Source organism: Pleurodeles waltl, chromosome 4_1 (genome assembly GCF_031143425.1).
Source record: "Pleurodeles waltl isolate 20211129_DDA chromosome 4_1, aPleWal1.hap1.20221129, whole genome shotgun sequence".
NCBI lineage: Eukaryota > Metazoa > Chordata > Amphibia > Caudata > Salamandridae > Pleurodeles > Pleurodeles waltl.
The window spans coordinates 495,663,278-495,735,366 of NC_090442.1; positions in this window are offsets into that span (position 1 = coordinate 495,663,278).

Below are 72,089 nucleotides of genomic sequence, written 5' to 3' on the forward strand. Positions count from 1 at the left end.
CAAGGACCTAGGCCAAGACAGTTTCCCAACACTAGATATATCCATTAATTGATATGGTTGTTGCTCATAAAACATCCCATTCTCTACACAATTTGAACAACCAAAATCTATTAACTTTTAATTTATTGAAGATTTTGGCAAAGCGCATACAATGGTATAAATCTGCCTAAGAGCAATTGCGAGGGAAAGAAGAGGTTCTTCAAATTACTCTGACTCCAATTAAGGATTTATTGGGTACACTCCCACACCTCATACAGGCAGAGAAGCATCCAGGAGCTGACAGACAGCTCCTTCATTAAAATTTTAGCAGACACTGATAACCCTTCGGTTTACCTTACAGACCCTATCAACAGTAAGGCTCAAGAAATCCTTTGGTTCACCAAACAATAACCCTCCTTTGGTCACCCTCCCTATGGTTTAGGTAAAAACTCCTTATTTAACATTGTTCTTTCAAAGCTTCCAAATACACTTTAGCTCCATACACATTCCAGTATTGCCCCACTCCAATATGCCCCACTCCAATATGCCCCACTCCAATCCACCCCATCTCAGTCCAATACACCCCATCCAATCAATCCCAATCAAATCAATTTAAAACCAATTTCAATCCACGACACTCCAATCCAATCCACTCCAATCCAACCCACTCAACTCCAAATCCAATCCACCCCACTACTTCAACCCACTCCACCGAATTCCACCACACTCCACATCACTCTAGAACACTGCACTCTGAGACACAGCACTCTACAACACACTGCAACTGAACTCTACTCCCTTCTACTCAACTCTACTCCCCCTACTCCACTCTACAACACTCTACTCTAACAAATGCAGTCTATGACAATCTACTCCTCCCACTCCTCTATAGAACACTGGTAACTTCCACATAGCAACAATCCACATAAATACACTCCCCATCATGCCACATAGTTCCAATCAGCATAATTTCACTCGACACCACAGTTCCATGAAACAATTCCACTCCACACATTTCCATTCCATACCACATAATTCCCCAACAAACCATATAATTCAACTCAACACATTTACACAACACACCATATGCATCCAATCCAGAACACAAAATACCACATCATGCCACACAAATCAACAGCACGCCACATATTTAAACTTCACAACATACCACTACACTAAGCAAAATTAAATTCCACATAAATATACTCCATGACACACAATCCCACTCCACATAAGTCCAGTGCACTCAAAATCACATAATGCCCACATAATTCCACTGCTCACCATGCCATATAATTCCACTGCACACATCCATGCCACACAATCCTAAACCACAAAATTCCTTGACTAACAATTCCAATCCAACCCACATAATTCCCCTCCACACCACACACATCCATTCCACTCCATAATACACGGGTAAAATTCATTGTCATTTACAACACCAATAGCTCTAACTCTTGCAATGCGAGACCTATTGGCATGGCCAATCTTTGTTTTCTTTCTTTTTGTCAATCCATCTCCCATCGGCTAGTAAGAAAAATCTTGCAAAAGCATTTAGATTGTTTTTGGAAAGCTGGAGGGTGGAGCAACACAGTGGGAGATGGGAATAACGCAGGGTATGGGGGCTGAAGCAACACAGGAGCAGATGAGCAATATGGGCGGCACAGGTAGGTGCAGCAAAACGGAGGACGGGGGGAATGAGCGAGAGGGAGAAAAGCGAGAGGGAGAAAAGCAAATAGGCGAGGGAGCATTTGGAGCTGAGAGGGGCCAGAAAGCAACGCGAGCGAGGAAGAACACAAGGGCGAGCGCATCCCACATAAGGCCTGAACTTGTCTAAAAAATTCGTTTCAAATGATTCAAAAGCATCTCTAAGGCCTTATTGACATGTCTTCAAAGATTAAAACCTGATGGTGAGCAGCTCGAACAGACCAGGCTACTTCTTAGGTCAAATGCTAGTTCCGAAGCTGAACATACTACATTTTTAATCCTAAATAGGTGGTTAGGTTTCGAAAATGTACAGAGTTGCTAGCACTTTCAGAGTAGATTTAGTCCCAAAAACATGTTTATTTTGCCATATTCATTCAAATAAGGTGCTTTGTAGTCTGAAAATAGATTTAGGTGGTACTTTTATCCTATTGTTTTATGCGTTAAATACAATTGTCACATGTGCACTGGTGTAGCTGTCTTACAACAACGGAACAAAGGAAAAAGTTTTAATTTTAAGAAATAGATCACGGATTGTTTGCTTTAGTAGACACAATTTCCCACTGTTTTTGAATGGCTTGCCCATCGACGTAGCACCTGAGCAGGTTAATTGTTCATTATCATATTTCTGCTGCTCTCGACTGACTCATTTCTTTAAATTGAAGGTCTAAAATACCATTCTATCTATACCAGGTTGCTTTTTGTCTGTGACAGGCTTGCAGTATATGGGCCTGCTCTTTGGCCATGAGCCCTATTTGACAAAATGAATTTTAAATTGCCGTGATATTTATTTAACTTTGAATGTAAGCATTTACAATTTAAGCTAAGACACTCCTTAGTAAAACAATATCAATCTTTACACGTTTCAATCTTATTCTCCTTTTTTCAACCGGAAACTGAAATTAATTCACAGCGTTTAACCCAAAGTGTCTGTTCCCATACGTCGTCTCTCTGTACTCCCTTCTTTAGCTCCATTATCTCCCTATTGTTGTTTTCTCTACTCAATTCTAAAGAAAACATCAACCTAAAATAAACAGGAATTATGCCAGCAAAGGCTTAAAGTTGACTCACCAATTTAGATAAAAAGATGGTCATGGCTCGGACTTGCCTGAGCCCATAGAACAATCAAAGAGAAGAGTCAGTAAAATGTAGACTTAATTGCGATTTGCCTATTCAAACTGATCAGAGCCATCATTTTAATGATTCTAACCTTAACTTCTATCCTAACCCATCTTCAGGAAGAACCTCCAAACACATCTCTGAAGATCAAGGCAGAACGTAATAGCCTTAGCCTGTTCCTCTTCATATGTCTCTTATCCTGGATGAGGCTTATGTAAGAACCTAATGACGTGGCTCTTTGGATGAGGTCCGGTCCCTTCCCTCCCTCCCAGTGCTTGATACCCTCACCGGTGAGTAGCCGCGCTTTACAAAAACTGATTGATTGATTGAACTCAATGGGAGATCTTGAGCTCTTTCAGTGCCGTCTTTATGTATATGCTCAAAGCTCCCTTATTTCCTGTACATGTTACTATCAATTTTAATATTTTTCATTTTCATCTGATTTCAGGCAGGGCCCATTGGCAGCAAAAGCTGCCATTTCAGGCCTCTTGTGCACCGGCCTGGCCTGTGTGCACTAACTGCACATGGGGCAGGCTGGTGCACAAGAGGCCTGAAAACAGCAGCTGTCACTGCTGCCTGCCCAAGCCTGAATGCACCCGATCTCGCAAGTGCTTATCAGTGCCGAGCTTGCTCAACGCTTAGAAGATCAGCTCCTTGGAATTTGGCGAAGTAGAGCTCTGCCCACCCCTAATTATTATGCCATTCATCACATTCAAAGGTTTGCATGGCCTGTGCTGTCAGACACATTTGATATATAATCATGGAGCTAGCCACCCCGCTTATCACATACTACTAATGATCATGTTATGATGGCTAAAGTTTGGGTAAAGCACACTGTTGGATAGTTGGGGCTGCAGCACCATACTCCGCTATTTGACAGAGGTATTAGTGATATGACCCTCATAAATGATTGCTTTTGGCCCATTACCTGTACAAACATTTTCAATGTTTGCTACACAGTCTCTTAGAGGGGCTTAGAAGGGGTGTTACAAATGGCAAAACATAATAAAGGAAATAAGACACCTGTTCTATGGGTATTAGTCTTGTTTCCTGGGCTACCATACAAAGTTTCTACAACTGAGCTCCACACATGATGAGGAATGAACATGGTCTCTAAGTGTGTATAGACCCCACTTGGATGGAAACAAGAAATAGGGAGATTGAACCGTGTTTCTGAAAGATAATTCACAGTCCATGGCAATAGTCACAATCAGAAGACTTACTATGTGGTTTTCCTTTAGCAGAGGACTTGATCTGTTAAAGAAAAAACATTATGGGGATGGCTGCATACTGGGTTACTGGTACTGCTGCAAGAACATGCATCAGAGTTTCCCCTTTTTCCAACCAAAAGACTTGAAGTGTTTTCATCTGTTACCTCCACTGCTGAACCATGGCATTAGATCTGACAGAAATATAAGCCTCATCCAGGATAAGAGACATATGAAGAAGAACAGACTAAGGCTATTACATTCTGCCTTGATCTTCAGAGATGTGTTTGGAGGCTCTTACAGACAATGAGGGTAATGGGATGCGGCAGGGAACTGGCCATAATGTCTGAGTATGATTTTGTGCAGCAGTAGATTTGTGTGTGAATACTGGCCAAGAATTTTCAAACTAACCTGTCCTACTGAATTGCATGAATTATATCCATCACCATAGGACAAACTAAAACTTCAAAACATCTTGCTTTGACTAGAGTGGGGATTTCCTTAGGACAATCAATCAATCAATCAATCAATCAGGATTCCTATACAGCACAGCTTATCACCTGGTTGGGTCTCAAGGTGCTGGGTGGGGAGTAGGGGGGATATGGGAGGGGGCACTGAACCTCAATCTAAGTGCTGGAAGGCTGGTTCAGTTGAAGAGCCAGGTGATTCTTCCTCGACTGAAGCATAGAGGGAGATTGCCTGAGATGAGGAGGAAGGGAGTTCCAGGTCTTAGCAGTGAGATAGGAGAAGGATCTTCCTCCAGCTGTGGTCTTGCGAATCTGTGGGATGGTGGCCAGGGCCAGGTGAGCGGAGCGGAATTGTCTGGTGGGCATGTGGAAGATGAGGCATTGGTTGAGGTATGCAGGTCCAATATTGTGGAGGGCCTTGTAGGCATGCACGAGGAGCTTGAAGGTGATTCTTTTGTTGATCAGTGAGCCAGTGGAGGTCTCTCAGGTGCCCTGAGATATGGCTGCAGCGAGGGATGTCCAGGATAATTATAGAAGTGGTGTTCTGTATTCTTTGCAGCTTGGGAGGTGCCGGCATTGAGTGCTTTGCCATAGTCGAGCTTGCTGCTGACAAGCTCCTGGGTGGCTGTTCTCCTGGATTCAATGGGGATCCACTTGAAGATCTTTCAGAGCAGACAGAGCATGTGGAAGCAGAAGGACGAGACGGTGTTGACATGGTGGTTAACAGAGAGCTGGGAGTCGAGGATGATACAGAGGTTGCATGTGTGGTCAGTCGGTGTGGAGGAAGGGCTCTGAGCACTGTGGGCCATCAGGAGTCATCCCAGGTGGAGGAAGTGGTGCCCAAAATGAGGACTTCTGTCTTGTCAGAGTTGAGATTGAGGCAGTTGTCTCTCATCCAGGAGGCGACTGCCTTCATCCCATTGAGGAATTTGTTCTTTGGGACTGTAGAATCGTCTGTGAGAGAGGGGATCAGCTGAGTGTTGTCAGGGTAGGAGACGATGTTGAGTCCGTGGTTTCTGATGATTTCTGCTAGTGGGTCCATGTAGATATTAAAGAGGGTGGGGCTCAGGGAGGAGCCCTGGGGGACACCACAGCTGATCCCTGTAGGTTCAGATGTGAACCTGACTCTCTGGGTTTGAGCTGTGAGGAAGGAGAGGATCCATTCCAGGAACAGGTGGAGTGAAGTATAATAGACATGCTGAGGAGATTCTGTGAATTAACATTAATCACCCAGGCAGTGCATCAACTCTTATAAACTGGAACTAGGACAGGCTTGCTGGTTCTAAGCCCAACAGGTGCTTCACTCCACCTGCCTTTTCTGCATCCTCACATCGTGTTCCTTTACTGTAAGATGAGAACTAAACTAAGGACGGAAGAGCTCTTGCTCACTCAGAAGGCTTCTGCCATATTGCAATTCAGAGGACATAGGGGGTTATTCTAACTTTGGAGGAGGTGTTAATCCGTCCCAAAAGTGACGGAAAAGTGACGGATTTACCACCAGCCGTATTACGAGTCCATTATATCCTATGGAACTCGTAATACGGCTGGTGGTATATCCGTCACTTTACCGTCACTTTTGGGACGGATTAACACTCCTCCAAAGTTAGAATAACCCCCATAGTCTGTGACATTTGAGTGCATAAAAGACATCTACTGCAGAGCTTTTGTGAAATATTATTATGCAGTGGTTTCACAGGGGTAAAACTGGGGACCTTGTAATTTGGGAGACCTTACGTTCACACATTTTTCCAAGATAAATAAAGTTTTGCCCTATAACAGAGCCTGCCTAGAAGTCAATTGCCTTTACAACTTTTCTGAGTCTTGAAGAAACTAGAGGAAACCATCATGTTCTCCTTCCTGTCTGTGTCCCTATTTTAATGAACATATTTATCATGTCTGGAAATCAAACTCCCAACATACCGTGAGACCAGTGAGGTACTCCGCCTACTGTTTTGCCTGTCTGCTTTCAAAGAAACTTTTAGTAAGTAAGTAAGAGAGACTATTTGCTCACCTATGTGTTCCTGGCTGTATGAACCAGAAACAAAAGAAGCTGAAGATTCGAGTAGAACTTTAGAGAGTCAAAATTGCAATACTACTGCATTTGTACTTTTCCAAAGGATGTGTGCTTATGAAAATAGAGAATCATTCTGACTTTCAGAATACTGAAGCAATATTCTAATGTTAATCTCAGAAAATAAAAAATGTTTTAACCACCCACAACACCTTTCCTCTAGACCTAGATTTGATCACAAAAGTCTTCTGCACAAGCTTTCACAAGTTGCAGTTGAAGATAGATTTGTAGTTAAAATTGTAGAACTGACACAGAAAACCTATCATAGACCTTCTCAGTTCAAGACTCAGAGTGGGATGCACTTTCTACCATTCATAGCATTCCATGTTTTTTTTTTCTCTGCTCTTTGATCCCCCAGCAAGCATACCCTTCTCTAATTATGCTTTCAAACCCATTCTGCTGTTAAATATTTTGTTTCAGAAAAGAGGCTATGTCAGATGCAAGGGACAGGGATGAAGTGCTTCAGCAAGCAGGGGGCGGCTGTTAAAGCATGGGGTGAGATCCACTAAACACCACATGTGACACCTTTCCGTGGGAGACTGATGTAAATACCACATCTAGCCAAATTTGTCAAAATACACATTTACCTTGCTTTGCAGAGCAATGCAAGGATGCTCAAAGACCTGTGAAACAACACAACAATCAGATTAAGTAGCAATGTGTGGCATTAACCAGAGAAATAAGACAAGGGAGATGTGTGCCAAACAGCACATCACCTCAATAATACATAGATGGTAAATGTGTGTCAAGCGACCTTGTCAAAAGTCAAGCACAAATGTATGTGTACATACACAATCACATTGAATATGGTGAAATGGAGATGTAGGGTATGAAATTACCCCTACATGTTAAGAGTACTGTACCCCTGCCTTGAAGGGAGAACTGCATAGTTGTGCGGCTCACCAACTCTGGTATATACCCAAAGGGGATCATGAAATATGCATGTGTGCCATGACGTTGGCCTGTTTTAAACATTGCAGTCTGCTTGGAACCAGGATGGCCACAAAAATGCATGCCCTCATAATAGATGTAAGCTGTTGCCTTTGCCAGGATTGAGACAGAGCTAAAGTGGAGATGGTAGAATGTTGTGTAGTGAACCTTAGTAATGTAAATTAGCATTAAACCCTGGTTCACTGCAGTGAGGGAGGCCTCCTGCCTCACACAGCTCTTCAAAAGGTCTGTTGCTGTGTATTACACTCATCCCTGCCCAACAGCAGGTTGGCCAGGAAATGCGAGCATAACAAAAACTTGCAGAATAAATGTGCCTGTACAAGACATACACAGCACGTAGTTTGAAATGTAAAACTGTGTGCACATGGGTAATGTGTGTGTCTGCAGGTAGTTTATGTTCTACATGGCACACTCTGAAACAGTTCAAAGGCAGTGTAGAGCTAAGCAGTGGTGTAAATCAATAAGTATTGTCACACAGTGCAGCAAGTCACATTGCTGTGCTGCACTGCACGACAGTCCTGCTTTTTCCCCAGTGCTTGTGACATTATGGCTGAATAGTGCCAACTCAGTGCTAAGGTAACTATAACGCGCCCTCGCCATGAACTGCTAAATACCCCACAAATTACGGCACTCATGCCAGGTCTGATAACATCATTGATAATATCAATTTAATATTTGCAGTAACATTTTTGATGAACAAACTGTGCATGGCCGGGGCGAAAGTTATAGTTACCTTAGGGCACAAATTGTAGTTACTTGAGTTAACTAACTATAGCTGGTGAATTTATATGCTCTTGTACATTTAAAATGTGAGCCTAACTATAACGTCCATGTAAACTTTGTTTTTTTTAAGTGAATTTCTATGGTTTCTTCCAATTCTATGTCCTAACTAAAACGTTCTGTAACCTTTGTTTTTTCAGTGAACAGTAACCACTTATAGTTAGGACTATGGTCTATAGAAAAAAGCATTTCTTGACTTGCCTATATCTTTGATGCCAATTGACAAATCTTCAAAAATGTATCCCAAAAAAAGTGTTGCAGTGATTCTGGTTGTGCACAGAAAGTTTTGCGGTGATCCGTAAAGTGGGGGACAAGAACAAGGGGGTGTCAAAAAAGTAGCATAGTTGCATTTTCCATGTTGGTTCCCAATGCCAGAAAAAATGGTCATACCAAATTAATCACTTAATCACTTAACTGATGGTTGCAGTAGTCCTAACAAGAACAAAACACTGACCTACCACAAACATGTATGGTTAACTCAGTGACAAAGAATATGTGTCATTTCAACCTGCTTATGTTAAAAAAGCTAAAATAACCTTTAACGCAAAGCTCACTTGAAGATGTACTTACAGGACACTGCCAGAATGACCAGATAATAGTATATCCAGTTCCATTCTAGTAATAGATCGAATTCTAAAATAAGACTCACTATTGGGCAAGGCTAACCATCCATAACTAATCACATACACTGGAGTATTAGGTCTCTGCTGGATCAATTGAAAGGTCTCAAAATTCTAAAGAGTTACATAGTAACTTTTTACTATGTTTACATTTTTGTCCTTAGATTTACCTAGATTTCTGTAGGAGCTTATGTTGACAGTTGCTTCAAATGGTAACTTGGTTGGTAGCATTTATATCATTTTTTTCCACTAGACCTTTATATGTTTCTCGCTCCTTTTCAGGATCATGCATACTCTGTCTATACTTCCCAGGTTAAAGACATTACACCCCAAGGCTATTCACCTTGCTCATTTGAGGTTGGAGTGGTCTCCATAGTCTTTGATCTGCTGTGGAGCAAGGCAAGGCCATATGGAAGTATTCATTGGCAAGCACCCAGTTATAAAGCATTTTTGCAAACAGCTGCATGTTTTTGTTTTTTAGTACCTTAAACCATACTGGAAGTTTAATTGACAAAAAAATACATGTGATGAATTCTGTACCTATGATAACACACACAGGCTTTTAATTCCAATGAACTGTTTGGTATTGCCTCTGCTCACTCTTTCCATGGGATCTTCTTTCACCTCATGTCTTTCTTCTACATTTCTATAGCCTTTCCAATGATTAGATGGTTGTTCTATCTTTGTTTACTCTTTTTTCCTTCTCGCTCTCTTGAAGTGAGATGAGAGAGGACTATGTCTTCATCTGTAGTAGGCTATGGCCAAGGGTTCTCCAACGGTTCTCTAAGACATGACCCAGCTAATATTTTGTCATTCATCTTGGTACGTAGTTAGCATACTTCATATCCCATCCTATCTGATCAAAACTTTGACTTTGATGTGGAGCATTTCTAACAAAATGTATGTCCCCTCTAGCTCTATCCAGCCTGGACAGAGCTAGAAGAGTATGAGTTTGTGCCTTTACTTCCACAAGTGATGGAGTTATGATTTTAGCTCCTTTGGGAGTATCATAATGCTCTGTGGGTTTGAGCCCTGCTGCTAGCTGCAGATTTCTCCTCATATCTACTCAGTTATAATAAACATGGCAGCATACAATGCAAAACAGCCACAAATTGCAAACATTATTTTTGGTGAGACCAGAAATTCCCTTTCACTAATTAGTACTTCATCATCAACTTTATCTGCGCTATTCATCCATCATTTATGCAGAATATTTCACTTTTATCATTACAATTACAATTCTGCCTTGGCTCTTGTAGCATGGTTACACTTCAATTACTCTTCACATTTGATGTATTTTCCTCTTGAAGAGTTTTTCCTTAATTAACGTATACTGGCCATCATCTCCCCCTTTGTCATGATTGTTGCAATACGCTTTTGCATTGATTATTTCTATCAGTCAGTGGCGGCTTTATACGTTTTCTCATGACTATTTGATGTTACTTTTTAACAAGTTTTTTCCCTTATAAACACTACCCCAGCATCTGTCACACTATGTAACCTGTAAATGCTCAATGAATGTAACATCAGCTAATGCCAATTAAATATCCAATCAGAACCGACCAAAATGTAATACTGTTGCCATCATCATCCATATCCTGCTTGTCCCCCCAAAGAGTATCCCAATTAGCACTGGCTGTCAGTTCATTGCAAGTCTTTATACTATTGGTGTTATGAAAAAGTGGGGAAAAGATAAAAGAATAATTCTGGCAGTATCTGAGTAGTTTAAAAGGACAGTTTGTTAGCCAATGTAGCAGAACATGATGCTTGCCTTGTACAGTCCTCTCAGACTTGAATATTGCAAACCAACACACAGTAAATGCTTATGGTGAATGACAAGCCCATGTGCACAAAGAGGCTCCAGAAAATGATTGAGTCATGTGATGTTTTGGTTCCCGTCTACCCTCTATGATTGTTTGCTTTTTCTTAACATAAGGTCAGGAAAAACAAACTGAGCGGAGAAGGAGACTTACAATTCAGCCAGGGCACCATGACATTTGCAATCAAGATGTACATTTTTGAACTGCCGTGGTAATAATGGTAACTATGAGGTTAATAACATAAATCTGGTTGACTACACCTACCGGGCACCACACGACCAGAACCTGCATCAGTGATTAAGGGATAAGTTTAGTCTCCTCTTCCAGTGCTATCATGACGAGAACGTGAACCAATCCTCCATGACTTTAATTATTTTACACCATAAGAATCATAAAAATGCAAATAGCCAGAAACAAGATATTTTAGAAAGCAATTACAGGAACAGAAATTAGACTCTGAAAGCAGTAAACCTTGAAATAACCTGAAACAGGTGGATTGAGAGCTGTAAGAGTAAACGCATTCCCATTTTAGAAGTGAATGAGCCGATTTCTTCATTGTTAAATATTTAATTAACTATGAGAAAACTATGAAGGAAACATATCAGATTAGATTAAAAATTGACATTTACTTCTGGATTTAATCATTGATAGGTGCAGGTCTCATTTTATGAAGAGTATTTTAAAGATTTATTTTTTTAATTCTTAATAATGAGGTTTTATTTGTTTTTAATTAATGGATATCTTTATATACTGTTTTTATTGCTAAATTGGTCAATGTATTGCTTGTTTACCTGTTTTAATGGTTGAATTTTTTCATTCCGAATAAAGTCTTATGGAAGAGCTTGTTGAACGATGACCAGTAGTCTGACCACCTCAAACTAAAAACAGAAAAGAATAAATCATATGAACAAAATACAATTTGCAGCATTTAATGCATGAAGGTGCTTAAATGTTTATCGAGTCCGAATATTTGAACGAAACTGAGCCCTTTTCAAAACATTGTTTTGAGGGTATAGTCTATTCAAGAGCGTGAATTGTGGTCCATTTTTGTGGTTATGTTGAAGAGTTCTTTCTAATCCAATTGCCATATCTTAGCTCCCATTTCTTCACTGCAATAGCTTGCTGTCACAGAGAAAAACACTTGTATATTGTTTTTTTCAATTAGATCTCCTTTTCTATGTGAGTTTTAAACAGCCATTTCTCTTTCAGAATGCAGTGATGTATACACAAAAATGCATTTTGTAATGAGGCTGAATCGTTTTAGGGAACTTTATTTGGAGCCACAGGCTTGGGAGTTTAGAAAAGGCTCAACTACTGTTGTGTGACATAATCTAGCTAAGTTATACTAATAGCCTGTTCATTATGATAAATTTCATTTCATGTCCTATATGACTCTAAAAAGATGGCTTGTACTCTCGAAATCTTGGATTATGCCTGTAACACCCAATGCATACTTTGTATTTTTCATCCATTCCCAATTCTTCCGGTATGTTGGACTAAAGTGGAAAAGTTTATTTAATTGATGGACATGCTTTTTACACCAATTTTAGGATGGAATGAATTACAAACATGTGTGAAAATAATGCCCATATGCTGTGGTTAACTAAAGTACCTTGTTGTTCCACAAACAAGAAAGGTTACAGATAATCTAACAAATGTAAAGCCCCCTTCTGATATTTTTAGATGTGACCAAATAGTAGATTTCCACTTAGGTCAGTTTGAACACACTGTTCTTTCTTATGTAGTCACAAAGAAACACATACTACCCATTTCAATAAAGTACAGATTTTCTTCAGTGGAGAAGGTGGGCATAAGCAAACTGGAACCTTATAGATAATAAGCTTTATATGTATTCTGAGAATTTACTAACCTTTTTTTGACTACAGAGAGTGACCAAGCTACCTTCCTAGATTCAGGCATCCACTCCAAATTATCCCTTGAAAAAGGTGTTCTTCTCTCATTAGTCCAGAAGGACTACAGGCCTGATTATGTCCTTGATGGGTGAGATCCTCCATCACAAACATGACAGGTATCCTGTCCGCCGTATTACATGTTCCATTTTATTCTATGGAACTTATAAAATGATGGGCAGGATACCAATCATGGTTGTGTTGGAGTATTCCATCTGCCAAGGTCGTTATCAGGCCCTATCTCCTGTAATAGCACTCAGGGTGATCCTATATGCCCACGCTGCTGTAAGGCCTGGCATCCTTGGCATAGTCTCCCCTGTCCTTTTGTCTCTGCTTCCAATGATTTAACTGCGTGCTGGACTGTGTTTTTGCTGGTTTTGGTACTCTGGGCACTTTACCACTGCTGATAACTGCTAAATTGAAAGTGCTCCATGTGTAAAAGTGTCACTTTTAGAAAGTGGGCATTTTCTTGCTTAAACCATTCTGTGACTCTGCCTGCTTGTGTATTCCCTGTCTGGGTCAGACTGATAGTTGGGTTGTTTGTGAATCTCCACTAGAGAGTGACACAAGTGGAGCTGAGCTGTAGCCTGCATATCCTGGTGGGCCATCTGGGCTAGAGTGGAGGGAGGAGTGGTCACTTACACCTGAAAGGGCTGTGCCTGCCCTCACACAATGCTGTCTCCAACACCCTGGTGTGAGCCTGGGCAAGGTAGGATCTTGTGAACAACAGACTTTCCTTTGAAGTTTGCCTACTACAACGGCAGAAAGGGGTATATGTAGTGGACCTAAAACCCCTGATTTTCAGATTACTTCTGGAACCATCAGGAACCTCTGCCCAGAAGAGGAGGAGTACTGCCCCTTTGCCTGTGACTGTGCTTTGCTAGGTTGGCATGCAGTTGCTGCGTCTGCCTGAAAGAGGACAAATACTGGACTTTGTGGTATATTCCTGTTTGTGAAGTGTCTCTTCACAAGTAGTGAACTGCTTTCCCCCTGTTTTGAAGTGTCAGGGCCATCAAAGGCTTCCTCTGCAAAGACTTCCTATGCCAGCACCTGGACTCTATGCTGAGACTCTTACCCTGCCAAGAGGTGCCTTATCCAGTCCCTAGGCCCTTGAAAGGTGATGCTGGGAGAACCAAGGGGGCAATCCACGCACAGGAGCTGTGCGGGGAAAATTTCGACACACCACCTACAACGCAGCTGTAAAAAAAGACGCGTCATCCAACTCACGGCTGAAATTGACACACCACCTGCATCGCGGCTGGGAAATCGACACATCACCTGCACCACAGCTGGAGAAATTACAACACCCGCTGCAGCTTCTGAAAACAATGCAAACCCCATGCAGCGCGGGTTTCCATCACCGTGCAGCCAGATTTTGCATTCATCATCGCTGGGCTTCAAAATCAACATGAACCTGCGTGGATCCTCGGTGCCCCATCCGGAAATCGACGCATCGCTGTCTTGCAGGAGAAACAAATGATGCATCACCTACTGACCGGAGAAGAAACGATGCACGGCCTCACTTGCGAGTAAGAATTGACGCATCGCTGACTTTTTAAACACACACTCATCTGTGTGGCAAACCAGGTACTTTGTGTAACAACAACATTTCCATTGTTTTCTATGAAGAAAGACTCAATTATTTTTAAAATTCATAACTTTACTTGTGTATGTTGGATTTTTGTCGTTTTGGTCTTGTTTGATTTAGATAAATATTGGCTATTTTCCTAAACTGACGTGGTGTCCATTTTGTCACTGTCTAGTGCGAGGTGAAAAACAACCCAACTGTCAAACTGACCCAGACAGGGAATCCACAAACAAGGCAGAGTCACAGAATGGTTTAAGCAAGAAAATGCTCACTTTCTAAAAGTGGCATTTTCAAACGCACAATCTCAAAATCAACTTTACTAAAAGATGTATTTTTTAATTGTGAGTTCAGGGACCCCAAACTCCACATATCCATCTACTCTCTAGGGGAATCTACACTTTAATCATATTTAAAGGAAGCCCCCATATTATCCTATGAGAGAGACAGGTCTTGCAACAGTGAAAAACGAACTTGGCAGTATTTCACTGTCAGGACATATAAACCACATTACTATATGTCCTACCTTATCCATACACTGCACCCTGCCCTTGGGGCTACCTAGGGCCTACCTTAGGGGTGCCTTACATGTAAGAAAAGGGAAGGTGTAGGCCTGGCAGGTGGGTACACTTGCCAAGTCGAATTTACAGTGTAAAAATACACACACAGACGCTGCAGTGGCAGGTCTGAGACATGATTACAGAGCTACTTATGTGGGTGGCAAAACCAGTGCTGCAGGCCCACTAGTAGCATTTGATTTACAGGCCCTGGCACCTCTAGTGCACCTTACTAGGGACTTACTAGTAAATCAAATAGGCCAATCATGGATAAACCAATTACATACAATTTACACGGAGAGCATATGCACTTTAGCACTGGTTAGCAGTGGGAAAGTGCTCAGAGTTTAAAAGCCAACAGCGACAGGTCAGAAAAAAATAGGAGGCAGGAGGCAAAAAGATTTGGGATGACCCTGCATAAGCAAAAGTCCAACATATTTTCACTGTGTTACTGTGTGTTTTGGTACAAATACATACCACATTGCCTTTGAGATAAGCCTGACTGCTTATGCCAAGCTACCAAGGGGTGAGCAGGGGTTATTCTAGTTGTGTATCTCCCTTCCCCTGACAAGAGTGAGGGTCCCTGCTTGGACAGAGTGCATATTGACTGCCAACCAAGTACCCCATTTCTAACAGCTGTCAACTGCCATGGTGTAGTAAGTGTAGAAACAACAGAAACAACAAGGGTGCTTGTTGATACAATTAGAAAAAGTACTTCCGGTAAATCCTTTATAAGTACAAGAACATTTACTCACAGTCTCATATTAGAGTCTCAGATCATATTAGAGTCTCAGACAGGAATCAATAAATAGATGTTTGTAGGGTATTCCTCCACCTCTTTAGCCACAGAGATGGGTTCAGGTGCCAGGAAACCTTTTCACCAATTGTAATCATGCTCGTACAAGCAAGTTGATAGTTCAACCCTTTTTTCTTCCATAAATCATAGCACCTTGCATGAGACATAGCTTTCTCCTCCCGGCTCTCTCTTCCAACTCCCATTTCCATCATGACATTCCATTACATCGTAGTATGTACATTCCACTCTCTATCATAACATGGCACTTCACAGTGACCATAACTATTAATAATCTCATTATTAAATGTTCATCACAACAAAAAAGGTCAACTTTTAGAGGTTTCATAAATAAAACCATCTTCATTGCATCAGATGTTACGAAATAAGGAGAGAGACAATCATAAGGTGGTTGCGATCTACCAGGGAAGACAATGCATCCTTAGAAAAGTAATGAAATAATCTAATAAGGTTGCTATGCAGGAATAGTTCATGTTTTCAGGGTAATAGTCACACACAACTTGCTTTATGATCCTCCTTAATCAGCCTCAGAGATGTTGTGCTTGTTGTACTGAAAATCTTTTGTGTGTGTTTTACATAATCTATCTAGTACTGTGGCATTCAACTTTAACCTGCAATTCTGCAAACTGGTCACTTGTTAAAATTCAAAATACCCTAAATGTGCAGTTGGAGAAAATAACAAACATAGATATTCGATGTTAAAAGAATCTGCAGCACTTTGTCAATCAAAGGTGTCTGCCACATGTTGTACATTATTGGAAAGTAAATATTCCAGGACTAAAAGGCTTCATTATTATTAATTCTGCATCTAAACTTTATCAGAGATATCTAGTGAGGCTGGTATCTAGTTAGACCACACAACACTACTTCCAATGCCACTAATCAGTTAGGGGATTCCCAAACACACTAACAACTCACAGAGAACATCATGGAAGTGTTCTATCCTAATAATATTTAGTTTCTGAAAATAGCTGTCATCTTGTTAAAATGATCAGATCCCATACTGATGCCCTGCAGTATGCCCTGAGGTCAACCTTGGCACGCATGCTCATCTGAATCCATTATTATACAAACAACACATGGTTTTCCCCTAGGATGTCAATTAGAGATGATGAACACTTGATACAAAGTTCCAAGGCCATTTAAGTATGAATGGACACTTTTACAAAGCCCAAAGTTTTTCACTTTCTCAAAATGTCATCTCTGGTGGCAGTTCAGGCAAAACATATCTAGATTTCCCTTCTCCCTACGTAGCAGTTTTTTAGTTTTTCTTAAAAAATGAAGGAGTCATTACTCTTTTACAGTGACAAAGTTATCATTGAAATAAAAGAGGAGACTCAGGTTCATTACCTTTAATGAAGCCTCCAAAGAAATAAAGCAGTGTGTCTCCAAAAATTGTCAGATGCTAAAATGTGATCCTATACCAGAGCACAGCGTATTAAGCTCTAATTCTCCCCTTCAGGTTCCCATGGAAAGACATCATCCCCATACCTGAGCAAAGGCCTGAAGTCTGAAGAAGCAGCTGTAGCGAAGCATTCAGCAATCAGCAATCAGCATACAGTCGCGGTTCTCTGGGTGGAATCTCCCTCTAACGTGTAAGGGACAGGAGAGTGTTTTTATAACAAAACAGCTGATGTTCTGAGAAAATGTCCCTATGTAAGGATGTGTGTTTTCTATGAATGTCAGAGACAAAATTTAAACCACGTTCATAGGCAACCTATCTTTACTGCAGCCTTGGAAGAAACACAGAGTGAGTAAGGATGAAAACAGTGCTGGCCTAGGCAAAAACAGCTAGACATAGAGAAATAAAACATGTCCGTAAAAGTGGCTACAGTAACAATAATAAAGCGAAGCCGAATAAAATATAGCTAGGTTAAAGTGCACAGCAGCAGACCTGGTATGTTAAATCAGTTTTTGAATTTAAATTCAGATTTTGTTATTTATGTCCTGGAGTGACCTTGTGGGAGACGTTATATTGGAAGCACTAGTCATTCTGTACAAAAACATATTCTGGAGCACATGAGGGCAACTGAAGGTAAAGACAAGCACTGCCCAGTTGCCCTACATTTTGCCGAATGCCCTTATAGCACTAGAAATTTGCTTAAATACTTTGGATTAAACATGAACCCAGAGGAGGTAACAGGGTATTATAGTTACATAAGAGGGACTCTGGGTATATAGTACAGTTAGAAACTAAAAGCCAAGCAGGTTTGAACACAGAAGAAGAACTTAGAGTACATATTGGAGAATAGCAAGTTTTAGGTTCTCACAGTAATGCTTGCAATGTTTGGTTCATAACATAGGTGGTTTTAATCTTCACGTCACCTTTTTCACTCGCAGGAAGGAGTGGAAGGGGATTGGAGTCATTTGGATTGAGTATCCAGTACCTTCTACCCTTTTCTTCTTTCGAAAGGGCTGAAGCTGCATTGATATTAGATATCATAGTTTGTTTGATTTGTCATGTTCTGATCTGTTGTATTAGTTTTTCAGTTTACATAAACACTTGTCTATCTCTTCTTTTTACATTGTTATGTAAAGGCATGACTGTTTTATGTTCAGTCTGTATCTATGACTGATATTCGAGATTGTGACATAAAACATGTTGACTTCTTTGCTCAGTAAGGGCTTTATTATACAGGATTGGTCCTTTCTTTACAGAAAGTAGCATCCACATCTTTATAAGATGGACTGTTTTATTGGGATTCATTGATTTGACTGTTGCCCACTAAGGGCATTACTGATTTCTGCATTATGGTACATACTCAGGAATAAGCCGAAACTTAGATTGCTTAGAAACCTATATGAACTTAGAGAACAAGTGATACATATGACGTTGACTAGTTTGCAGTGGTTTGTTTTAGGTCCACTATGGATTGAAGCTTCTTCATACAGACTGTATTGTTTACATGTTGTTTAATTGGGAGCCTGTATATTCTTCATATATTTTTTCTTTATATCTTGTGACATTTAAAGATGGTGCTTATGCATGTTTTGTCAGGTAAAGTCTTTTCTTACACTCTGAGCACGGAAGTGGTGATATGCTTGTTATTGTAAGCCAGACCGAAAGGTCAAAAGTTGTCATACAGGGCACTAAATCTACACAGCCTATGCTTGTCTGAGTGCACTTCTTTTCTCGTTTGTGTAAGAGGTTCTGATAAATATATACATATATATGATACATGACAGCTAACCTTAATACGGTCCTATATTCCATGGTGGGTTTCTATTACCATCATAAACTACATGGCTAAGGGCTTGATTTTGGAATAAAATGGGAATAAACAAACTGTTCTGAGATTATAGGGCAATTTTGTATACATTTCAACCGTAAAATGGAGAACTACATAACAATGGTATCCAATAAGAATGGTATTCCACACATGTGGGTTAACTTTGCTTACAACATTGAAAAAGACCAAAACTACATCTATTTTGATGACCAATTTTGCACATTTGTTAAGCTAAATCTTACAAATGGTATGTGTGCTGGTTTTAGCCCAGGCCATTCAGCAACTACTGTAACGAAATAGCATAAATCTTTGAAATGTATATATTTGTCTGCAATTGAGCAATGGATGATTTATGACACAGGAGTAGGTACAAGATTGAATATTGCAGGTGTTGTTACTTTCAACACTACTTCTATTTCCAGTTTTTCACACTTGTATCTGTTAATATATCTTGTTATGTTTCCTTTATGTCGAGTTACAACACGCAGTTTTGTTTTAACTCGGGTAACTGGAAGCCACTCTCCTTTTACAACTGGGAAGTATTCTTCACAATGTAGACAATACGTCTCAAGGACGTCTCTGAATAAATTATTTAAAAAAGAACTTGCTCGGCTGCTCTCTTAGTGGTTCAGACCATAAAATTATGATTTCTGAGTGAAAGGCATTATTTTGCAACTGTTAAGTTTATGTTCCCAATGTTTGGTAGAACGTTGAATTTTAGTCAGCTTGGTTCAAATAACTCAGAAAAAGTTAGTCCTCTTTTTTAGCAGTTCTTAAGCAACAACTACGTACAGTGCGTAGAGGCTGTAAAAGTTGTAATATGACGCACTATGTAAACAAGTTATTAACCGAAGACATTACCCCCATGGAAGTGGTGTGCAAACACGACCGGTCCCCCCCTTCTTTCAAGCTAAGTCACCTGAAATGAAAATCAAACTGTTCCGCGCATGCTTTCAGCTGCATCTATGACCATGAATGCATGCATTTACACATCCCATGATCAAGGCACTGGAGACCGAAACGCGCCTAAAGTGTTTGTGCGGCGACTTACATTTCTTTAAATAAACAGCATTACTACCACTTGGAAGTGCATCCGTCTTTTCTTTACATTTCCGGACAAAGAGGAAAGCTGTGAATCTACATTTAGGTAGGTGCTAGCCTGATGTTAAGAACCAGAGAGGGATTGATTCAATCTATTAAAGTGGATATACGTTTGCATGAAGTCTCACTCAAAGTGATTCATTTAACCGGTTACTGCACGATATTCTGATGTTTTTAGTGTGCTATTCCAACGATACCAATTTATAAATTAAATGCATTAAAAAGGTATTTCTACACTTTGATGTACATTAATATGGCTTTGCATTTTCAAATAAAACTAACCTTCCTGTTCGTATAAATGGTTATTTCAGTCCCAGTTCCAGAGAACTAAATTTCTCAACTCACACATTATAATGTCCCTTTGTGGGAAGTGCCCCCTTTGCTATTGATACTTCTGCCTGTGCATTCAAAAGGTGAACCATGATACTGGTCCCAATTACTCCTTTGAAAGTCTAATGAAGTTCTCAGTTTAAAAACGTCCATAATCAATGTTGCTTCACGGACACTGATGAACTAAAAGCAAGCACCTGCAGAGCCAAAGGGTCTGTGTTGACTGACAATTGTTTGCCTTTGTCAGTGTTTGTTTTTTTTTTCATGATTTTTGCAAAACCTTATCATTGGGAAATGTGCTGTGCCCATAGACAAGATAAAAAAAAAATGTTTAGAAGCAAATGTACTTTTTGGTCTGAAAAAGCACACATTGACATAGTAGAACATGCTATTGACGGAAAGTAATTTGTTAGTGAATGTGTTCCTTGTAGAAGGGAAACATGCTGACACTCACAGTGACGTTAGATAATCGCTGAAGTGCGCTGCCACACTGCCCTATGCTTACACTGTAGTGGTGGAAAAAAGTTGAAAGACAGAAACAGAACAACGGACGAAGGGGGATGGGTGAAAGCCTTTATAAGTATATTACACATATAGACCCTCCTTATGACCCTGGCGGTCTTAAGACCACCAGAGTCACGGTGGGACTGCCGCTAATGTGGCGATCCGACTGCCACATTACGACCGCAGTCAGACTGCCGTCATTGCCAGTTTTCCTCCACAGGAGGGTCTGGCGGTGCTGGCAGTCCTAATCTGCCAGGGCTGGGGATTACAAACCCCCCTCTCCTATTGCACAAGTGGGCAGCAAAGGCATTACTACTACACATTTTCGATTGCAGGGCTCTGCGCTCGAATGGGAGGGTATGAGGGGGGGATCTGCCTTCAAGCCTGTGCTTCAAATGGAATTGCAGTGAATGACAGCATTTCCCTTAACTCTGATAATGAAGTGCTCGCTGTAATTAGGTATTTGCTGCACAATGCGCTGCTATCTATGATATATGCGGTGTAATCACCTTCCTATTTCAGGGCTTTTAGAATACTTTGTAATGGCGGCTTTTATTTCTTAATGATTTTGCATTGCAATTAGGTAACCGATTGTAAGCTCTGCTTATCAACAGAACTGTTTGTGGCACTACATTTCTGGGCTGTGATAGTTCAGCTCGTATTGACGCCTTGTTGCGGCGCACACCGAATCAGTCTAACTTATCGGCTCCTTGATGAAGGTCACAGATATATGACCAGTGGTAATACTAATGAGATCGTTTGACTTTTGTGCAATTGTAGTAACCTAATCAATGGTATCCTGCATATCGTGCTGGAGGGCGAGGAAGGACATGAGCCCTTGGCCGAAGGAGAAGCGCGCACTATCTGAAAGTAATAATGTGAGATCTACTGTCTTGGTGTGTGTACACTATTGTGCTACGTGCCCTGAATAAAAAATGAAACATTCCCTTCAGAAGTACTGAAGAAGATTTATCTTCCTTTTCATGAGTGGTGGTTATGGGTTCTTTTATACCCACCCAGCCACACACACTTTCTTTGTGTGGGTGTGAAAATGCGACCCTAATTTTAGATAGATATTCTAATTGGTGGTCTGAATATTCCGTTGAATATTTGTGATTATTTAGTTTCAGGCTAGAATATTTTGAACAAGACATCGAAACATTTTGTAAATTTGCATTAATAGTGTTGAAATGTTACTTTGTACAAGTGTATTGCTAATACATACCACAGGTAAAGATCTCACATTTCTTTCAAACAAAAGGAATCTTTAACGCTTTAAATCAGTGGTTCCCAACCTGTGGTCCGGGGACCCCTGGGGGTCCGCGAAGCCTTCTCAGGGGGTCCGCGAGAGCCTAGAAAATTAAAAAATATTAACAAATATTGACAAATTAGGTCCCCAGCTTCCAGTAATGACTCAGGCGGGGGTCCCCGGATTCTAATGATGATTCATTGGGGGTCCCTGGGTTCCATTAATGTTAAAGTGGGTGTCCACAGAAATCAAAAGGTTGGGAACCACTGCTTTAAATAATATTATAATATGGATCTTCTCACATATACAAGTCACTGAATCAGATAATGGGGCTTTCACAAATGCATTGTCTCCCACCGTGGCTCATTTTTCAGGATAGTGCACTTTTGATTTTCACTATTGGTTTTGAGAGGAGTTTGTATTTTTAAGGTGAACACATGGAATTTGTCATGGTTAAGGCATGGTTTGTGCCTTTTGAAGAACATACCAGGAATATTTTTTGGAGAATGTTGCTCTACAATTATTTATTTGGTGCTTGTCTAACAGGAACACGTTGGTGAACAGAATCTGAATTTAGAATGTTATATTGAACAATCCCTGCAGTTCCTTACATCATCCAGAAGAAGCTCTAAATAGCAAGTTTAGTCTTATGTTCCACGTTAAATAGGGAGGGTGCAGAAAACGGCATGACACACAAGTCAGTTATTGAGTTACCTAGATTGTGAGCACTCGTTTCTATCGATAAAGCGGACTGGTAGAGTGTAAAGCTATCAAATGAAAACTTAGACTTGCATAAGAAATTGAAATAGAGTACTTCAAAATAACTCGATGTAACTAACTTTAGAGCCTCATATTAACGTTCTCGAAGCGAACTGTTAATGTCAAGATCTGCACATGAACACAGGTCAGGATCACTTACAATTTCAAATGTGCATTGCCATGGATTAAGGGCCATTTACCTGAGCGCCTATCTAAGCTTGCCGAAATTGTGCAGTCATGCTACTTCTACATAGATTGCCTCTCTTTCTATTACTATTTTTACATAATCATATTGCTTAGCATCCTATGGCCCATAAAACATCAGTTGACTAATAGGTATGCTTGAAACCCGACTACTTTAGGTATAGGCATCAAATTATAAATATTTCTGGAGCAGTGCATTTGATCTTTTTGTTGCTTCCCCTCATATGATGTGCGTCTATGTTATAGTGATTTAAATTTTTAGTGTATAACCCCAAAGAATTGATTGAATTACTAAATGTTACGATCAGGTGAGAGTTTCAGTTTTTTTGCTCTGCTTGGTTTTGGGTTGTGTTGACCTAGATATACTTTTAAAGTAGTCCCAATAATAGTGCTGGAAACACATATGAGTGGTGTAGTGCACAATGTGGTGTTATGCACAGTGATACACTGAGCACCTGTAAATAATATTTCCCTCAGTGGACCAGTCATGACTGATTTTCAAGTGGCCAGCCAACAGATACCCAGAACCTGCCTGACTCACATGAAACTCAGGGATAAAATTGGTTACTCTACCAAGTTGGTTAATTTGTTGATTAGGCAAAGAAATATGGTGAGAACAGTTCTAGGGAAATTGGCTCTATTGACTAGGTATTTGCTATTCTCACTTGAAAGTAAAGTTATGCATCATGGAGGGAGTGGTTTGAAGGCTTATGCAGATCTGCAAAAGATTTCCCAGGAAAATATCAGCAGTATCGTTTAAAAATACAAAAATGTAATAAGAAACGTTTTAAAACCACACAAAGACTGCAATTCATCAGTTATAAGTAAATTACAAAAGTATAACTTACATATAAGACTGCCCAAAATGTGGTGGCCCATCTGACTGTACATGGAAGATAAATTATTGTGTTTTTCTGTGGTAGCAGCACAGACGAAAAGAGGGCAGTTATTAACCTAAATGGATGAGTGGGTAGCTGTAGCTGTCACCTGACATTATGACTTACACCTCATTTGAGCTAGTACATTTGTACAAGTTATATGTTTATTTAATTTATAGCGTGATAGGATTTCTAACATTGCCAATCTATTATCAAGCATGCGGCTCGAGAGTTACACTCCTACACAATTCTGCCTGGAGCTAAGAAGGGTTCATTTGTTTCCTGAGAAACTATAAGTGCCACTGGATAATCAATCAGGGCCAGCATAGAAAAGGTCTTCCTCCCTTCTTTAAAGATCTAGCAGACGTACACTGATGATGACTATCTCCAAGCAAGAGACTTTATCTACCACACAGAACAAGCACTGGCAACACCAATAGTTCTGGCCTTAAAGGGATAAAGGGAATGTGAAGCACTAACAGTAAAAAGCATGAGAATGGATATGTATTTTTGTAGAAACAAAAAACTCTAGAATAATATTGGTGTAAGTTAAAATGTCAGGTGACAGTTACACTGTCAAACCATACCCACTCATCCATTTAGGTTAATAACTGCCCTCTTCTCATCTGTGCTGCTACCACAGAAAAACACCATCAATAATGTAGCTTTCTAAGACATTCTCATTTTAATAGCATTACAACGTTTCGTTTGCTCCCCTGAACTTTCAAGTTCAGGCAGCTGGATAAATAAATAAAATGATCACAGCTGAGTGGTGGGCAAACACCTTTCTTGTGGAAGCACACGCTTCTCAATCAAAACATGTATTCCTGTCTTCCAACATGTGGGTGGAGCAAAAGACCGCTCTAGTGATGCTCACATAATTGTCTATGGCAGGTGTGCTGTAAAGCCAATTCATAAAAAAAAAAAATATGTATGCAAAGAATATTTTCTGAGCATCAAATATGCTCGTAGGGAAATGGTAACGTGATGAGGGATTTTGTCTAAGCCCTATTGTATTGTGACAAAGCTCTGGTGTCAAACAAGGGAAGCGTTTCATGGAGTCTCCATGCAGCAAATCCCAAGACATGTTCTAAAAGATGAAGGAGTGGATCTTTGACTACGGTGGCCTAGCAGAGAAAATCTGGAAAGTTATCTCTAAAAGATCCCCACAATAGGCCAATAAAGGACAAGAGGAAGAGAGCTAGGTGGAGACAGTGGAAACGCTATTTTTTATGATTAGTGATCCTTTTCCCGTTTCCACTCTCGGCTAAGGCTTCTTAGAATGTCTGCAACATTATGGAATGGAGACCATCTTTCTTCCCTCATTCTGTGTTTTGTCATTTTCAGATGTTTCACTCCATATTATTTAATTTCTTTAAAAGTGAGCTATTAAATTTAATATGCTGTTGTTTCTTTTGTATCTTAATTAAAACTGAAAAAGCAGAAAGGTCAACATCATGGAAGTGGGTCACAGAAACCAAACAAAGTGCTGATTATGGGAAAATATCCACCTCGATAATTGCACAGTCCACCCCCCTGTGACAGTGCTGTAAACACCTGGAAGCTAAAGGGATAGGTACTGATACATCAGTATGTGCTTGGACTGAAGAGCCTCCTCTACAACTACATGAAAATGATCAAATTCAAGAAACTGGGCGCACCTTGCAATGCTCGTGTTTTGGGCAGAGGCAGTAATATGCTGCTCTATCTCAACACAACATAGGTATTCACATGACAAAGAAGCAGTGGATTTTAAACATGCTAGACACGTAAGGGCAGTAAAGTTAGAAAATGGCAGTGCTTAGCTCAGTTGCCAACAAAGCAAATGTAAAAGGTAAACAGAAATCTCTCACCACAAGCACAATGCATGCATCAGAGAGGTTCTGGGGTGAAATATTCTAGAACTCTTTTAATATAGGATTTTCCTTTTTCTTGTTGGGTATTTGCCATATATATTTCTCCCAATAAAAAATATAAAAATGTCTAACATGTATTGGAAATGCACAGGCTGTGAGCCAATTCATAAGAGAGAGGTAGCTGTAAATAGTTTCTTCTAAGGAAATTAATAACAATATGCTAAAGCATTTGATGCCGGTCACCACATAAGCTGGCAGACAACACCAATTCATAATTGTTGGGGCAGGAATGCCCCCTGCATGTTTCGGTGGAGCATGAGCCGCTACCATGCATCCCCATGGTAACGTGTAGGAACACCCTTACATTTCTTGGCCCCAGCACACACAAGATAATTTGTATGCCGTGAGAATCTGTTGTGAGGACACCTTTAGGAGTCAGGTTGATCAACTCTGTTTTAGCTTAGTTTTCCAGCTTAAGTTTTTATTCACATTTATATTCATGTTATCAAGGCTGCTTTTGGGAAAGGCATGTACACCTTTTATCAGTTTGCTTTTATTCTAGGAAAGCAAGGAACACATTACATGTTTAAACAGCCTTTGCACCATATATAATCAGTACTTTCTTTCCAAGGCTATGGAACGCTGTACACAATATGCTAGCTTGTGTTTCTCATTTACAAGACAGCTTCCATGCACTGACCCAAGGAGGGGAGAGGGCATTCCTGTCATGATAATCCTGGGATGCATGATTTGTGACATGCAGTATGGCTAATTCTGATCTGAGAGTTCCCTGAGAGTATTGCCATCTACACAACAGGCTGATTCCTGATACTCTATCTAGCTATGGGGCTGGAGTTCATACCTTAGATCAGGGCAGGCAGAGGGTTAAAACCAATATGCTTTTAGAAATAGACATTGGGTTAGGTAGGAACCGCTAGAACATCTAGGACCACATACATCATGGGTGGATTTTTTTTATCTTTTATACCATCTTTATACTGCTGGTTACCATGCTTTGTTTCATCTGCCTACATTTTTTCAGCTCACTTTATTTAATAAACTGCGATTGTTTCAAAAAATGTATTGGGCACATCTCACTTCGTGTGTCTCACCTTAGCATGCATGAGTAATTGAGTGAAAGGGGTATTATCTGTTTCCACAGCTTCCCTGGGGAGTTGGAGTGTCATGTTCAGGTTGCCATAATCACCTTTGACCCCGGTGGGTTTGGAGGTTTGGGTGAGGCCCTGTGAGTTAGCCAGGAGCTAGGCTGGCAGATACTAAATGTGTGTATTGCGCTCAGTGTCCCACACTTTGCAGTTCTACCGTCCTAAAATGCGGTTCTATTTCCAAAGTAGGAACAGTATAATTTGATGCCACAAACTTATCAAGGTCAGGTACTTATTTAACGGATCTCCTGCGTAGTTCTCCCTTATATGCCAAAGGTGCCCTATTCACCTTTTATACAGAGACGTCAGTGGTGTTTGGGAAATATCTTCCTCAGTTGCATAGGTAGCATCTATATTTGTCTGTGGATTGTTCAAGCTTGAACATTTAAAAGGATACTTCATTTGGTGTTTCAATCCCTGAATTTTGTTTTCTACAAATGGTGAATTCAATAGTTATGCCAGTAAATTCTAGGCATGCTGTCACACAACATTCACTTTTAAATGGGCTATCTAATGGGGTTGGAGATGTTACATTTGTGGTTGAGGCACACAATGCATATAAAACTGAAGGATTTTATTCATGGGACAATTTTCCTGCAGTCAATGCCAATTCAAATACATTTCACTCATACATGATGGCTAATCCACCACAACAATACAGAACATACAGCTATTTAAAAATACTTTCAACATACCAGGAACATCAAAATTGGTTTCAGGGCACCCTCCCAAAGTAGTTACACATGTTAGATTGGGTCCCCTCAGTAGTGAGGGGGCCTCATGGCCAGTTTTACTACATATAATACACAAAATCTACATCCAACAGATGGGCACCTACTATGTAATAATTTAGTAAGCCTATATAGAAGCTTCAAGCAGTTCATGATGCGAACATTTAATACTGCCTCAGCAAGGGCTGCTCCAACTGTCCAACACCAGTTGGCTACATCGGGGATTAACCTTGTGACTATTAATGCTATTATGGGTAAGATACCCACCAAATGAGAGGAAATTCCGTTTTGGACTGCTCAAAAAGCTAATCAGCTGTAAGCGGTGTTTCCGCATACGCGGTCCCAAGATAAACATGGAATTCTCACAATATGCTTGCCATTTGGGACAGTACCCTCAATAGCTAATTGTGTTACGTACTGCAGTATACATGGTACACCATCTCTTGCAGTTTTGCTGGAGATGTTTTAACAAATTCAAAACAAATACAGGGCTGCCCCTGTCCTGGACCTTGGGTCAAAATTAATTGCCAATTTTGCCACAGTATCCTCAATTATTTTAGAAAATATAAAAAGGAGAAGCAGCAGCATTGGCAGTTCACCAACAACTGAACCAAGTTCCTTTAGTAGATCAGGAACGCTAGTTACCAAAAATAATTGCAGAGATTTATAAGTGCATAAGCCACAATAATTTGGGGGCCAGACCAAATAAGGCAAAGCTTAAAGGTAATCATGAAAAGGATAATACCAAGCAAGCACAGGAGTCTTTTAAAGAAAATGCTGGGACAAACAAAAATTAAAAAAAGATAAAGTGAAATCACGGGGGGAATCTCCGCATTCAGAGAGCTCAGGAAAACGTTACATTTTATGTAATCATGATAATTTGTAAAAACCTGTCAGGTATCAGAATACTGATACATGCCCTTCTCGTTTCTTTCAGGACTCATCAGACAAACAGTCCAAGAGAGGTGGGCTGTCTGAACACAGAAGAGTACGTGAAACCAAAGAACAGCTCACAAAGCTAGTTTGACGCAATAATTAGTTGGGGGGGGTTCTCCACGGGTGGGGGTGAAGGGGGTGGGGAGGGGGAGAGAGGTTTAGGGTGGGGGAGGGGGAGTTGGATGAAAGTAAAAAGCAGTGCCTCGTTCAGCCCAACTATTGGTTATTCAAGATTAATAGATGGCTAGTGGGGAGGGAAGCCAGAGGGTGCAGAATATACCACTACAAATTCTTTCATGGAATGTTAATGGCTTAAGGGTGCGAGGAAGGAGGGAACGAATATTACAGTATCTGCAGGATTCTACGGCACAAATTTTAGTCTTGCAGGAAACGCACCTCACAAAGGTGGAGTGTACTAACATAATACAAAAACTAAGATGGGTGCGAACATTTACATGTACAGAACACAACTATCATAATAAAGGGGTGGCTATTTTAGTTAAACATGCACAGTTGGGGGGTGTGGGAATCCTGGAGTCTAGATCAGACTCAGCAGGGTGATGGGTGATAGCTAAAATACAATTTGGGGGTCGTAATCTGGTTTTAGCAGGCTACTATGGGCCCAACTGCGACGATATAGAACCCTTAAAACAGCTTTTTTCTCAGCTTTTGGAATTCTCGGACCCGGTCATTGTGATGGGCGACTTTAATGTGGTATTAGACAACGAGTTGGATAGGCAGAACTGTAAATCACGAGGTACACCTAAGTCACAACAGTTTTTAAGGAGAATGATGAAGGAATTTGGTTTGGGCGATATTTGGAGGCAAAGGGCAGGGAAGAGCAGGGATTTTTCTTTTTTTAATAAGAAATACAGACATGCGTCCCGAATTGATTATTTTCTATTAGATATGCGTTTGAGAGAGGAGGTGAAGAATATTGTGTATCTGCCCTCGCATTTATCAGATCATTCTGCGGTGGTGTTAAATATGTGCTTTCGTCAGATAAGTTGTAGTGCCCGGTGGACGATTGATCGGACATTATTATTAGATCAAGAGGTGTTGTTAAAGTTGCGCAAGGAAGCCGAATTCTTTTTTAGTGTAAATTTGGGCTCCGCCCCTTTATCTGTAGTATGGGACACGTTTAAAGCAGTCATTCGTGGGGAGTTAAGGAGTTGTGCCATTCAGAAACATAAACGTCAGAAAAAAGAGATTTCTGCGTTGGAGCAGGAAATGCGAAAATATAAAACCAAAATAATTGAAGCAGGTGAGACGGAGGCTTTGAGGTCCAGCTGGGATGGGTTGAGAAGTCAGTTGGAAAATATACTACAGGGAAGAATTCAAAGTAAATGGGAAGCAAGTAAACTGGCCCATTTTGAATACGGGGAAAATGCGGGGAAGTTATTAGCCTGGAAAGGTAAAGCTGACCGGGTTAGGAACTACATTAAGGAGGTTGAAGTGGAGGATACAGGTGAAAAAAGATCAGATGAGGCGGTAATAGAATAGGCTTTTCGAAACTTTTTTTCACAATTGTATTCGGAAAGGTTAGTGGTGGATGAAGGTATGGTAACGGACTGGATAGGGGCTGATAGAATTTTAGGTTTATCATTGCAGGAGAAGGAAGCATTGAACGCCCCAATAACGGCTGAGGAAATTAGGAGAACTCTGACTAGTAGTAAGTCTGGAACGGCGCCTGGTCCGGATGGTATCCCAGTGGAAGTTTATAAGGTATTAGGAGATTCAGTTATCCCAGTATTGACAGAATTGTTTGGAGGGATCCTGTAGTTTGGCAATGATATTCCTCTTTCATGGAATGAAGCAGTGATCTCCTTAATTTTGAAACCGGATAAAAACCCAGCGAAGTGTGCCTCATATAGGCCGATATCATTGCTGAACAGTGATTATAAACTGCTAGCTAAGCTTCTAGCGGATAGGCTGACTAGGATAGCGAATAATCTAGTCCACCCGACCAGAAAGGCTTTTCTAAAGGCAGATATTTGCATGAATTAACCTTCGAACTGATCGGGGCAATAGATATGGCCACAACGTTTGGTTCGCCTTTGGCAGTTATTATGTTAGACGCAATGAAGGCTTTCGACCAAGTTAATTGGAATTTTTTTTAATCGGTTTTGAGGCGGGCCAATTTAGGCTCCAAGTTTTGTGGTGTAATTGACCGGATTTATACATCCCCTTCTGCGAAGATTCTGGTGAACGGTAAACTTACGGGCCCTATTACTATTTCAAGAGGTACGAGGCAGGGCTGCCCCCTGTCGCCGGTATTGTTCAATCTATATATTGAGCCATTTGCTAGAAAAATCAGACAAAACCCTCTTATCGCACCCTTCTGCTGTAATGGTTGGGAGAAGAAAATTTCCTTATATGCAGACGACGTACTAATATATACAAATAACCTGTCCCTGGCCTTTAACACAGTCAAAGATTTGGCTGATCAATTTGGAAGGATATCAGGGTACCGGATTAATGTGGGGAAAACAGATATTATGCAGTGGAATATGGAAGGAGGGTTGATAACAAATAAGCAGGAAATACGGTACTTGGGCATTTTAGTGACTCAAAATTTGAAGGACTTAGCAGAGAGGAATGCTCGAAAGTTATTAGTGGAATGCAAAATTATGCTACAAAAATGGGCATGTCTCCCCTTGACGATTCTTGGGAGGATAAATCTAATTAAGATGTTTATCTTGCCCAAATGGAACTTTGTGTTTTCAGCTATACCCTTGGCAATGGACAAGGGGCATCTAGATAAAATGCAACAAGCGATAAGTAGTTTCATTTGGAATTCAAAGGTGCCGAGGATATCATGGAAAAAGCTACGCAGAAGGAGGGAAAAAGGTGGACTGACTCTCCCTGATTTGACATATTATGCGTGGGCTTTTTTGTTTAAAAACTCAAGGATGCTGTTTATATCTCCAGACGGCTCAGCAGTAGGCAGAATGTACAAGGCTATGGTTTTGTCGGAAAAAGGGGGCTTACAGTCTTTTCTATTTAAATTTGGCGATCCTAAATTCTTCAAAAAAATTAAACTAAAAGTGCTGCAAGGAATGGCAAGGAGCTGGTACCAGTTGAGGAGGCGGTTAGGTGCACATTATTACAGCTACCAGGCCCCTATCTGGGATTCCCCGGGCACCCCAGAATGTTGCCAGGATATTCTCGCATTACCACTTAAAAGGGAAGGTGTGGAAAGGTGGGGGGAGATTGCGCGAGATGGCACCTTACTTTCTTGGGAGGAACTGGTAAGAATAACGGACGGTTCTCTGTCCAGGTTAAAATATTTACAGATAAGACAGTGGGTAAAAGAAACTAAGGGGGGATTAGGAGTGGTAAATGGCCTGGAGGACTCTTTTTTAGACCTGGCGGTCTCGGCTTCGGGGAAGAGGGTGGCGGTTTGGTTTTGGGAAATATTAGAAACCCTGGATGAGAACTTTGACCTACCAAGCAAGCTATGGGGCAAGGCGATGTTAGGCGACAAGATTGGGTTATGGTGGAGGAAGTCGTGCATGACATTGTATGAAGTAGTGAAACCGGCGCCATTAAGGAAAAATCATCTTTATACTCTACATAGAGCATACATATCTCCGGCAAAATTGTCTAAATTTAAGAAGGGGGAGGTGATCAAGTGTCCGAAATGTGGTGGGCTGGGAGCAACGGATGTACACATGTTCTGGGACTGCCCCTCTGTTTGGTTGTTCTGGGAGGAGGTTTTTAGGGTAGTATCATCGATGTTATGTTGGAAAATTAATGTATCACTCCCATTAATTATATTCGGGCAGCTCCAGGACGAGGGGATATGGAAAAGGGTGAACAAAACTAATCGTTCATTTTTGTTCTATGTAATTGTGCTGGGACGAAATGAAATCTGCAAAAAATGGTTGAAGGAGCACTCGCCGAGCTATACAGACTGGTTGAACGCGGCTCGCCGTGCGGCAAATATGGACTTAAATACGCAGGGCTCAAAAAAAAGCGTAGAAATATGGTCACCATTAGTAAATTGGCAGGGAATTTACTAAATTTATCCCACCTGCTAAAGTTTACTGCGGGGTACTTATGTGAAAATGTCCTAATGAGCTTCTCTCTGCTTTAGTCCAATGATTAAGCACCGTTTGACGCCTTAGCGGGTCTGTTCAGGCGGACCAGGAGCTACAAAGGTGCACCCCCTGACTTGAGTCTCTCTTTGTAGACAAGAGGGCGAAAAGGTTATAGAAACGAAGAGGGGTCTCAGTAAGCGGGGCTGAATGAGGACAAAAAAAAAAAAAAACATAATAAAAAAGGAAGAGAAACTTCCTCAACAAAAACCACAATTCATAAAGAAGGTGGTTGCGGAAATATCAGCAATGTAAGCCACACATATTGAGAACTTTACAAAGAACAGGATGTGGGCAGAGACTCTGCTAGATAGGATAGTGTGGTAGAGGTCACGTTAGTTCACTAGAATCTTCAACAGTTTCTGGATGTGAGAGCAACTAACTACTACATAGAGGTCAAAACACCAGATAAGTGAGTCACGCCTCCAGATCACATTCATAAATTAAATATACAAATTGAGGGGACATAATGAGCAAAATTGAAGTAATTTTCCTGGCAGAGAAAGATTGGCCACCGGAGTTTTGTTGGGAAAGGTGTGTTTCTACCATCCTATTCAGTCCTGATTCCTGAGCAAGTAAAACAAACCTATGCTGCAGATGGGGCTCTGACAAAAGCCCCATCATTATATTGTGGTGTGGAGCTCTGTGGTCCAGAGATGTACAAGAAGTGTAGCAATCCTTTCTGAGAGTGACTATTTTTCACTGACTGGGCTGAGAAGAACTGCAAGTGATGGCAGCAAACAATTACAGCTAAAGGAGCAGGCCTTTTCACATATCTGCAATGGGAGAGTGACCTAGGGGTATCTCCTGTTAAAAAGGGTTTGCCAACCTTTTCTCAACTGGGGCCTTAACTCTCTCAATGTGGGACATGGATGGCACAGTTATGCTTGCTCTAAAAAGGTGTGGTTGAGTAACCATGAGGTGTATGTGCAGTGTGTGACTGTAGGGATACAAGAGTTTATTTTGTATCATCTGTGTGTGAATGGCTGTTAGACCTGACATACTTGGCATGTCATTTCCCTAAACCTATTGTCTTCACCTCTCCTGTTTTCTGAATTCATGTTTGTTGGCTTTAGGGTTCTGTGTACTTTCCCCCCTGTTAACCAGTGGCAAAGTGTTTGTGCTTTCTCCTGTAAATATGGCAAAATTGGCATACACCCATTTTGCACGGTTAATTTACTTATAAGTCCTTAGTAAATGGTACTACCTGTACAGAGGGCCAGTTAATTCAATGCTACAAGAGGGCTGAGCACCCTTTGTGTTACCCACTAAAGTAGCACTAAGCAACATGGCTTGGGCCTGTCATTGTAGCCTGTAGTGCAGTTGTAACTGCTATTTTAACTTGGCAAATGAAACCTTTTGCCAAGCCTAAATGTACCTTTTAATGTGCATAAGCCACCCCGTAAGGTAAGCCCTAAATGCTCCCAAGGCACAGTGCACGCTATTTAAATAACAGGACATGTAGGTTCATGTTTTACATATGCTGGCAGTGAAAAACTCCTAAAGTCCTTTTTCACTGCTGTAAGGTTCTCTCTCCCATAGACTAACACTGGGTTACCTTATTACAAGCAATAAGTGCAAACTTCAGTTTGCGACCAGATAGAGAAATGTTTCCACTCAAATGAATTGGAATTTAAAATCCTCCAATGGTGAAGTCAAGTTTTAAGCTACATTGCACTTTTGTGTGATAAAATCAACTGTGCCCTTTCTGCCAGTGTCACGTCACAGTGAATGTCTCATGTTATGAGTTGTCTGTTGCTTTCAGACAAAAGAGGCCTAGGTGTTAAGGGAGAGGGTCTTCCTGACAGGATAGCTGGGGAAGAGTTGTGCCCTCTCCCGATTACAATGCAAAGGGCCCTGGCTGCATCACACACAAAGAAACCTGACACCAGGCCTGTCCATGCCTTCGTCATCCTGAACAGTTTGGAGCTAGGACCAAGAGAAGGAAAAGAAATACAGTTTTGAGGGGAGGCTAAGGAAGTTATCCTACCCAAAGGCTTGCACCAGCTTTAAAAGTGGAACATTCAGAACCTCTTATCAGAATACTCCTGAAGTTGTGAAAGATCAAGAAAGAGGACTGCCCTGCTGTCTGAAGGAGAAAGATTGGGCCTGTTTACCTTGATTCCAGGCTCTCCAGCCGTGACTCCGAGGGTCAGTTGTCTAAGCTTCTGTTTGACCTACAGAGACACAACAAGCTTCCAGAGACCTCCCGGAAACTGTTCAGCTGACCCACACCAAGTAGACCTTCCTGAGCCCTGCTGTGGTCCTCTGCAGGAGTGAGTCATGATTCCCCAAGATGTGCCCCCCAAGTCCCCAGACCCTTAGATGGCATCAGAGTGGATTTCTCATGAAGGAAAGGTGAAGATGCACAAATGTTGTTCTCTTTACGACCGTAAAGTGGTCTCTTCATGCCAAGAGTACCAGTGACAACCGCCAATGGGATCTGTTCTTCGTGCTGGCAGTGAAAGCCTATGTTGGCTGCCAATGCAAATCTCCAGCGACATCCAGCTATTCATGCTACAGCAGCAACCGTTTGCAATGTCAGGCCTGCTCCTCATGCCGACAATGACCTTCTTGTGGGCCAATGAATATGGCACTCCGTGCCCAGAACTTCAGAGCATAACTCTTCAGGAAGGACTAACCTCGTCCCTCTCTCTGATCCACGCTACTCAGGGTCAGCCTGAGCTTTCCCCCAGTCCATGTCAACCACATACACGATGTTGCATTGGCACCATTTTTATCCGAAAATTTAAAAACTCACATCTCCAGTTTTACTGATTGGATTGTCGTAATTTTGTGTAATTGTATTTATGAAAATTAGCAATGTTTGCCATTTTTCTTGTATTGTGTTTTTATTTTACTGCTGTTTCAGTGCTGCATACTTTACTGATTGCCTCTAGGTTAAACCTGATTGCTTTTGTGCTCAGCTACCAGAGAGTTAAGCACAGGTTAATTTAGTGACTTTTGAGACTCACACTGACAAGGAGTGTGCCTATTATTTGTGTGCGGCTTCCACCTCTCTCACAGAATAGCTCTATCACCTACAATGGTATGCACAGTGGAGGCTGGGAACAGTGATCATGAGGATGTGAAATATAGGGTTCTCCTACAGCATTCCTGAAGTCCTTTTAACTGGGTCAGGCTCCCGTGAAAGGAAGAACAAAGTAATTGTCCCTTCTTTTTCTAATGTGTGCTATGGACAGTTTTTGTGGATTAGCTTGCACAGAAGACTTCTCTTCTGGGCTGTTATCTCACAAGCCCCCTGTCAGGGAACACCAAGCTCCACCACCCTGCATGCCAAACCTACACAATAGAGGCATTGTTGCTGAACAGATAGTGTGAATTGTGTCAGACTCCACTAAAGGACAGACCGATCACAGCAGACTAGAGAAAAATACACATACTAGTCTGCAAGCCCATTAACTATATTGCCGGGATTCTCAAACTCAATGTGCCAGGAAATCCAAAGACTGGATTGAGAGCCCACACCTTTGTGCTAGAGCTCTTTCATCGACAACAGTACTCTGATCTCAGATTCCGAGTCTCCATGCCAGGTAAGAAACAGATCTCAAAGTCATGCTGAAATCCTGAACGGGGAGACTACTTGGTGGAGGGATGAAGAAAGTAACTACCTTGGAGAATTCAGGGTTATCGGAGGTGTCCCTAAAGTGTTCAGCTGCCTAAGAGAGTAGCCCACAGCACTGCAACCAGGTAGCTGTGCCAGGAGGACTAAAATGTAAAGATCCAAGCTCAAGAGTGGCACACCAAGAATAAATCTACTCTTTAGAGGAATGAAGAGCTGTTTCTGCCTCATGTGATAAACTAATTCTAGATATAGTCTTGGTGTAGGCTAGAAGCCTACCCTCAGGATTATTAACATGAGGAAAGATCCCATAAATGCGAGTCTGTGTAGGCATTTAGGTAGCCCCCATAAATGTTGTGGCTGTGATGCAGATAACTTGAAGTCGTTTATCAAGTACCAAGTATACTGCCGGCAGAACAATAAGCTATCTAAGAGTCCCTTCTCGCATATCACTGTCACAGCTTGGGGATTTAAGCGCAAAGACAAAGAGTGTTAGTGCTACTCCCTCAATTGACTTCTGTAGAACCTTTTCCATTTTTCCCTGACAATGTATCCCAACTGTAGGGGGCCCAGTTTGGGTTGTTACTTTTTGGGGTCAAAGTGATCACTGTACCTTTGCAAAAAGACACCAAGAGTGAGCCTGACTCTCCGCTACACCAGACACCACAACCTGCATGACTGCATCCTCTGCCAGTATTGTCCTGACTTCTGTCTTACAGCGTGAGCCCCAGACTACAGAGCACAGACTGCACACATGCACCAAGAACGTCATTGTTTACAAGTACATCCAGAGCATGATAAAGCATAATAAATGAACTATTAGGACAATTCATACCTATGGTACTGGCCAGTCTGATATTTACTATCCAGAATGGATATGAAACGTTCTAGGGAAGGGGACAAGGTCTATCATATAGCGTGAGATTTACACATGGACTGTGAATACCAAAGCGCACAAGACTAGGGGCCAGATGTAGCAAACGTTTGCGACTCGCAAACGGGCCGAATCGCAATTTGCGACAGTGCAAAATCGGAAATGGGATGCAAAAAGCCCATTTCCGACTCGCAAAAAGCGATGGGATCCGTTTGAGAGTCGCATCTGTTGCGACCCCATTTTGCGACCCGCAAATTGCGAGTCGCAATTTGCGAGTCGCAACCCATATGCAATTGCAACTCGCAAATTGCGACTAGTCGCAAAAAGCCCAGTTTGCGTGTCCCATTTACCACTAACTCAGAGCAGGTGGTAACCATTACCAAAGTATAAAAGGAGACCCAGAAGCCATCTGGGTTACTCAAGATGGCGGAGATATACCTGATAGCAGTGAGGAGGAGAGTCTACGCAGCCCAGCAGAGGAGGAGGAGGGGCCACAGACAGGAGAAGATATATAGAACCAGGCAGACTCTTTTCCAGCAAACTGAAGAGGAGATCTATGATAAATACCGCCTTAGCAGCGCAGCCATTCTAGAATTAATAGATTTACTCAAACCACAGCTAGAACACAAGACTCTGCGTGGCTGCGCACTATGCGCACTGCACCTCTTGGCCTCAGGGAGCTATCAGGGGGTCATTGCCGTGGCAGGTGGGGTATCCCAAAGTGCAGTGTCAAGGTTCCTCAGGGCATTCCTAGATGCCTTAGTCACGCACAGGTCTCACTTCATATACTTACCAAGGAATGAGGCAGAAATTAACAGCACCAAGCTGGACTTTTACCGCATTGCCCACTTTCCCCATGTCATTGGATGTGTAGATGGGACACACATTCAAATATGCCCCCCTGCTAATCTGGAACACATTTTCCGCAACAGAAAGTGTACCCACTCACTCAACATACAGGTTGTTTGAGATGCCCATTACGTCATCACGGACATCGTAGCTAAGTTTCCAGGCAGTACCCATGACTCATACATTTTTAGGCATAGTGGGATACATCAACGCCTGGAACGTGGGGAATTCGGAGACGGCTACCTCCTAGGTAGAGCCACAGACACTTGCAGACATACACACAGGTCACTGTGCATGACTATCTGGACTTCCTAACAGTGTACTTTTGTGCCCAACAGGTGACAGTGCATACAGTATGCTCTAAGGCCTTGGATCATGACTCCGTTTTTAACACCAAGAACTGAATCAGAGAGGCAATACAACAGTGCGCATAAGAGGACCAGGAACCTGATCGAGCGCACCTTCGGACTGCTGAAGGCAAGATTCAGATGCCTCCACCGCAGTGGAGGCGTCCTCCAATACACCCCCATTACCGCTTTCAAAATTGTGGTCGCATGCGCCATCCTCCACAACATAGCCACCCGACGTGGGCTACCTCTCACCCCTGCAGACCCAGATCCTGATGATGAAGAGCAAGAACAACCACATCGCCATCATGGGGATAGGAGTATCGCTAATCAAGGCAGACTGAGACGGGACCACATTGCAACGCAATATTTTGGACGGTACGTGTCAACTCCCACCATACTCACCTATTAACCATTTGTTAAGTGGAACAAAAATAACTGTTTTATTAATGTCATGAAGAAACTATATACAAGTTGAAATTGTCCATGGGCAGGAAAATGCCAACCAGTCATGTGGCACATTAACGCCATGTGCCACATTAATCTGTCCTGGCTGTTATCTATGATCTCCTGCCCCACCTGCCAGCCTGGCTGGTCCCTGCTGCGTCCATGGTGCTGTGCCTACCACTCCTCAGCACCCTACTGTCAGTGGCAGAGACACTGCTCACTGTTGAGCCCTCCTCCCAGGTGTATTTGTTAACTTCCTGGCTGTGATGTCATCATCATGTGCCAGGAAGTGTTTCCAGAGTGTTCTGTATGCTTTCTGGAGTGTTCTGCTGCACCTGCAAGCAATTTTGAAGGTAATCGCAATTTGCGACACCCACTCGCTAATTGCGAGTTCGTTTTTTGCACACTCGCAAACAGCGACCTCGCAAACTGCGGACTCGCACACAGCGTTGCGAGTCCGGCTACGAGTCGCAAAATCGGATCGCTTTTGTTTCTGACATTCCAATTTGCGACTCGCATTTTGCGAGTCGCAAAAACTCGCAAAATGCGAGTCGCAATTTTTATTTTTGCTACATCTGGCCCTAGTTCACCATACCAAGTAGGGGTTGACTGAGGATGGAGACTGTGGATGTAACCCGATCAAACAAGCGCAAAATGTTCTGTAACTGCTGCGTAAAAATGTCACTAATGGTTATCACCTACATATGATTTTCCTACTTAACCCTGTGAATCTGTTCATCAGCGTTATTAGATGGGCACCATTCTGTTCTACGTAGCATAAAATATTTTTTTCTATATTAAGACACTGGTTAGACCTGGATTTATAACATTTCATTATATGCACAACTTCCCCAAGCTAGCGTTAGGATGCTTTGCTTCCCTTCCCTGTTTTTCAATTACTAGAGAGGGTGCAACTTGGTGCTCAGTTTTGGTCCATTGCTATGTGTAGGTCCCTGCTTTTTTTGTTTTTTTTCGCTAACGGGTCGAGACCTACCTCCTTTAACGAGTGAAAAGGTGTGAATTGTTGATGCTTTTGAAAATATTTGAAAAAAGATTTCTATATTCAGAGACATATTTTCAAGACCACTTCCAAGAATACATAAAGACTAATCAGTGGTGGTAGGCGATGTAGTATGGAGTTTAACTCCACAAATACTTCGAAATAAATATTGGCATCCATCTGCACCCAAATATGTAGTAAGCAGTGAGTGATTAACTGGTTCAAACGTGGATCCTATGGCTCAAATACACGTCGGAGACAACTGTAAATCATTGAGAACAGGTAAAATAAATGATTCTCGGAGTTCTTAAGTGTTTACATAATAGCAGTTTTAGCACTTCCAGGGTTGGGTTGAACAACCAAATGGAATTTCCACATGAATTTGCCAAAACGTTGTGTGCCAGCATGCTCAATCAATCAATCAATCAGTTATTGGAGTGGTTCTACTGCTCAAAGAGCCAGGTCTTGAGACGTTTCCTGAAGGCCGGGAGGTCGTGGGTCAGACGTAGGTTGAAGGGGAGGGAGTTCCAGGCCTTGGCGACAAGGTGGGAGAAGGATCTGCTGCTGGCTGTGGTACGGTGGATGCGGAGGACGGTGGCGAGGGTGAGGTTGGTGGAGCAGAGCTGGCTTGCTAATCGAAAATAGCTTGGCATGTCTGATACCCTTTCTTAAGGTTGAATATAGCAGTTAGGAGAGGTGAACAAGGTGAGGGCATGTGGATGCTTGTTTAGAAATGCAAACCTTACACACTCATCCTCAGGCGAGCTCGTTGTCCACCTTGAGGAGCTGTAACCCCATGACTAATGACCAAGGAACAGCCAAGGGTGAGACCAAAATAGTTTCTTTGGAGCTAGGTTACTCATTAACGTACAGAGGACAGAAGACATTACATTTGTTCATCTTGTTTGAATGGACCAACAATTGAAAGATGGGTGTTAATACACATAAATAAAGTACGAGTGATAGATATATATAATGAAAATCGATTTTCACAGTTTACATGTATGAAACTCACAGGAGTTAGTTATAATTGTTTTAGAAGAGGTAGAAAATGTTACATTTTCAAACAAAATAATTACACTTGCCCAAATTTAGCATCATAAAGGGTCAGATTCTTAGAAGCTTATTAAAGCAAATATATGATTTCCCCTACAGCCACCACACAGCAGGCTGAGTAATCATATTACATTACCAGTGGCCTAGCCATAGCAGCAATTACACATTGACTTAGTGTGCGCCTATCTGCTCAGACCTGTGTCCAACACATGTCAGAGCTAGGCAATCGTGCCTGCCACACCAAATGTGAGGAGGGCCTCCTGGTCCTGTGAGGATATGTATGCCTACAATTAAGTACCCTCAGAGGGTCAACAGGTCCACCTACATCTCCTGGCCCTCCGTTAGCAAATTCCTGGACTGGCTGTGGAAGGTAAGTAGTACTTCAGTGGAAGGATAAACAGAAGGTTTTTGTGGCCCACTTCACCTCCTAAAGCAGCATGTGGGGCAAACAGTGTACACCCCTGACTTACCTATTGTCTTCTATTAACAGTACAAAATGCTTATTCTATAGCATAAGCATACCACATTTCTCGTTGCCATAGACTAATGTCAGATGTTAATTATTACCTAGTTTAATGGTATTCATTTTATCAACCTCAGAAGGATTAAAGGCTGAGTGGCGGGGCCTGGGCTCATTGACAGAGAGAAGGTGGGACTTTCAAAGTTGACACTATTAGTCAATCTCACACAGAGGAAGGCTTAATCCTCTTAACCTTCATGGGGAATATTTCAGTGTAACCTGAAATCCAGGTGTGATCACCGGTTATTCCCTTGGACTGCGCTGTGGGTCACTAAGGATTAGAGACACTCCTGCTGTGCCAGTCTGTCAATTTGGCAATTGGAAGTGCAGAGGAGAGAGCACTGTAAAGGAGAGAACACTTCCAATGCAAATTTCAAAGGCCAGACACAAAATCACATGTGTGCCTGGATTTGGACTATAAAAGTTGGAACATGTGGCCCACTCTTCCTTGAGCAGCACAATCTCATCAAGAAAGGGAAGATCAGCAAGCTTTCCTGCTACTGAAACCATGGTTGGGGGCCAAGGTCTGCCTGTCTTGCATCTGGGTTAGAGGCCATCACCCAGGAGACCAGAACACTGGCCCTGTGGCTGTAGCAGGAAACTTCTACCTTCTAAGACCAGTGTGCCCTGTGAGGAGGAGAGAGCCTGGACGGAATAATGCCCAGAGGGGATCTTGGTGAGTGGACCCCAATGAGCACAGTGTGAGGCATCTGTTCTAGACTGTCCCAGTGTTGATAGAAAGCCACCCGCTCTCTTGTGAAAGTTAGCAACCCCTGTTGGGGCTGCCTAAACTTGCAGGCTGTCACCCCGTAAGCAATTATGTAGTTGGGGTAGTTTTCGTGGCCCACAGCCACTCTCACATGAGCCAGGAAGGTGGGGGGGTACTGGAATCTTTGGGCTGTCGCTCATGTGACCATGATTGTGGGCTGTTGCCTGTGTCTGTGACCCCCTTGTGCCAGAAAGGAAGCAATGAGACTTCTGGAAACATCACCTGGATGATCGGACCTGATTGTGGCTGCTGCTGTATCTGTCAACCCTGCATACCAGGACCACCACTGGTGCTATAACCATGTTGACAGAGTCTTCATGACCAGTGGAGGGACTTGGGAACAAGTCTAGAAACCACCAGCAGAAACACTACTGCTTCACTGACTTAGACTGTGAAGGAACAGTGGCACCCAGAGCACATCACCACCTGCAACTGCACTTTGCACTGATCCCACTGACAACGGGAAGGGTGTGGTACAAGCTTCTTAGTGTGGAGTGCATGGGAGAGAAGCTCTTCAACCCTGTACTCGTCTGAAGGCCACAGTTCGGTAAGGTGGAAGGAGGGCTGTAGGCTCATACGAGATTTGTTAGACATCACTGTTTCACCGCCTGAAGAGCTGAAAATATTTCAAGGCCAAAGCCAGATTTTGATGCACATCACTAGTGCAGAATGAATCTGGAGTCACCTCCTAGAATCCTCTGGGATGCAGTATAGCATGGAGTAGGAAAGGGTAGAGCGAGAGTACCCACAATGGGGAGCACTGTCCTGACAAGCTCAGGTGGATAAGTTTTGAGCCACTACTCATGATGATAATTTAGTGCGCAGTGTTTACCATGTGTAATAAATGCAGCCTTTTTCACCAAAGATCACTACTGCACTGGATATCATCTTTTTGGGTCTTCTGCTGGTATTTTGAGATTAAGACCCTTTGCATATTTTGCTCCTACCTCCCCCTTGGACTTGTCAACCACCAGGCGGTCACTGATATCCAAGTACGGAAGAGGTAATAGTTGGCCCAGATATACAGGACCCATACAAGGTTGGGTCCTGGGACATCAGCAGTGAAATGCCACAACCCCCACAGTAGAGTCCAGTAACTTCTGCTTGCCCCATGGCCTTCTGACAATGGTTTTGGCACCTGGTGTGACTAGTCCACCCAAATCAGGGAACATCCACTATTCTTCCAAAGTATTAATTCTATATATTGTCTCTTCTGTAACATCAAAGTCCAAGGACACAAGGTCAAACAATGCTAGCTTATGTTTTTATTGGTCCCACAATTTTTAAAAGTTGGCTCATAAAGATGTTATTGAAAACATTAAATTAATCATTTTGTATCAATCTATATTAAACCATGGAGACTGTGCTGATCTACCTACAGGACAACAGGAAAGGGACAAGGATGTGGCAGGTTAAAGTAGGGGACCACAGTCTTCCAAAAGAGTAAGATAATTACAGAGTAAGATTACTCTAGAAAGAGTAGAATAAAGAATTTGCATTAGTGGTCCAGTGGGTGCAGGCCACTTTTGTTGACAATGGTTTGGGAAAACTAGTACAGCAGATGGTAAGGGGATAGCCTTGCACAGGGAGTAGATAGGGGGAAGGAAGCACAGTGAAGTATATTGGCCCATGTGGAGAAGGGAGAATCTACGAATGGGACAAGTGATCATCCTTTTGCAATGTGATGAGGGGTTACTCCAGAAGCAAGAAAAAACTCCACTGGCTCCCGGTACAGAAGAGATGCCAATTCAAACTGCTGGCCCACACAAACAAGGCTCCACACAACCAAGGACCCGCGTACATTATCTGCCTTAACTTCCACCAACCATCGAGAAGACCACGCTCTGCCTTACTTTCACTTGCCCATACTCCCTGCATCTACCAAAGCAGAAGTGGAGGACGCTCCTTCTCTCACTTTGCAGGAAAAACCTGGAACAGCCTCCTCACGCACCTCTGGACCATCACCTCACTTCTAGAATTCTGAATGGCCCTGAAGACCTGGCTGTCCAAATAAGCCTCCGGGACCTGCAAGCGCCTGGATACCATATTGGGTAATTAGCCACGTTTTATAAATCCTGATTGGTTGATTGATCAAAGCATTAAAGGAGTCGTAGAGATGAGTACTCCATAGGCATCCGGGTAGATGGTTGGTTGCATTCTAAATCTTATGAAGATATAGAAAAGGCACTGGAAGCAACAACCTAATATAGTTTGCATTACACAATACAGATTTAAAAAAAATGCAGAAAGAGAACAGCTCCGTCTTGAAAAATGTAGGCAAGTGATCTACGATGATCAATACACAAAGCAAAGAGCCATGCCAATTCTCAAAATACAAAAAAATAAACAATTTAAGGTAACATAAAAGCCCTCTTCACTGTAAACATTGATTCGGTTCGGTGATAAAGTTGGAGTTTCTTTATTTAGTATGTGCAGCGCACCACTCAACAAATTACTTCAAGCAAACCCTGCTCCTTGTAAACAATTTATTGCCTATAGTATACATGTGGGCTATTAATCATGAACTTATTTCAGTAATACCAAAGGAAAAGGTGCACAATGTTTAACAAAGCGATATAACCATTCTATCACTCTCAAATACAATTTAAAAGGTACATGCATAGAAATGTGACGCCCAAGTTATTGCCACTTTGTACACACCCTGAGACCTCACAGGGAATATAACACTGAATCACCAGAGACTCTTTAAAAGGTCAGATCACAGCAAACGTTCGTTTGTCGCTGGCTGCAACTATAAAATAAACACAACATTTGTGTAATTTTTAAAGTAGAAACTGAAAACTGGTATTTGGAATAAGTAAAATTAGCAAATAGTATAATGAGCAAGTATGGGACCGGATTTAGAATCATTTCAAGCAGATTGAACATGAACAATAACGATTATTTGAAGTAACCATTAGGCTGTTTTTGTCTATAAGCCGTGGCTTTATGAATGAGAGAGGACCACAGGCCAGATTTGGTTGCAGTGCTGTATTTTAGCACAGTCCGTGGTGCTGCTCAGACCGCAGAGGTAGATCAGGGCTCTGGCGTGCCAGGAGGCTGGCACTGAGCAGTTTTATCAGCAAACGATGAGCGTCCTGCTACTCAGCAGTGAGTTATTACAATTGTCGTCTCCGCGGTTTCCCCGGCTAGTCAGCTTGACTGTTGCACTGAACCCATTAACCTCCCAATAAGCCTCTGCAGTCACGAAAGCACCGATGCACCCCTGCATTACACGCCTCCATGCAACATTATGCGGCTCTGCAGTCACGAAAGCACAGATGCACCCCTGCATTACACGCCTCCATGCAACATTATGCGGCTCTGCAGTCACGAAAGCACAGATGCACCCCTGCATTACACGCCTCCATGCAACATTATGCGGCTCTGCAGTCACGAAAGCACAGATGCACCCCTGCATTACACGCCTCCATGCAACATTATGCTGACTATTTTGTAACTGTAACCATTGAAGGAGATGACATCCTAGCTACATGAACTGATGAGTCAAGCTGTCCTGAAGCCCTTTGGCATCCCAGTAAAGGTGCCCGATTTATCATGTACTCACACACACCTCGCCCACTCTATCCCTACACATATAACTTACTTTATATAGCTCTGCCAGTTAATTGTTAGAGGTACAGACCTATTATATTTCTATACTCTGTGGTAAGCACAGTGGAACAGACTTAAAATAAAGTGAGAAGCTGCTCTTCCATTCCCATGTGGGTTCTCGAATAAAATAGTTCTCTTATAATATAAACTCATAACTCTACAACCAAGGTACACGTTATTTTGATCAGAGCATGCTGAACACTAAACAGTGCATCCTCACAGCACTACGCCATGAAGATACAAGAATGTCACAGAAGCCATACTATCCTAGGATGGGAAAAGGCAATTGCAGATAGGACCATAGTCTGACATTAATCTTTGATTTATTGAAGTAGATGGTGTGTTTTATCAAACCACCTCAATCGTAAGGCTCAATGATGCTCTGATCTTGTATTTATGCCCTAAGAACTCAGACATTTCCAGACACATGGCCCATCCCTTTTCTCCCTTTTGTATGTATAGGGTCTTAAGTTTATTTCAAGTTTGCTTGATGACCCACGGATGGGACAGACTTTTTCTCACTGACTATCAAGCTCCATGGCTTACATCTAAGGGAGGATTATAAATAAATATATTCCAGTAAACATACACAATAACAGTCAGCTTTTTTTTTGTGTTTATTTTGCCAAATGTTTATATTGATCTAAACAGCTCCGCAACTTCAACGTTAAGTGTTCAAGAGCTATCTGAGCACTCCCTTGGCTTGGCTGGGCAGGTGCATCTTCAGGTATGCGATCTCAGGAGGGCATGTCCAGGGCCAATGCACTTGTCCATTCTTACAGAGGATATTTTGGACTGCCTGTTCAACTTTTTTTTAAACAGATGGTGAGAATGAACTCTATGCTGAAGCATGTGCTCCACTTCAGTTCTGAAAGGACATAAGGACAAACTTTTATTGCAATGGCTTTAATGCAGTCCTCAGTTGAAGTTTATTAATTTGCTGTTTTTTTTGGCTCAGTTGGGGCCAGTAGCTTCTGTTAAGAGAGAATGAGATCAGTTTAGCTCACCTGAACTAGCGGAATGAGGGATCAGACAGATGTGAATTAAGTGCCTTTGGGTGCAGTTTAGAGCCCCATTACACAAAATGTATGAGTATAAAGCTATTACAAGTAGCTTTTAATCTGTTGGTGGAAATCTCTACCAATTGGGTGGAAAACTCAGTAGGGGAAAGTATAGAGAAATGTAATAAACGTTATACATTTTTTAAAAGTTTAAATATATTAATTTAAAATATAAATGTGAATATTTCAAATATTTATTTACCTGGAACGAATACACTAAAATGTGCATTATATAGTACAATTTCAAAATACAGTAATTTAACATATAAATTTCGTTAAACAATTTAAAACAATTACCCATCCTCACTATCATTGTTAATTCCTTATTACCAACTCTGGTTAAAATGTATATATTTGATTAAAATACATGTGTGCTTTTAAAAAAAAAAAGTCAAAGTTTCATTTATTTTCTTTTTTTTTAAAAATATTAAATTAAAACAAAAAAAACAATTATAGATATATAAACCTATGGGTAGCTATAGTCAGGACCAATTTTTCCACAAAAAACTTTGGTGACGCTTGATGGATCTTCAAAATATTTTCAAAAGATATACTTTAGTTGGTTCATCTGCTGTGTTGAAAGTTTCAGGTGATCAGTCAAGTAGAAAAGGGGTGGTGGTCCCTAACACTTTTTCCCCATTCTATGTCATCTGTTTTTTTCAAAATTTTAAACACGACTACAACTCAAAATGCTGGTCGGAATTATACCTAATTTTGGCAGAATGCTAGCTTTTAGTTCAGAAAGTGTGCTTATTGTGATTTTGTGTAAATCCCTTCAGTAGTTTTGAAGGTATTAGAGTTTAAAAAATATAGATATCTGGGGACGCGGATCCTCCACGGATCTAACTGTCCCCATGTTGATATCTGATGGGCTGTCAACACTTCAACAAGGAAGTGTTGGAAGCCATCTTGAGACTCTACTTCAGCAGAGTCCCAGAAAAAAGTGCAAAAAAAAAAAAAAAGGGGCCAGGGTAGGATCACCCTGAGCCCCTAGCCTTGGTCTAGGGGTCCTTACAGACTCCGCCAGGGCTAAAAAATAAAATAAAAAAAAAAGCATTTTCTTTTTAATCTCAGAAAAATCTGCGGATCTGGAACGGTATATTTTTCTGAGACTATAGGGGGGGGAAACGGTTGTCTCCACCCTTTTCTTTGACCCATGTGTGGGCCAGGTCCTGCGGGGATTGAGAAAGGAGGGGGTGCAAGGGGTCCCCCTCGCTGGGCTTATTTTAGCCTCAGGACCACCTTCTCCCTGGGATGATTACACAAACATATGCCCCTCTGCGCCCTGTGGACCACCACCTCCCCGGGGCAAAATGTTTAAATGCAGGGGCCCTGGGGATTGCCACCTCCTCAGAGCAAATGATTAAATAAACACAGGGGGCCCAGGCAGCCCCCCCCCCCCCACAGCCTTGGAAACTGCCATCTCCTTGGTGTTATTTACTTAAATTAAGGGGGGCTGCATCTGCTTCCTCCCCCACCCAGCCCCCACAGCCGTAGGGACTGCCACCTCCGTGGGGCTATTTACTTAAATTAAGGAGGGGGCAATGTGCCTTCCCCCCACAGCCCTGGGTACCGCCATCTCCCCGATGGAATGAAGGAGGTCTTTTGCTGACCCAAAGGCCTGAGGACCATCACCTCCCTGGGACATATTGAACATTGGAGGGGGCCACGCATCCCCCATTGTGGTGGTAAGGATGGCCCTGGGGACTGCCACCCCCCAGGCCCAGCTCCTGCTACATCCCAGGGTGCCACCCCCAGGACCTAGCTGTTTGCTGTGACTTGGCAGGAGCTTTGACAGCTCCTGCAACTGTAGCATGACAGAGGACGTTGAAAAAGAAAAACATACCATATGGGACAGGTTCCTAGACAAGGAATACAGCAAGAAGGTTACTGACCAGACAAATGTAATATGGAGGGTGTTTCGAGAAATGACCTTTTACATCCTAGACCCATCCAGAATGGATAAACCAGACCAGGTTAGATTTACTACTACATTCTCTAAACAAGCACATAGCTTTAGAAAAATCTTCAAAAAGAACTGGCACATTCTCAAAACGGATGTAGTATCAGATAGATATTTACATGAGACACCACAAATAACATTCAGAAAGAGTTGCTCACTCAGGAACAGTATAAGTTATAATTTGGTCACTGATATCCGCCCCAACAAATTAGCAGGCAGCATTAATGTCTTTTTCTGCTACATGCACTGTAAAGCTTGTAGCAACGGAGCGAATCATAAAAGCTTAGTGATACCTACCACTAACAGGACATATTCCATCAGAGGGAGTTACAACTGTAATACAACATACAGTGTGTACTGCCCTATTTGTCCTTGTAAAAAATGCAAATAGGCAGCACTATTCATTGACCAAAAGACGGGTCCTGGAACATAAATGTGCCATCAGACATAATGATCAAAAGTATCCGGTGGCCAGTCATTTCTTTGTGACACATTTTGGTAATGAGAATTTGTTGAAATATGTTGTGATTGATGCTAACACTCTGGATTTGAGAGGGGGTGACAAAGAACACAAGTTGAGAGTATTGAAATCAAAATATACCTTTGACTTTGAAACATTAACACCAATGAGCCTCAACTCTGGTGAGGAAATGTTGGTACATCTGCTTTAAAGTAAATGTGTAGCTGCGCATTTGGTATACAGTCTTCTAAAGTTACAATCAGGACTATGAACTGCTTTTAATGTTAAACTATTGTTTGTTTTGTTTTTGGTTCCACACAGGGTTTTCTGCACTACACGCTTTGGAAAGCAGACAAATATTGCACAGCACTGTACTCTGCCGCCACTAGAACTATGATCACAAGTCCACATGGGCAGGATTCACTTCAAGGCCACAATATTTGCATGATAAGGAACAGCTAATTTGCACCCATGCATGATACTTTGCATGAATTATTCATAGGGTTAAATATTGTATGAATTATTGTGATTCAATGGGTGTATTAGTAAGCTGGTTAATAACATCAGCATGCGGCTACTATTGATTCGCTGTATGCACCTACCACACATATTGACTATGACCGGAGCATTGGTGCTGCTGAACTTACTATGGTTAACATCAGCAATTTATTTATCAATAGCGTACACATTGATATACATAATTCTTGTATTTGTCATTTTATTTATTTTAGTATTTGGTGACATTATGAGCAACTTCGGGCAGTACCGTTCTTGTAACTCTACACAGGTTTACTGTGTTATCTGTCAGTTACTGAGGTTTATGGTATTACATACTGACCTTGTGCTTACACTGTTGCACTGATATGAAATATACACGCACCCGAAAACATGCCTTATGAGGATTAATTCATATGTCCTACATTTCCCAGAACACAGTATAATGTGGTCAGCAGTATGTTCTGTGGCCCACCTGTACGTTCCATGCCGCTATGGAACCTATGGGCCTTGATTTGGATGCTCCTGACTCACCCTCCAGGTTATTCATGCAAATTATACTACCCGTGATCCTTAACGTGGTGGTATTTCACAATAAGATATGCAATTGCTTTTGGTGATCATTTTGTCTCTGTGGGGGCAGTAATATACACGATTACACATTATTTATATGTAAGCTATTCTGTTTTTGGTGCTTCTGCATTACTGTCTGACGGAGGCTTTGAAGTGACATGTGGCTTATTATTATATATTTTTTTTTCTTGATCTGATTTTCAGCTATTGTGGTTTTGACGGAGCAGCGCAAATGCTATTTGGTTCAGACTAAGCATATGGACTGTTAACTGTGCAATTATGGCTGCTGCCATCAGAGGTGTTATCACTTTTACAGTTTGTTTGACGTCCGTTTTTGATATTCATTAATGTATGTATGTAATAACCACGTCAGTTCCTTTTTTCAATTACCATGATCAAGGATATCGCTAAAACTTATTGGTATGGACATTTTGGGTAAATAAATCATGAATTACATCTTGGTGGTGTCTGTTGCATCTTTGGCTTATGGATTTAAATTGGTGAATTATCTGGGTTTCAGGTACCCGACACAGACCACCACGACTTGAGCCCGAGACTCTGGAACTTTTAGGGCTGTAGTTACTTTCAAAGTGTATTTTGTAAACTGCAACAAACTCTGTTATGGGTGTATGTTTTGTATTAGCATGTCACTCCCTAACACCTTTTTAATGGTCCCTTTATGTGACCTATTTTTTATAATTATTTCCAATTTTCCCAACACTCACCCTGGTCCTTTCCACATTTACTACTGAAATGGATACTCAGGTGTGTGGAGATTTCGGTCAAAAAAGACAGGACAGGTGCAGGTCACCGGCTATAGGTTGATGAACTGCATTTTGTAATACGCAAGTACTACTGCATTACTAATTTATTTGATGCATAATACAGTTTGTGAATCTGGGCCATGACTGTTTCTTACCTTAAAATGAGGAGAATATTTGATTTAGAATGATATGCTATACATAATGTGAACCTTTTACTGGTATATCAAGGTTTACCCTATAAAAAGTTAAATATATTAATTTAGCAAAATAAAGCGATAGACTTTTATTTTAAGCACTGATCAGCCACCACAGAATTGGTATGGTGGAAGTTGTCTAAGACTCAGACTATTTACTGTAGCTTTCAACTTGTGTTCAAATACAGCAAGTTTTTAAGAACTGTATATTTTTGGAATATTTTAGATCAGAATGGGGGAGACTGGGGCTAGAGTGACATATTTACTCTGCCCTATATGGAAGATATTGGAAAATGAAACCAGTCACATCATGCTGTTGTAACAGCTAGACACCTAGGCAGCAAAAGTGTTTAAGGTGGATGTGCTGTACCTCCGTTTATACCAGATGGGGCCACGCTCCCACCAATATTATAGTTTCATTTAACTGTACACAGTTTGATTAAATTAAAGCGCTTTCATAGGAATGCCACTGTAGACATTTTATGCTCATAAACATAGAGAACACCGCCAAAGATAAAAGGCAGGAAGAAAAGGAAATTGAAGACTTCCACAGGTTGTATATTGTTTTTGCTTAAATTCTGATGTCTACACTTGGAACACCTTTAGCATCTTTCTCAATCCCTCCTTACACTCGCATGTGTCTGAGCCCCACTGTGTGGCTTAACCATCAAGTTCTACTTGGAAGTGTAAAATGTAGATCTGGAGAATTCTGCCAGGTTCCTCACTTATTTCTTCTTATCTTTGTTTTTGTTGTGCAATTAGCTTACTCTCCAAACTTTACCCATTTTTTACACTTTCAGTCAAGCAAAGTTACTCATAACATTGGGTAATAAATGTTAGTACTTCTTTAACAAAACATTTACGCAAAGAACGGCACGAACAAATGGAACATAAGTCTAATTACATCTTTTTTCCCAAAGAACATGGAGACAAATCCCATAGTTATAATGTCAGGCTATCTACCAGCACCAAGAAGGAAACATATTTTAAACAATTTGGGTTTAATTTAAATGTATGTGCATGGGTGCGGGCTGGAGGATGTGCCCAGTATTTTATTTCGTTGTTTAAATAACATCACCTTGAGAAAACAACCTAAATGCGATTCAATCACTGTGCCTAGTCCTTGCTGATAATAAAGTCGAGGAACTTGCTGATATTTTCCTCGCTCCAACTCCCTGGTGTTAATGTGGTCTCAACTCATCCATTCGGGTATGTGCCCTAATCGATACCAAGCGTGGGCCTCCCTCAGAACAGTTCTTTTACAAAAATACATAGGTGATCTATTATCTCGTCACTCGGTAATAATTGCAAGCACACCCACATGCTACCCACAACACCAGCTCATTGAACCCTTTCGTGGTGGGATTGAAGATATGGTACCATAAAATGTATCTTCAGGTTTCTGCACAAGAATTATCTTGACCAATACCAAGTCAGGCCATCACTGTGGGAGTGATGGCCAAAGATCACTCAGCCAACACATATACAAATATAAATTATTTTCCACTATAATTACTCATCTCGCCGTGGGAAGAGTGAAAAGAGAAAAACACGAATGAGGCGGACATTAATGTCAAACCTCAAAACTTCCAGTTAGCGTTGCTTCTTGAGGTCTTTTTTTAAACCACAATCTTCTTTTACAATGGAGGTCTCATAATGTAACTTTTTGCTTTTTTACCCCTTTGGTTCATTGAACTGGTATTTGTCCTAAAATGTTTTAGCAATACATTGTTCAATCGATGCAAACGATACATTATTCAATAGATGCAAATGAAATTCAATACGCACCACAAGAGCTTTTTCAAAATTCAGCAATGAAGACAAGACTGGTGATGTGCCTCTTTGAATAAGGACGCGCTATTTCTCCATGCTAGTCATTTAGTATCTGAATGTTCACCTTTCAGTGTTCATTCAATTTGCAGCTAGGAAGAGAGACTGCATTTGTCTTTGAAAGTTGAAGTCCACAGGCCTGAGGTAATGTGTCACTGTGGCAGAGAACATCATTCAATCCAAGGCAGAAATATGATTCTGACAGCTCAAACAGGCATGTAGGAATGCCACAGTAAGAATCTTCAAAGAACATTAGCCTCACTATTACATTAAGGGTGCAAGAGGCATTCATAATCAGTTTGAATTTTTACAGGAGTACAGTCACCTCAATGCCCAAGAGTTAAAGGCATAACTTGTTAGAATTATGTAAGTTCTTTGCCAACAGTCAAACATTATACATACACTGTGGCTATAAACTCAGCTGCTCTAATGGTAGGAAATATCTAGTAAACGTCCAAAGAGTGATTTGGACATGCAGGACACCACAGAACTTATGTGGTGTAACAGAGAATAGTGAAGCAGCATGGACGGCTATATGCAAGGCCGAACTGGCTACTCTGCCAGTCTGGCATTAACCTGGTAGGAAGCAGACTAGGAGATTGCTTTTAGATCAGGATGGGCTGCGATGTCCCAAACATGATCTCCTGGCCCAATTCTTTTTGCTGTCTCCTGTCCTGTATGCAGGTTTAAACAATTATGCCAGGGATGATTTAGATTTCCAGTCCTCATTATGAGTTTGATCTGATGTGATGTGTGTGTGAAATATGTGTGTTGATTGCTAAGTTGTATGAGGTTGTAATTGTGTGTGTTCAATCATAGGTGGTTGTACATTGTGTTATATGTGTGTCAAGTCCCTGGCCAGTGTCGGTTGTGTGTGTTTGACGTGTTTACATTTGTGCGGTTGTGTAGTTGTTGCAAGTTCGTATGTTGTATAGGATTGTGTGAGGCTTGGCCTGTACTGTATTGCCATGCATAACTGTGTGTTGTTGACATGTGTGTGTGTGTGCTGGCAGCTGCAGTGTGCATACTGTGTATGTGTGGGTATATTTGTTGTTGTATGTGAGTGTGTGTCACTGTACTGTTACATGTGAGTGTAGCCCTCGCACCCCCTTCCGTATGGTATGTCACGTAACTGTACATATTTTAACATTTCACAAATGTAATGGGTGAGTGTGTGTACTTACCGTTGTTGTCATCCTCATTGACAATGGATTTGTTGTCTTTCTGTGAGCAGGAGCAGCGGAATGATGTCTAGTTGTGGTTCCATGGCGTTTCTGTATAAGTATGGCTTACTGGATGTGAGTGTCTTCTTTTCTCCAGTTCGTTTCTGCCTAGATTTCTGTGGTGGTCCAACTGTGGCTGAAATGGTGGTGGTTTGGAATGTCATAATGAGTCCGACAGGAAGATGGTCTCCGCCAGACTGTTGGTGGCTCCAGTCGTCCCCCACGGTCTGACTGCAATGACGGTGCGGGTGGTGCTTTGGTTGTATTCTGCTGGCATCACCGCCAAACTCATAATTTGGCAGTGCTTTCCAACAACTATTTGGCAGCCTGACTGCCAACATGGTGGTCGTCGGACTGTCAAAGTCGTATTGAAGCCCTATATGCATGCTAACATTGCCGAATATCCCTTAAAGAGAGGGAGCTGTGCCAAAAGATATATAATGAGGTATACAGAAAGCTATGGATGGAAAGCTTGAATTAACTTCAGTCACCTGTAATTACTCATGGCTGCATCCTAGTTGATTGTTTTTTTTTCCTCTACATCACCTCAGACGGGAACTAGCCTTATACACGAAAGCCTCAGTCCTGTTACAATAGGAACAGTCCAGCTTGAACTGCCAGACAAGATCCTCTCTGAATGGGAATACAAGCAACCCCAAACCAGTTTGGCCTGTTTGGGCCTTGTTATTAGGGTGTAGTCTGATTACTATGGTACTTTGAGCATAGGAACCATGTCTGGGCATACTTGTCACCAGTGCTTAAGTTCTAAATAAAAAGGAGCCGGTGCCCAAAGCCCTCCTCTTAAACCCGCTGCTGCTGCAATTAAATGTGTGAACTTGGAATACTGAGGCAGCATAATCCTGAAGCCATCTCAGGCCTCTTCAATCCACATAAAGCCACTCCCTGCCCCTTCAGCTCACTCTTGCAGATTTCTACTTTCTCCCTTTATGACGCTTTTTCATTTTTCCCTTCCTCCGTCTTCCCCATATGCGTCTTTTGCTTGCAGCAAATGATTGAGGCAGAAGAACAAGCCCCGGCCCTCAAAAATAAGTGCCGATGCTCAGCACCGGAAACAACAAGCACAAATTAAGCACTGCTTGTCACACAAAGTATCAAATAGAGCTGTACAAAAAGTGGTGGGTGGATTGCTTGAATTAATTTCAGCCATTGGTGTTAGTCAGGCTGCATTGCAGTCCTACATTTTCACCCCACCATGCTCAAATAGTAACAGTCCAACAAACATCCAGGACAGATCCCCTCTGAATTGGAGCATACGAAAACCCAGAATGGTGTTGGCCTCTTTGGGCCTCGCCACTATGGTCCAGATAAGAATAATTTCTTCCACCACTGTTTTGTTTTCTTCAGTGAGACCGGTATGCCTAGACTGGGTCCCCAGTTCACTCTGTCACAGAACTCAAGCAGCAGTCAAAAGAATAGGTGCATAATAGGCAGAAAACAATCTGAGTAGGCCCAGTGAATGATGCATGCAGAGGCACAGGCAGAGCCAGAGACATGTTTCCTTCTGATCCAAGCTGATGCTCCTGATTTTAAAATCATAGACAATGAAACTTATTCCTTGTCTGTGGTTAAACAATATAATATTTGCAACAAAAACATAAATCAGATGACAATTAGCTTTACACTGACTGTATTCATAAATGATAGATACTTATTTGCCTCTGAATCTATACTAATAACCTCACAATAAGGTTTAACCCCAACATGCTTGCATGGTCTGACTAAATCTATTCAACAAGCATAACTGCAAAATGCATGTAAACCATCCCTCAATATCTGAAATGTTATCTGTGCCACCTATTGTTTACTACTCTATTCATGTAGTTACAAATGTATAGACTAGGAAAGTGTCATATGTCATTCAGTACCAGCTAAGCAGAATTGCAAAAACTACTTAGCCACCAAGCCCCTATTAAAAAATATGGCACACTTTCCCAGTTTGTGCCACAGTGCACCTTTACACAGGTGTGTCATATGCAAATAGGGAAAATACACTATATTCTGAAGAATGAGCTGCCCTCTGGTTAGCTGTGAACTTACTCTGCCCTAGGAGTAGTGAAATAGAGAGTGGCTTCTTCAAAGCCACTCCATCTGTCACTCTGCAGGTGGCAACTCATCTACACGTTGAAGAGGGGAGAGAGATTGCCCTGCAGGTGTGTGCAGTGAATGACTACTCCTGCCTGCAACCCTCAAGAGGGCTGCCCTCAAGAGCCATACTGACAGTGCAATATCTTTTTGTGGCACACTTTCAGTGCACCTCCTAAAGGCATTTCTGCATCTGCGTCAACACCTGTAACACGGTGTGGGCACAAAAGCAAAATGTGTCACACTGTGGGTCACAGCAAGACCTGTGACTCACTCCACTGTCTTCCTAGAATCCTACGTTACAAAGGAGGATGCCCTAAACACTCACCTGCAACCTGGGGAGTCCAGCAAGGGGCTTTGTAGGGCCATTCTTCACCTTGCTCGTGGGGTGGGCTAGAGGCATTCTTCTCCTTGGGGGGCATATTCGTGCTCTCTGTAGTTTTTTCTTTCAAGAATTTCTGGGGAAGTTTTTTCACTTATCCAAACCATCATGGAGGCTCCATCATGTATTTCTGACAGGATTTCCCAATCCATCGTGGCGGCCTTGCTTCTCCTTTTAAGTCAAGTGTGTATGTCACTTCCTGTTTTGGGGTATTTGATGAGCAGGATTGTCTTTCTCCTTGCGCTGCAGCACTACTTGCTCCTGCTTTTGTGTTCTCACTCCTGCTGGGGTATATTTGCTCCTGCGGGTGATTCTTTCTCCGGTTGATTCTCAACCTATTTCATAGATCTTGGCATTCCACTACCCTTATCTGCACCTTCAGAGACTTCCTGCAATCTTAGTCTTCTATTATCAGTACCAGTCCTCATCAGTCTGCTGGGTGTCTCCAATCACCATCAGAGGTTTATCCATTTGATTTGTTTCTTCTTCTTGCGGGCACTATATGCTTAGATGTTTCATTGTCAGCGGCATTGTGGCTACCAGAAGAGATCAAGCCTACCTTTGGCATATAAGAACAGTCAAAACCTGGACTCTCAGATGTTTGCATCACTATAAGGCTGCAAGTAGAAGTCCATCTGCTGAGGAACCTGACAAAGTGATTCTCTGTTTTGCATGGGGCTGCTCACGATAACGCTGACAATACATGTACACCAGCACTATCAGTATTACAGAAGGAACTTCAAAATGGTCTGCGGCTACTTCATTAATATCAAAGGGTAGGGGCACACATGCCAATTGGGTCTACAGGGCACTTTCCGTAATACATCCCCAGATGTGGTTAGTGAAAAAGGCATGCACTTGTGTAGAGACTGTGAAGACTTTAGAGAGCATTCTACTTCAACCCATTTATTGTACAAAAACATTTTAAAAAACGGGATAGAACAATTAGCATCTTATGTATAGTGGTGAATATCTAAGTGGTAGCCCTGAAAGGGACCCTCTAATGTCATGTAGTGACTCCTGCATCTTAAAAATTCTGACATTGTTCTCATTGACTGCTTTACCAAAGATGCATGGGGGTGGTCATCTAATGGAAAGAGAAATACCCAGTTATTTTCACTCGGTTCTGCATCATCAACAAACGGTATGCCAAACTGTGCCTTTGTTAGTTTCTGTCTATATTTTGGGACTTACTATAATACCATTTGTTAATTAACCACTTTGAACACTTAACAGCACCCAATGGATGCAACTCCCTTCTGATGGAGGTTAACTTGTCTGTCAGTTCTGTGCCATAATCGTGTTCTATTATTTGTTTGTTCCTCGTACTGAGCACCTATATTCCTACCACAAGAAGAAGCGGGGCCTCAAATATTAGACCATGTTGTTAGCACCTTCCTTCACGTTTCTGGAATGCCAAATTGTCCCGTGGGCTCAGGAACGTAAACATTCAGAACCGAAATAATCTATCCCTTGGTAAAAGGAGACACTATGACTTTTTCACAAGCTCGTGCTCAGAATGTTTTCTTATTCCCTTAAGGCGAATTTGCTTCGAGCCACAAGCTCCACTAAATGCCTGTTGAAGCTTTCAGATCACAATCTTAAGACCCAAATCCATACTGCATGAAGTTCTGGGCCAGCAGGCATTTAAGATATATTCATAGAACAGTCAGAGCTGATAAATTGCGGAAGGAATTCCATTATTTTCAGTTGGCTGCAACACATTTTTGAATTATAAGTGTATGCTTACAAATATATATTTCTGTAATTACCTATTTGATGTCAAACCATTGTGTTTGCCCTGCATATTATTATGAACTACTCCCCCATTTCTGAGATTATAAATGAAACCCATAATATCTAAGCTGTAATAACTTAGAAGCAAAGTAAAACAGGCGAATAAGCAAGCAATCGTGTACATGGAGGGTTTAGAAAAGGAGCTCATTCAGATTTTCATCTATGGCCTATGTAAGTTATCGGAAAATTACATATTTTCACTCCAAATTCACAGGCCATTTTAATACTTGAAGTAGGTCTGGATAGAGTCACCGCCTCACCCAAGCTTACTTCCTGCCACCACTCAGCCAATTTTATTTTTCCCAACATTGCTGCCATCAAGAAGACCTCTTAGTTGTAGGTGCAGGGCAGGCTGGCCATTACAGAGAGTGGCAAGGTACTGGTGAAAATCATCATGTGCGTCAAATGCTGATACCTCATTACATTTGATGGAACCGTAGCTGGTAAACACATTGGGCACTGTAAAGCATGCACATAAGCACCAGTTTGAGGGCAAACCCCGGGGATTCAACATGACATGGGGAATACAAAGACCCCCTCTTTGGAGTGAAAACACGCACCATCGGCAGAAGCTGAATGCCAGCAAGTCAATTGCCAGTAGATTGCCATCGTTATTGATACTTGGAGATGTAAAGAGAGTCCTCTCGCCATCCACTTTCATCAGAAGTCCACTGGAGATCCCCCTGGCCTGCTACACATTAAAACAGGTTGGTGTATTCCCCAGGGATTTCTAGGGCCCCTGTAATGAGGAAAAAAGGGCTTCCCTAGCTCAAAGCAAGATGACTCCATCATCAGCCTTCCTCCCCACATACAAGAATTGGTGGTGATTACTGCCACCTTAGCCTGATATTACAGATGTTGGCCAAATCACCATTGAAGTTGAAGTTCTCACTATTTAATTGGTGTTATCTATGCCTTCATTTTGCTTTTAACTGGTGTTAGGAATCTAATAGATTTAAAATTGGGGCTAAGAGCTCAGCATTGAAATGCTCAAAATCCACAGAGCAAATTCCAGTCAAACCAATCTTGAATCCTGCCAGATTATTTTATTGCAAAATGAGGATTTGTAAGGATAGTTCAAGGAAATGTCTTACATTTTATTACATGTAAGGCTTCAAAATAAGATAAATCACTTGATATGTGTAAACATTAGTTCCAAGATATCCTGCACCATTTGGCAAAAAGGGAACACCTTGGAATGCAATTACATCTTAACTTGTGACAACTACCGGCACTTTGTGGCTATGGACATGAGTAGTCACCTCAGGATATAATTTTTTTATGCCCTACTATTTCATGTTTTCTCATATATTTGCTGCAAAAATGCCATCTATTAAAGTCACTTTTCATAAATCGTAGTGTTAGCAGCAGCAATACAATAGGAGTATGTAAGGAAATGGCTCCCTGTTGCAGTTACTCCCCACTTTTTGCCTGATACGGATGCTGACTTGACTGAGAAGTGTGCTGGGACCCTGCTAACCAGGCCCCAGCACCAGTGTTCTTTCACCTAAAATGTACCATTGTTTCCACAATTGTCACACCCCTGGCACACAGATAAGTCCCTTGTAAAAGGTACCAGTGGTATTAAGGGCCCTGTGACCAGGGAAGGTCCCTAAGGGCTGCAGCATATGTTGTGCCACCCTAAGGGACCCCTCACCCAAAACACATGCACACTGCCATTGCAGATTGTGTGTGTTGGTGGGGAGAAAAAGGCAAAGTCGACATGGCACCCCCCTCAGGATGCCATGCACACAAAATACTGCCTGTGGCATAGGTAAATCACCCCTCTAGTAGGCCTTACAGCCCTAAGGCGGGGTGCACTATACCACAGGTGAGGGTATATCTGCATGAGCAATATGCCCCTACAGTGTCTAAGTCTATTCTTAGACATTGTAAGTACAGTGTGGCCATATTAAGTATATGGTCTGGGAGTTTGTCAAAAACAAACTCCACAGCTCCATAATGGCTACACTGAATACTGGGAAGTTTGGTATCAAACTTCTCAGAAAAATAAACCCACACTGATGCTCAAAGGCTCAGACTTCGTCTTACAATGCCCCAGGGCACTCCAGCTAGTGGAGATGCCTGCCCCCTGGACACAGCCCTCACTTTTGGCGGCAAGTCCAGAGGAGATAATGAGAAAAACAAGGAGGAGTCACCCACCAGTCATGACAGCCCCTAAGGTGCCCTGAGCTGAGGTGACCCCTGCCTTTAGAAATCCTCCATCTTGGTTTTGGAGGATTCCCACCTATAGGAATAGGGATGTGCCCCCTCCCCTCAGGGAGGAGGCACAAAGAGGGTGTAGCCACCCTCAAGGACAGTAGCCATTGGCTACTGCCCTCCCAGACCTAATCACCCCCCTAAATTCAGTATTTAGGGGCCCCCAGAACCTAGGAAACAAGATTCCTGCAACCTAAAGAAGAAGAAGGACTGCTGACCTGAAGCCCTGCAGTGAAGACGGAGACGACAACTGATTTGGCCCCAGCCCCACCGGCCTGTCTCCCTACTTAGAAGAAAACTGCAACAGCGACGCATCCCCAGGGTCCAGCGACTACTGAAGCCTCAGAGGACTACCCTGCATCTAAAGGGCCAAGAAGCTCCCGGGAACAGCGGTCCTGTTCAAGAAACTGCAACTTTTGGAAACAAAGAAGCAACTTTTAAAGACCACACGTTTCCCGCCAGAAGCGTGAGACTTTCCACTCTGCACCTGACGCCCCCGGCTCGACCTGTGGAAAACCAACACTACAGGGAGGACTACCCAGTGACTGCGAGCCCGTGAGCAGCCAGAGTTGACCCCCCTGAGCCCACACAGCGACGCCTGCAGAGGAAATCCAGTGGCTCCCCCTGACCGCGACTGCCTGCTTCAAGGAACCCGACGCCTGGAAACCACACTGTACCCGCAGCCCCCAGGACCTGAGGGAACCGAACTCCAGTGCAGAAGCGACCCCCAGGCAACCCTCTGCATAGCCCAGATGGTGGCTACCCCGAGGAGCCCCCCCTGTGCCTGCCTGCATCGTTGAAGAGACCCCAGGGTCTCCACATTGATTCCTATTGAAAACCCGATGCCTGTTTGCACTCTGCACCCGGCCGCCCCTGTGCCGCTGAGGGCGTACTTTCTGTGCCTGCTTGTGTCCCCCCCCGGTGGCCTACAAAACCCCCCTGGTCTACCCTCCGAACTCGTGGGTACTTACCTGCTGGCAGGCTGGAACCGGGGCACCCCTATTTCCATTGAAGCCTATGTGTTTTGGGCACCACTTTGACCTCTGCACCTGACCGGCCCTGAGCTGCTGGTGTGGTAACTTTGGGGTTGCCTTGAACGCCCAACGGTGGGCTACCTTGGACCCAACTTTGAACCCTGTAAGTGTTTTACTTACCTGTGAACTTAACAAATACTTACCTCCCCAGGAACTGTTGATTTTTGCAGTGTCCACTTTTAAAATAGCTTATTGCCATTTTTGTCAAAACTGTACATGCTATTGTGATTATTCAAAGTTTCTAGAATACCGGAGTTAAATACCTTTCATTTAAAGTATTGTTTGTAAATCTTGAACCTGTGGTTCTTAAAATAAACTAAGAAAAGTTATTTTTCTATATAAAAACCTATTGGCCTGGAATTGTCTTTGAGTGTGTGTTCCTCATTTATTGCCTGTGTGTGTACAACAAACGCTTAACACTACCCTCTGATAAGCCTACTGCTCGACCACACTACCACAAAATAGAGCATTAGAATTATCTATTTTTGCCACTATCTTACCTCTAAGGGGAACCCTGCACTTACTTTGAAATAGTATATACAGAGCCAACTTCCTACAGAGTAGAATTTACATAACACCTCTGGGACCTTGAATGGTATCCCAGCGCTTGTAAAGAACAGGGAGGAAAGAGCGTGTGGGCAGCAAGTTATTAGTGTGACACAGATGTGCTAAAGAGCCAGCTCTTGAAAAGCTTACTAAAGGAAAGATGATTACTAAGGGAAAGCAGGTGGCTTGGCAGTGAGTTTCAGAACTTGGGCGGGCTCACACAGAAAAATTCTGCCTCCAGTACAAGCCCTTGGTGCCTGAAGGAGGTGGGTAGTAACTGAAATAATTTCTGAACACAGTTTATCTGTAATGCAGAAACGTCAAGCCAGCATCGCAGAAAGCCAAGTAACGTATCAGAAGGTTTGGAAGAAGTCCAGAAATATGTATATAGTGCCAGAGGAAAAATGGCTATTGATCTCAATAGCTTCAAGGGTAACCACATAACACAAACTTTTACCATAATAAATAACTGAAAGAGGACAAACATTTCTGCATTAGATGTAAACTGCACAAGAATTCACTGAAATACTAATTAATATTTTCAAGGAAGAACATCAGGATTGAAGTTATGAGCGCTGATTAGTTGATGTCTTCCGAGGCTTCTGCTACAAGATACTAGGACACACGTCCTGCTGGTCACTTTCATTGCTGAGGCCCATCTCTCTCCTCTCACAGAGCAAGCGACTCAGGGAATGGCTCAGCTCAAACCTGAAAGTTCGACTGCTGAGGACGGCGTAAGGCCCGCAGGACACAAATATCCCACATTCACTCCCTTCCCCAAAACCAAATGTCTCCCTGCTTACATGGAATGCTATTTTGTACAACACAGGTAAAATGTACTGAATAAATATGTGACCTGTCCCAATCAATTCATGATGTTTTTAGCCCTTTTAAAAACCTTCTCATCAGTTACCAGGAAAAAGTTACAATCAAAAATATGCTACCATTGTAACAGATTTTGCAATTTAGCAACTATTAATGCAAAGAGATCCCAAAATCTTGTCAGCACAACACAAATTAAATTAATATTAAAAAAAATAGTTTTATAAATGATGCTAAATTATCTGTTTTGCTAGCGATCCTAATTCAGCTTCGCAAAAAAGTCCAAACAGCTGTGGTGCAGATTTCAGGAGCCCCAGGCAGAATAAGATTTTTCCATATGCACACTCACTTTTTTCGAAATAGTGACTCCGTCCAACAAATGCTTTCAGTGGCCACAACATAGCACTGTCTATGATCCCAAGTGAAGTCAGTTGTTTGACTCTGCATAGTCATCAGTGAAGTGCAGCTCTAAAAACAAACATGAGAATTCCGACTCTGAATGTCCTTGACGACAAAGAAATGATGTAAACGGGCTTCATTACATTTGTGTTTTGCTCTAAAATAAGGGACTTTGTTTTCAGTGCCCTAACTTCAGCATTTTTAATGAGCCTACCTTTACGTCCCAGATGAAAAGACGTACCTTCAAATTTCACCCACTCATGACACTGCATTTAAAGTTAACACTTAAGCCCTTGGTCTGAGGACACACTTATATGAGCTTACGTATATTATGTTGTTTGGTTTTGAAGAGCGCCCCATCACCTGGGAGTGTACCCTGGCATTCAACAGATGTGTGTCTAACCATACCTGGGGCGTAGTGAGACTACTCAAAAAGCCAGGTCTTCAGCTTACTGTAGAAATCAAGAAGTGAGGAGGAAGCTCTTATGTGTAGCAGCAGGTCTTTCCACACTTTAGGAGCGACGGAGAAGGTTTGACCGCCAGATCTGGTTTTCTGTATGAGGGGAATGTGCGCAAGTAGTAGTCCGGGAGAGTATAGGTGTCTGGATTGTTTGTGAAAGCAGATGCGATTGTTGAGGTATGTTGGGCCAGTGTTAAGTAGTCCCATAAAAGTGTGGTTGAGGAGTTTGAATTGTGCTTTTTTGGGTATGATTAGCCAGTGGAGCTCCTTCAGGTGTGGTGTGATGAGTGCAGCTGGGGTCATTAAGAGTGAGTCCGACCACTGTGTTCTGAATAGTCTGCAAACTTCAGGTGAGTTTTTTGTTGATCCCGGCATAGAGGGTGTTCCTGTAGTCCAGCTTTCTTGTGACAAGGGTATGTGTGATGGTTTTCTGGGTGCTGACTGGAAGCCATTTGAAAATCTTCCTCAGCATCTTCAATTTATGGGACCACTGGGTAGTGATGCTATTGACATGGGTGGTCATGTTGAGTTAGCTGTTGATGACAATCCAGAGATTCTTGGCTTGGGTGGTGGGGTGGGTGTCAGTCCCAGCTCTGTTGGCCACCAGATGGACTTGCCACAGTGAAGTGCTCTTCCCGAAGACCATGATTTATGATTTTGGTCTTGTCCTTGTTCAGCTTCAGAGAGTTGGCCTCCATTCACTGGGTTGATTTCAGTCATGCAGGAATTGAACTTTATCTAGATACTGGAAGTCCCTTCCGTGAGGACGAGAATGAGCAGTGCATCATTGACGTAGGAGAAGATGTTAACTTCTTCAGAGAATATGAACCTGGCTAGCCGGACAATGTATGCATTTAAAAGGGTCAGGCTCATGGAGAAACTTTTCAGAAGTCCACAGATGAGGTTGCCAGTGTAAAGTGTGTGATGCCAGGCAGCTGCCTGGGTCCTTCCAGTCACGAAGGAGCAGATCCATCAGATCATGTTCCCTTGGATTCGGATCTTGTATATGCACTGGAGAAGTACAGAATAGGGGACAGTTTAAAATGCTGTAGAGAGGACCAGGAAGATGAGGTCTGCTATGTCTCCTCCATCCAGAGTCATGTGGATGTTGTCTGTGGGGGTAATGAGGGAAATTTGCTGCATATTTTCCGTTTTTGGAAGAAAAAAAAACACATTTAATTGTGTTTTCATGATATAACGTTGGTGCAAAATGGCTGAGTTATTATCAGTTTACAGTAGGTGACTCACCCAGGTCATACTGAAGCTTTATGTGCCCAAAATGTATATTAGACAATCAGCAGCAAAGAAGCAGTTTGTAATTACATTTTCTGCACAAGATTCATTTAGAGAAAATTGCCTGAAATGAAGCAGACATTGAAAAACTTTGAAATGTGTACAGAAATTGATAGCTTAAATTAGATTAGCATAGCAGTTCTTTCATAATGCTACTACATTTTAGTTATGTCAAACCTGGCAAAAGTGAAAAGAAGAGCATGGCTGGGCAATTTCTGCAATGACGTACAAATATTCTGGCACATTTTCTGTTTTATTGTCTTATTGTCGACCTAGAGATGTACTACTTTAGTATGAAAGAATATGGACATCTGAAAAGGTACTTTTTGATAGGAAGCAATGCAGTGTTTCAATAGTGATGACCTAGAATCTGACCTATTTGCCCTCAATAATATTACACCAAATTACATCATTTACATACCACATTGTGGTCTCAAAACACACTCTACTGTATATACACGTGTCACAACACCCACTGTCGTGTGAGGAGGGGAACTGTTTATTTTGATACTGTGGAAAATGGTGGGTGTTGTGTGATGGCTAGAGGCTTCACTTGTTATGTTCTTACACACTAGGTGTTGTGTTTATGACACTTTATAATACAGTAGAACTTATATGAAGTTGAGATCCATGGCTCAGCTCAGTCAGCTCATATATTGGAGATGAGGTTGTTTGACAAGCTTGGATGGTTGAGGATGTCAATCAGCTGGTAACAGACAGGTTTGGAAAATCAGGTGGTTAAAGGGCTTTTGTTTCTCGATCTGTGGTTGCTAGTGCTCGGGTGTCTGTGCCTTAAAGAATAGTCCGCCAATTCTTGAATGTAGGAGTGTGTTTGATTTCTAAGTGCCAAGTTTGTGCTGCAGAAATATCAGCCCAGTTTTAAAAATTGCCCCAACGGAGCCGTAGAAGGCCTCGGAGTAAATGTGCTTTCAGACTTCTCAGGTTTGTCAAACTGATAATATGAAAAATAAATTATCCCTTTATGGGTGTGATAAATTATATTAGCTTCCACATTTGCTAAATATTTATGGAGATTAGAATGATATATGTACTACTTCTGTAGATTCTTTACATTTTGAGGGGACACAGAACTAAGTACACAAATGATGAATCATAAAACTCTGAACACTCTCTTGGTTTTGCCATATACATATGCCGTAAGAACTTGCTTCTTGAGAAGTCAGGCATCTATTTGTGCAAATATGATTAGCTAAAGAAATGGAAGTGTGAAATGGGTTCAGCAAAAGCCTTTCGAATCAAAACAAAATTCTATGGATTATCAAGATCCCAAGCGTATACATGACCAGTTCCCATTTTCAAGAACGCAACCCTTGAAAATGTAAGCTGGGCATTGCCATATTCAATAATTCCTCAGTGACAAGAACCTGCCCAAAAGAACTAAAATTGGCATATTAAATCCTTTAAAAATTGGTCCTAACCCCTCATAGCTTACTGACTAATACAGACTAATAGAAAATGTTCCTTGATTAAAAGTTTCGAATTCACTGAAGAAAACCTATGTTTGCACTACGAAAAAGGGCTCTGTGCAGGTAGTGTTACTGGGATATAATTGATTGAACCGCGATGAAATGAAGACAACGAAATCTGCTGACTAATAGGGTCGTTTATCTACTTCTAAGTGATTTCTTGGTTGGTTTACAACACAGGTCATCACCTCATCTTCCTTCAAAGACTTCACCAACTAACAATTCAAACAACAAATCTTACCTCACTGAAAGACTAATCCCCTTATCATTGCTAGGTTTCTCCTCTAAATCATTCAATTCCACAGCTGGTACCGTCATATAATCTCAACTGCCATAACTATGTGAATGACACTCAAATTATTCAAAATCTTCAAAACTCATCCGACCTCAATACAGGTGTCATATGAAAAAGCCTTTATGTGATTGAGCAATGGATGTTTGCTAACCACCTTAAGGTTAACAACCAGAGAACAGAGACTCTTGCATGAGGCAAAACGGACGAATCGACCATATGATCTCACAAACTAAGGCACAATCAGCAGAGATACAGAGAATTATGAGCAGTGATGGGCTTCAAGCTATCCCTACGTAATGAAGTGGCTGAACAAAGCTTCGACATGAAAAGACGTTTTCAAAATATTGTCCTTACTACTCTCACCACCCTAACTATGTCAATAGACTGTTTAGATGCTCCAATATAAATACTACAAAAAGTACAAAGTGTTTAAAATGCAGCCACCAAACAGCTTCTTAACTTACCCATGTGGATTCCCAACACACCTGTATTTTCACCCTACACTTGGCTACTGTGGCTAGAATAATCACCTTTAAAGCAGTATGTATTGGTACACAAATAAATCCATGGGACAAGTCCACTCTTCTACAAATGTTTCACTTGTATTGACAAACAAGATTTCTGTTTTCAAGGCTTACCACACTACTGACGTTGTCCTCATTCAGAAACATTTGAACTGGTGGAAACACTTCTCTGCACAGAGATGCTCTGGAATTCAATGCATGCTCAAATAAGGAGCACAAACAATCACTTCCAATTGCAAAAAACACTGAAGAACTAAAGACATGGTTCTTCCCTTCACTCCACACACAAGTCATTGACCATCACATATGAAAACTAGTAGGTGAGAGCTAGCTGCACCTCTTCTTTGACTCCCCAAAACACTTCATGCTAATGTGCTGTGAAATATGCCTGAAGATGAGGTGTGGAAATGTAAAAGGGACACTATCTAGAAATATTTTTCCTGTGTACATATAACATCACTCAGTTTCATGTTGCCCCTTACAACTTTGTTGTTAGACAATAATTGTCTGCTTAGAAAATACGATGTGGGTCTTTACATTTGGTTCTCAGATATCTTCACTGCACACACGCTGGAAATTTGAAATAGCACAACACATATGTGGAGGGTGTGTATTTTGAGGCGATCACCTATAACTTTCAGTAATCATTAATGACTTTATAACCAGGTTCCACATTGCCAATCTCTTGTTGTAGCTAAACTCCTAAGCATTCCAATAGAAAGACCTGTTAGATACTGATTGAATTACACCTGGTCTTGAAAACTATTTTGGATTGGTTGCAACTTCATCATGGTAACTACTAACTGGAGAGTGTGCACTTCAGTGAAAATGCAATGCAAATAATAAATAGTTTGTGTCTTGTAATGGATCGCTACATTTGAAATTGCACAAAATAAATGTTTATATAATACAATTTACTTCCTATAGCTTGCAAAGGAAGTGCACCAATTTCCAAACACCTTATGGCATTTGGGTAAAAATACAGCAGATAATGCTTTAGAAAGGCAGAGTGGCACTTTTCATGAATGGTGATAGATGTCTGCAAACAGCTGTTATAAACTGTAATCATGCTATGTTGTAATATAATAGGCCCTTGCAAAGGAGTGGCAGCAGTTAGTTTATGGCCAGCAGAGCAGGAGAATGGCATCTGTGGCCCACAGACACACCTAGGACACAGCAAACTAAAACGATCCCATGGGTCACCTTAATGATGGTGGCTGGTTCTGCACTGCACTTGCTGGCTCTGTAACTCAGAAGGGGAAAGCCGGACCGCATAGAGGAGATGTGCATGCGCTGAGGGGCACTGACGAGGGAGTTGGTAGACAATGTGCACTGGTCATCAACTTTGGCACTATACTGCAGCACACAGACATCCCTGCCGTGTCACCATCTGAAGGGATTTTTATCTGTCTAGTTCTCTCCTCTGCTTTGTTTCTTTTTGGATTTCTAGATTTTTGTACTCCTGTTATAGCTCGCATATTGTCCAACAGGTCTCAGCTACACATATTCTGTAAAAATGGATTAACACTTCTACTGCTAGTGCTGATCCTCCTTCTGTACGTCTGAGTTGTCTGTAGCAATGCACCGGGTTAAAGCTGTCAAACTATTAAGCTAACTTTAGTAAACCTCAGAAGTTATTTTTTTTATATTAGCTGATTTTAGTATATAATCTGGTTGTTGACATGTGGGTTATGCAACTGGTGAGAGTGTTGATTAAACCAGAAGTCTAAAAATGCCTAATGTGACTTGAAGTGATGCACGAACAGCCCGAATCATTACTTCATATGGGAATATACTATATTTACCTAAAACTGTTACTTACAGTCTGGTGGTAGCAACCACTATGAAATTTAGCACTCATATGGCATTTGACATGAGAAGATTAAAGTAAAGACTGACTTTGATCTTGCAAAACAAATTAAGTGCGACCTACGCATCTCCTAGGTGGGATGAGGGAAGGCAAGGCTGTTTCCCAACCACGTGTGCTGTTCAGCTTTTCCAACACATTGTTTTCTCTCTGTGGATCCAGCCCAGAGATTCTGGCCACATTTGTTGCAGTGATATCAAAAGGTGCTAGGATGCCCTTAAAGAAGATCTGGTTTCAGTGGTTAGTAGGGGGAGTAGTTGAAATGCATAGGATAGCTATGCCTCTTTTGTTTGATTCATCGAGTGTGAACATTTGCTTCACATGATTGAGAGATAGAGTCGAGAAACCCATCGTTCCTCCAGAGCTGTAAACATTTGTACTGAAAGGGAGAGTGGCAACTCTGGGAAGATTTTATGAACTGCACCGACGACAGCTGGTGTAGCAGCCTAATCATCATCCACTTTGAATTAGAAAAAGGTTCAACTCCCACCATCAAACCCTATTCAAAGTGCAGCCACAGGAAGTGGTTTGTCTGATTGGAGCGTTCTGCCAAAGTCGTAGTTCCCAATTCACCAAAACATCAAGATGAATGCATCTGGCATGATGCCATCTTTGAACATTGCATCATGGTTTCACCGTCACCTGCTAATGTTCTGTCAAATTCAAAGGAGAAGAACTAGCATATGAGAAGCTCTCCCTGCATCTCAGCAAGTTGTGCTGAATCTCATCAAAAACAGGTACCTTCAGCAGGCTAGAGGTTTTTTTCACTTTTTTAACCTCTCAGAAGGTGTTATTCATTAATGCTTCAAATTACGCAGAGCTGGGCTTGACTGACACAGACACAGGACTTAACTGGATGGGCCTAATCCTCAACCTTAGAAGAAAAATACTAAATTTGCAAGTACTCAAAAGCCAGACTAACTTGCAACAGATTTACACTATGTTTATCCCATTATTTAGTGTATTCATTTTTACTTTTTTTTCTACAGATCCCCCTGACTGACTTTCTGCACTTCAAGTTTACTAGTTTAATTAATATTATCTCATTTACTTAAATATAATATGACATTTAAGATCTTTCTTTAAGCATAATAGTTGATTGGTTGCTATGTTACACTCAAAGTAACAGTAAAACAGTAAACCCTGTTTACTTTTGTGGGTCCCCACGCTTAGGCAGCTTGGGAGCACATTCACAGTTCACATTGGGGCTTTTTTCTTATTTACCATATGTTGCAATGGTTTGCCACCAAAAGGTCTTATTCTATTAATTCCATTAGTCTCCTATGTGTTGTCTACATTTTGTATCACCAATAGAGTTAATTGGGATCACTGACACAATATCATAAACAAAAATAACGTGCCGACAGGATATGGTGTCAATAATATTGAGGACCAACATATTAAGAAGGCAAGTGTAAATGGGTAACTATAGATTTACTGTTCTTACCTTCATATCTATATACCTTGGATATATATATATAAAAAAATATATATATAGTTAAGGTACATTTATGTGGCGTTAGATATAGTAAACCTTTGCTTATCTATAGAAACTTACCTGCACAATATTTTTGTCCTCAATATTTTGCTGTAAATTGATCTATGTGCTCATCATTTCTGTTTAGTCAGACGTTTTATAGACATACTTGTTACTTTCACAGCTATATTTAAAAGTGCAATAACATATACAATCTATTTCTGCAACTATTACACAAAAGTGAAATACGTGATTACAAATGTAAAGTTCAACGTACAAATTCCTTTTGGATTTACAAATCCGGAGATCTTCAAAATCAAAGGATTTGTGACTGTAAGCACACTTTTCTTACGCAAAACAAACTTTTACAAATCGGTAAAGTTTTTCTGACTCAAACTTTTTTGTGATCATATTTCTATTTTGGAAAAGTTTGTATCAATGTTTTGTGACTGTTACTGAATCCCCGAGTTGGGGTGATAACTGATGCGCGAAGGGAAGCTGTTCTTATTGTGTACCATATCAGTGGCCTTACAGTGAGGAGGCAGTGTTCCAGGCGACCAATGCCAGCTTCCCTGTTGTCATTTTTAAGGCAGAACTTGTATATTTAATGGACACTGTTGGAATTTTAAAAAAAACTTTCCTTTTTCGTAAAGCAAATGCGTGGACTGCCTGCATTGCGTTTCAATCACGGGGGAGGAGAGGTGGGAAGGTGGGGGTGTGACCTGCCTAATTATTATTCATTTAGTGCATATGTCCTATCGCAATTTGCACATCCATGTTTGCAAATGGGAATGATACATTATTCTCAATTTTGTGTTTCAATAGGAATCTATCCAAATTCGCCACAAAATGTCAGAGGATACTCATCTGTGTGATGGAGTTTGTGTACCTGTATATCAAAATAAGGCCATTTACATCCTAGGATTAAAACATTACACTAAAAATGCTGACGCCTATTTTTAAGAAACGAATTTACTGATGAGATACCTAATAAAAAAATTGTTAACGTGGAAATGGCCAGAGCCTTGGAAAAGTAAAATACACAGTTCCTTAGTTGCAGGTTGTGCGAACAAGGTGTGATGTTGAGACTCTTTCTCCGACTTCGCAGCAGTTCAATATTGCATTAAA